Source organism: Lathyrus oleraceus, chromosome 4 (assembly GCF_024323335.1).
Source record: "Lathyrus oleraceus cultivar Zhongwan6 chromosome 4, CAAS_Psat_ZW6_1.0, whole genome shotgun sequence".
Taxonomy (NCBI): Eukaryota; Viridiplantae; Streptophyta; class Magnoliopsida; order Fabales; family Fabaceae; genus Lathyrus; species Lathyrus oleraceus.
In genome coordinates, this window is record NC_066582.1 from 42,207,425 (window position 1) to 42,279,513 (window position 72,089).

At 35.6% G+C, this 72,089-nt stretch overlaps 4 protein-coding genes across 4 annotated transcripts; 2 read left to right on the plus strand and 2 right to left on the minus strand.

The window, feature by feature from the left end:
• Positions 1–1,385: 1,385 nt before the first annotated feature.
• Positions 1,386–2,263, minus strand: LOC127138743 (RING-H2 finger protein ATL14). Its single transcript, XM_051065249.1, has one exon. The coding sequence runs from the start codon at positions 2,243–2,245 to the stop codon at positions 1,616–1,618; it is 630 nt and encodes a 209-aa protein (XP_050921206.1). The 5' UTR covers positions 2,246–2,263; the 3' UTR covers positions 1,386–1,615.
• A 2,510-nt stretch (positions 2,264–4,773) lies between these two features.
• On the minus strand, positions 4,774–11,869 carry LOC127138744 (vacuolar protein sorting-associated protein 27). The gene is made up of 10 exons (XM_051065250.1): positions 11,637–11,869; positions 10,949–11,005; positions 10,811–10,875; positions 6,673–6,883; positions 6,489–6,589; positions 5,706–5,781; positions 5,535–5,594; positions 5,407–5,457; positions 5,228–5,306; positions 4,774–5,090 (listed from the first exon to the last, which is right to left on the minus strand). The coding sequence occupies exons 1-10, from the start codon at positions 11,715–11,717 to the stop codon at positions 4,999–5,001; spliced, it is 873 nt and encodes a 290-aa protein (XP_050921207.1). The 5' UTR covers positions 11,718–11,869; the 3' UTR covers positions 4,774–4,998.
• Positions 11,870–23,254: 11,385 nt separating this feature from the next.
• Positions 23,255–24,546, plus strand: LOC127135899 (uncharacterized). Its single transcript, XM_051062525.1, has 2 exons — positions 23,255–23,689; positions 23,785–24,546. Exons 1-2 carry the CDS (start codon positions 23,255–23,257, stop codon positions 24,544–24,546), a joined length of 1,197 nt encoding a protein of 398 aa, XP_050918482.1.
• A 14,598-nt stretch (positions 24,547–39,144) lies between these two features.
• On the plus strand, positions 39,145–40,966 carry LOC127138745 (protein TIFY 3). The gene is made up of 5 exons (XM_051065251.1): positions 39,145–39,359; positions 39,906–39,999; positions 40,097–40,286; positions 40,479–40,536; positions 40,634–40,966. Exons 1-5 carry the CDS (start codon positions 39,277–39,279, stop codon positions 40,725–40,727), a joined length of 519 nt encoding a protein of 172 aa, XP_050921208.1. The 5' UTR covers positions 39,145–39,276; the 3' UTR covers positions 40,728–40,966.
• Positions 40,967–72,089: the final 31,123 nt, after the last annotated feature.

Below are 72,089 nucleotides of genomic sequence, written 5' to 3' on the forward strand. Positions count from 1 at the left end.
TTTATAAATTGTTCACCATTTCCTATTTCCCAATACATATACATTTCCTATTTCCCAATACATATACATGGCAATCATTGCATATGTTGATCTAGATTGAGGAAGATGTATCTCAAAAATCTACCTATGAATTTGTATTTTTCTAGACAATGCACTTGTTGCATGAAAACCTAAGAAGTAAAAATTAGTTGTTTGATCCTCTGCAGAAGTAGAATATAGAGCATTAGATATTAGCACTTGTGTCGATTTCATCATTGTCATCGAATTTCTTTATGTTTTCTTTGAAAATGATGACTTTACGCTAACTCACATTCCTTTTATGCAAAATTGAAATTTCGCAAATAACAAATGTTCCAAGTTTTAGTACTTTGACAAAATTTCAAATGTTGTGTTGGTTGATGACTTGACACACTCAAAGGTTACATGTCTTATGCCTTATGTAAACTGATGTGCTCTTCCTTGTGTGTCTCACATGTCACGAGTCCAGTCTCACATGTCACGAGTCCAATCAAGACGTACCCAAATGTTACATGTCTTATGTAAAATGATTTGTATCTTTCAAATAATTTCAGAATTAGCCATTTCACCATTATGCCTCTTCAAGTACTCTATAAAAAAAATACTTCGCAAAATCCTAACTTTTTTTCAAAACTATTCAATCTTCTTTGCAATAATCAATTGATGTTTAGTCATAAAGCTTTCAAGATTTGTTCATTAAACATGAATTCGTATGCTCCTCAAATGTCTTCCTATACCAATTTATTTATGAGCATAGATAATGACTATATCCCCTCCAACACTAGAAATTCTCATTTTGTCTTTCTAGGGCCTCATTTTGGCCCTGAATAATGACCTTGAGCTTCATTTCTCTTGCAGGGGAAAATGAAGTCATACTTACCTCTTGTACAATAGTTTCTATCGCTAATAATGTCTACCACTTCAATTCTTCTTGAATACCTCAAATAATTCGACAAAATCAAAAAAATCTAAAACACCGATGAGATTTTGTAAACATCACTGTACTAACAAGAAATTGCTAACTCCGTTGTTCATTTATGCTGACAATCTTGTCCAACACTATGTTTATGATCATACATTGAAGACAAGTTTTATTACCTTTCATGAATAAAGAGTGATTTTGTATTGTACCTAATAAAAGTGTTTCCTTATTGTACCTAAAAAAAATGTTTCTAACTGTCTTTTATTTACAAAAATTGGTTCTTTAACTTTGGTTGCTATCTGAGTTTTTTTATACCTATGTAATTGTAATGTAATCTTACTCAAGACTCAAGAAATGAATCATTTGCTTTATTCCGAAATACAAATGTCAATTTCATTACTTTTTCTTTGTACACACTACAAAATAACCATGAATTGAAATGGAATAATCAGAAGTAGTGATATTTTATATAGATCAAATGTGAATAAAATATACACATAGTAGATAGATACAAACATAAACATAAACCTATACATACAAATTTTGTGTCTTAACATGTACTAAACTTTGTTGCATCTAACCCCAACAAAGCAACAACAAAAGAGGATTTTGACTTAAGCTAAGAAAATTTCAACAAATAATGAATTTCCCTAATCTATGATCATCTTATAATAATCAACAAGACAAAAGATCATCACCAAAGAGATAAAGAAGTCTCTCGACAGCCCAACTAGGTTGATTAGGAGAAACACAATCGCTCAAAACTCCGGAAGAAACCGCATCAGTACTAATCAAAGGAGCCCTACAAAGTGGACAAGTTTGATTATGATTCTCATTCTCATGACCATGTTCCAACCATTTATCGATACATTCTCTATGAAACACGTGACAACAGTTCATCAATTCTCTAACCTCGTCTTCCATTTTCATCTTGTTCAAACAAACGGCACATGTGGTAGAAGAGTCCTGTGTTTCCGGATGTCTTTCTATGATTTCTCCGAAGCTGGTTAATGGTAACATTTGACAACAATGTTGTTGGTGTTGGTGTTGGGATGTGTTTCGGTTTTTGATCGTTTTGAAAAGGAAACAGAGGATCCATCTTAGAAGTGCGAGGATTAGAGCTGCTTCGTATATGGATTGGGTTAGGGTGAAATTGGAGATGGATTGTTGGGTCATTTTGAAAATGTTGGAATTAGGGTTTGAGGGAGTGGGGGAAGTTGGAATGAATTGTGTGGGTTGGTTATAAAGGAAATTTTGTGTATGGTGGAGGCAACTACTTTGCTTTTTCTTTCTTTTTTCTTTCATTTGCCTTTGCTTTTTTACTTTCACTATATCTTATACTATCTTCTATGTTCTTTCCTGTTTTTCCTTTTCAAAAAATATTTCTTTCTTTTTTTTAAACTTTTTTCTTTATTTTTTTTTATTGTCGGTACTCAAAATTTCATTTAATTGATTCATTTGTTATTTGAAGAGTTATGTTATTTTGACTCATAAATTTTGAAAACAAAAAGGTACATCTAGAGTGAACTTTTATTTAGATTCAATGCTAGCTACAACACTTTATAAGAACATGGAGAGTGTTATAACTACTTTGAGCTAGGAGTATGTGATTACTTATGTTGCAAGTAATTTGGTGTATTGTGTTGTGTTCTTCTAGCATTGTTTATATTAATAATATCTTTTTTTTATTTTGGAGCATGATAAATACTATTCACGTCAAGTTTACACAAAAGAATTAAGTTTTTGGAGAAATTAGATCTTATGTGAGAAAATTTGAGAATTATTCTAAGTTTGCAAGATTCTAAGGATTTCTTTTTAACCTATCTTCTGACCAATTGAGAATCTATTTCTATGTGTTTTGTTCTATCATGAAAAGTTAAATTTGATGTTATGTGGAGTGAATTTTAGTTATGGTCGTATAAAACAAATATTCTAACACAAGTGATATTGAGATCTTTAAACAAATATAGTAGTTATTGTAACTCACAAGTGGATGTGAAGAAAGTTTTATACTCAACTCTACAAAGGGGATTTGACACATTTTTTGCGCGTCAAGAAACAAAAGACGATCATGTGAAAATGCAAAAGTCTAAGATGGACCTCCTAGGATCAATACACTTTGTCCAATCTACATGAATATCGCTTAGAATTTATAATTTTTAACTTTTAGAAAATAAAAATGTGCGGCATGGATTATATTTAAGGTATTAAATCACTCTATAACTAGCTTTGAAATGTGTAAATGTTGGTGAATGTAAGAATTCCCTCAATTCTTGTGTGGTTAAAATGATGTCATGCTTGGTAATATTGAAGTAAAGTAATTTGTCAATCAAACTTCTATAAGAAGATACATCATCAATGGGTTTAATGTTCTCTCAATAAAATGACTAGAAGATTCTAACAGATATAGATTACATTTTTGTGAGATTGAAATTTCTTATTTTTGAATGTACAACTTCTAAACTAATGAAACATTTGAGCAATCCCAAATCCTTGATCATGAATATTTATCAAGAATGGCCTTGATTATGGCAAACTCTCTATAAGGGAAGCTCCGATTGAAATAATGGTGTAAAGGCTTGCTTGAGATGAAGAAAAGAGAATGTGATACAGATTATTGTAGGGTGAAAAAACAGACCCGTCTCGTAGTAGATATCCATTTTATCCGTATTTTTCTTAAAGTTGACCAAAATTGTAAGTCTTCATTTTTTCCGGGTGCAGACATTAACAAATTTCTTTTATAGGATGCAAAGCCCACATTGTCCGGTCTAACCGCCCTCATTTATCATTTAATTAGTTGTGTTTCTTAAATGATTAATGAGTTGATGTTGAAGTGTATTCAAATATCAATTCATTTAATTAAATGTTTATCCACCGTCCTTTTATAATTAAGAATAAAAAGTAAACGATTAGTCCTCAAGACTCTTCCGCGTGTGAACAGTTGCAAAATGTGAGAGGGCAGTGTAAAGAAAAAGTTTGACGTATGAAACTATGAATCGAATATTTTTGTCAAATAGCTCATTCCAGCTAGTACAGTTGTATCACAAGATTTGGTAATGGATCTTTTTATTCTATTATTCATATCTTCTTTATTTCCACTTGTATAAAAAAGTAGTAATGTTAATGTATATTTATATTCTCAATGAATTACAAAAGCACATACGTAATACATAATTATATTTTAATACATCAAATCCACGCAAGGTCACTCACAAACCACTTGAAACATTATTGTAATGGAGGTCTGTGATTGACCGTTTTAGCTTTAATAAAACATGTTTTAATAAAGTATTATCGTGTTAATAAACTATTGGGAATTATAGTTAAGAGATTGATCATGTATGATACAGTTGTTGGAATGATGCAATTTTTGTTAGGTGGAAGATAAAGGTTTCATTCCCTTGCTTACCAAATCAAACAACTTTTTTATACAAGATCATGAAACGTCATAAGGACCCATCTGCATGTGTTGATTCCTAACATCCTAGTCAGATCCAACATGTATACACTAACATTTACCATAATTTGGGTGAGAAGTACAATGAACATGACAAGGAGGAATGGGTAGTGTATAAATGGTGGGGTGCATGTGATGGAAAATGATCACACAGTCAACTATGACTCATTACTTGCAATTGAAGGTAAAAGAAATGAAAAAAGTTTTCAAACACACTTTTTATTATCAAAAAATGCAAAAGTTTGGTTTTCCTTAAATGGGATCTAGAATTTACTTGTTGTAAACAGAGAAAATATGAATTCTAAAAGTTTGTTTCCCTAAATAAGTACATCTGACTCTGACTCAGATTCTCAGTTATTTCCAAATACTGAGGGTATACACACACAAAAAAACACTTTTAATTCAAACATTGTAAAAAAATGTTCAATATGTCATACACCAAACAGATTTAATCTGGATAAATTCTAAGATGTGTCTTAAATAGGTTGACATGTGAATGGGAGAAAGAGATGAATTGAACTTCAGTTCTGGCACATTATATAGTGTAGCAGAGTTACATTGGGGCACCACATAAGCAGGCTACAAATAAAAGTAAGAGTATTCAATTACTTTGGTCCATTGATCTGCTTTCTTCAATTTTCTGTCGCATTTTGTATTGAAGTGTAACAGGAGCACAATCTAAAGGCGTTTCTCCTGAATAAGCAGAGCAGCGAGTTAGGGTTTGCATTCGTTCATGAAAAATTGTTGGCTATTATTACTTTCAAATCATTGCAGAGGATCAGGCTGAAATTGTAATTGGCTGAAATTTAAGAAGGGAAAGTATTAATTACCTTGTGCATTTTTATACTCCAGGCTTGCCCCCGAATCCATGAGAATGAAAACTATATCAGTTTGATTGAAAACAGCAGCCTACAGAGAATACAACAATTAGTTTCCACTATATGATCAAGAAAAACAGAATTACTTACACAGGCATGAACATAAACACACAGAAGAGTGGGAGAGATACCAAATGCAATACAGACAGTCCTTGCTTATCTCTGTAATTTGCATCCACACCCTGCACATATGGAATTCATGAATAGTACTTCCCTCAAAAAAGAAAACTATAAAGGTGCATCATTTGAAAGAAAATACCTCTTTAAGAAGTTTTTTTACAGCAGCAATATCACCATTTTTTATTGCTTCTCGTAAACCCTGAGAACATCACATCAAATTCACATATGACATGGAAGTTGCAGCAACCAAGTTCTATTTGCACGATGCCATATAAGAAATTAAAAAATCTACACAATAAAAAACATTTACCTCTCCATTAACTTCATAATTCATTTGGGGTTTGTTTGAGGTACCACTAGATGCATTACCGGGGTTAAACGTAGAACTGCAAATTTTGCATCATAAACTATCATAAAGAAATCAAGTGCATAATTAAGTAATGAGTTGGCAATTGTAACCTTTATGAGATAATTGCTTTATAAATATTCAACATCCTAAAGAAAAATCTGCATACTAAAAATATCAAGTTTTTATAACAAATATGTCACTTTATTTCTCTAGTTCACAAAAAGGAATAGAACTATAACACAGTCGACCAACTACCAAGGCTGTTTTGGCTGGAGCAAAACTCCAGAATATTCAGACAGAAATCCCCTCCTTATTTCCATGGGAAATGTTTTTTTTTCAAAGTATAGGCTTCAGCGGATGAGACATGGAAATGCTAGACCTTCCTCATTACCATCTCAACCAAGAAACTTATAAAAATGCAACATAAATTTCTTGTCAGTTGGAAAGTCTTCACTTCTAGGGAAGTGCTTTTTTTCTAGTAGGACTAATGAGCTTGTAAAACTTGTTATAGTGTCGGAACTAAACTTGTTAAGGAAATGAGAATGTGATTTCAAGCTTTCAAAAGAAGAAATTCCTTTCTTTTACTCTACCTTACCAGTTATTTTATCCACACAGGCTGGAGAATTATCATTACCCCAAGATGCAAACTATATATTGGAATCCTCTACTGTGTGCCAAAATTGATTCAAAACATGTATATTACTGATCTTACCACAAAAATAATATCTGCCAATCAGTCCCTACCTAAACTTGTTCGTGGAAGTGGAACTTCTATTTTTGGAAACATTATCTGTCTTCTTGGGTTTAGGATTTGATGGAGCTGTAACAACTGGGGTGGATTTCTTCTGTAACAAAGAATGAAAAATAGAAAAATAATGAGTTTGTGGATTGCATTAAAAAAGTATCTAAAGGCAAAAAGAATTATCACCTCCTGGGGGAGTGCATCAGAGGAAGTGGCAGAAGCTTCACAAATACAAAGTGGCATTCCACACTTACACTCTTTAACACCCGGCACAAGCTTATTATCTGCAGTAGGTGGTCTTTTTGAATCATCATTTGCATCAATATCTAATTCAGAAACTGCATCTGTTATTCTGTTTACTCCATCTGAAGAAGCTTGTGGTACACCCTTCCCAGATCTGTGCCAAATAAATTATGTAATGTATAAGTGCTTCCTAAATATCATTGATCTCATTTAGACATAATGATATCATTACATTAAGAAAAAAAATAGTATATTGTTATAGTATTAAAAAAAATTCTAATGTCAAGAAATGAGATGGGCTTCATGTTGGATGAATAATGGGTTTTGATATGTTTGCAGTCCAAAATTGCAAGAGGAATAACAATTTGTAGTTTCTCAAGAAACGCATATACCTGCTGAATTATTAATAAATATCGCATCAATCATGTAACTTTTGTAAGATTAGATTTGCGGCTTCTACTTAGTATAAAGTAAGCGGTTTTTCAAAGGAAATTTCAATTTTCCCAAATATATATGTTGAGGGATTGGGAAGCTTTGCTTCTTTGATGTGTTCTTTTGTTCACTCTTCAACTTTAGTCTCTTAAACATTAGTTTATTATCCTCTAAATCCATCCGTGTCTTTATGAAATTCTTCTTATATCAAATTAAATCATTACAACTCTTGCATTTAGTTTTAAATGAAAATACTTTCTTCATCAGAAAAAACAAACAAAATATTACCACTGAATATGATAAGTATCTAAGTACTTGGGAACCCACCCTTAAAAGCTATTCCCTCCGGTCACAATTATAAGCAAAAATAACTACTTTCACACGAATTAAGAAAGTTAGTTAAATGTAATTAATTTTCTTGATTTCATGTGCAATCAATGTAAAATTTACTATAATATCCTTAATTATATTTGATAAATCAACTATCAACATTAAATGTTGTTGAATTAAATTAAGAGTATACTAGTAATACAAGCATTAATTAGTTTGAAAATTAATGACTTTTACTTATTATAGTGACCAAGATAAAAGGTCTTTTTTTTTTCTTATAATAGTGACCAGAGGGAGTAGCTATTAAGGAGGAAGAACCAAGCCACGGATATGCTCCACAGAGCATCCCATCACATACTGTTCGATGTGGGACTTGGGCACCCCATGTTATCTAAGTACTTATCATATCACATTAGCACTGCACCTGGGAGCCAACATTCTGGCGGTTGGCATTCTACAGCCCTTTACTCAGCCATTTTTGGTCATCCCCTCCATAGGTAGGGCTTTCCAGGCCACCAACAGCCAGCTCTGATACCAATTGATTGGCATCTAGGCACTTGAGGAACCCACTCTTAAAAGCTACCTATCAAGGGGGAAGAACCAAACCACTTAAATACTCCACCGAGTATCCCATACTACTCGATGTTGGATTTGGGTACCCCATAATGCCCAAGTCGCTATCAAAATGCTTGAGAGCATTTTCAAGACAAAAAAACTAGAATACTAAGGTCAACTAGCTATTGAGCTGAAAGCTCGCATTGCATTGAACCCAAACTATAGACCAAGATGTGCTTAATTCCACGGATTTGATCATTCTTTATGTATGCATGGCCTCCCATGTAAGCAAATAGGAAGAAAACTTTGCTATTAGGTTATTCTTAAAACTATAGACTTTGGCCTGATCTCAGTAGACTACCACTCATTACTCAATCATAACATAGTGCACTGGTCCCTATACAATGTATACTAGAAAGAATCCAATAACAAGTTCAGACATTTATGGTTGAAAGTATCACAAACTCCACCAAACAAGGTGCACAAATCAAATTTAACTATCAGTTGCTCATGAAGTTGAACAGCTATACAGAATTCTAAAAACATATTGGCTTAACAAATGTAATTTTTCCTATTAGAGATAAGAATAAACCTAGCCAGTTTAACTAATCAAAACCCTTGTAACTAACTGTGCTGAGTCAGCACAGTTAGGCTCAGCTCTAAATACCTAGTTACATCTCGTTGTAACTAACTTTACAAAACTGAAATGAAAATTCAGTTAGATCAAACTAACTTCTCTCTCTCTCTCTTCTCTCTCCTCTCTTTCTTTCTTCTTCATGCATTTCTCGGTTTCTATTATTGCTTTTTAGCATGCAAAGAAAAATACCCAGTTTTGTATTCAAATGATAAATTGAAAGGCTAAATCATGCCCTTACAGGTTTAGGGTTTGTCTCCAGCAGGTGTGACCCCTCCCTATTTACTTTAGCCTCTTCTACATACACTATATTCATGTAGTCTATGTAGATGACATTATTGTCACTGGAAACTCTCCTAAACATATCCAACTTTTGATAAGCATACTGAATGCACTATTTGCTCTCAAACAGCTTGGTAAGTTGGAGTACTTCCTAGGATTGAAGTAAGACATCTTCAAGATGGCTCTCTCTTCCTAACTCAGACCAAGTACATCAAGGATTTGCTTGAAAAGGCCAAAATGCTTGAAGCCAAGGGAGTGCCAACTCCAATGATCTCTAGTCTCAAACTTTCCAAGCATGGAACTGAACTTCTAAGCAATCCTACATTCTCCAGATCCATTGTTGGTTTGAGTGGTTAAAGTCCCACATCGCGTATGAATGGATGGAATGTTGGATTTATAAGAGAGATGACCCATTTACCTAACATCTTAAGGTTTTGGATTGAGATGTAGTGTCTCTCTCGTGGTCCTTGAGCATTAGTCTCATTGGTGCTCCCGACTCTCCCGGACTTTCCAACAGTGGTACCAGAGTCGTGGTTCGGCTTGGTGGGAGAGCGGGAGCTGGATCCAGTGTTGGATCCTGTTATAGGATGTGGGGACTCACTTTTGTGAGGGGGAATGTTAGGTGCAAGTGTGAGTGGTTAAAGTCACACATCGCCTATGAATAGGTGGAATGTTGGATTTATAAGAGAGATGACCTATTACATAACACCTTAAAGTTTTGAGTTGAGATGTGGTGTCTCCCTCTCTTGTGGTCCGGAGCATTAGTCTCATTGGTGCTCCCGACTCTCCCGGACTCCCCAACTGTTGAAACTATCATCACATATCGCAAGTTGTTTTTATTTTTAAGGAAAAAGTATTATCCTCTTAACTCATCCACGTTTTCATGAAATTCTTCTAGTATACTACAAAATTAAATCCACATAGCTCTTCATATAGCTTAAAATGAAATTACCTTCTTCACTAGAAAAAAGACACAATATTACCGCTGAAATGCTTGAGAGCATTATCAAGATAAAAATAATCTAGAATATTAAGATGAACTAGCCATTGAGCTGATAGCTCACATGGCACTGAACCCAGTCTTACAGACCAAGGTGTGTTTAATTCCTCGGGTTTGATTCTTTTCTAGGTGTTCATGGCCACCCATGTGAACAAATAGGAAGAAATATTATGACGGATGACCTCACCTCTATTTTAAAAGGACACTTAACAAGTCTCTAGAACTATTTACATGAGAAGAAATGCATTGAATCCAATCTTACACAACCACTGTACAACTATACTTAACAAGTCTGCGCTATTTTTTCCTTCTCTAAGTGGTAGTAAGTTCCTAATTTCTTTTAAACGGAAGTTTATTAGACACTGAGAATTACAGCTACCTTAAACTCAACTACAAACTAAATTTCCAGCCTTTTTATATTTCTAACATATCATCATAACTTAACATGATCATCAATTCTTCATTATTAGGTTGTTCACAAAGTATCTTTGCAAAGACTTTGGCCTGAACTTAGTGAGATGAAACTAGTTCAAAAAATCAATTTCCCATTGAGTTCTGTTCCTTACTCAATCACAAAATAAGTGTACAGTGGTCACTATACACTGTACACTAGAAAAAATTACTAATATTAAGTTCACACATTTATAGTCAAAAATATTGTAAGTTCCACCAAAAAAGTAGAAGAAAAGTGGACAAATGACATTGAACTTTCAGTTGCTCGTAAAGTTGAACATCTATACAGAATCCTAAAAACATGTATGCAGACAAAACACCTAGTTTTGTATCCAAATGACGAAGATAATTGAAAAACAATAACAAGATACAAAGTTTATGAGGAAGTAATTTACCGCGAATTGTTGAAACAATCAGCACATACACGGACATTGGAGTAAATGCCGAATTGAGGTAAAGCCTGCGTAGAAAAACATTGGTCAATGAAGTTCATCAAGGATTATACTCTGAACTGAAAAAACAAAACTACGCACCATTTGATCTGATGAATGTTCATTGCACAATGTTCTCCCACAAGACCGGCAGTGATGCTGCATACGCACCGCACAAAAAAAGTATACAGTATAGTGTCAGTTCCTAGTAGAATTTATACACATTGCCTTGAAGAGTATAGTTTGATTTACAAATGGTTCATTCGTGATTTATACACATATGCATAGATTGTTAGAGCAAATAGTTCATTCTTTATGTAAAATTGAACAAGTAGCAGGCCATGAAGCTTGGCCACCAAAAACACATACCTTAACACATTGACACAGATAATAATTTTAAAAAATGAATAAATCAAACTATCCCAAATGTCAGTGTCGGTTTCGGACATGCACAACTGGCACAACTGATACAGACCCACCTTTTTTTTCCTGAGATATCTGTGCTACTAAAATTGTAATTTTGGAAAGTTACAGAACTAATAGTAGTTGTACATCTTAAATAAGCATTCAATCAAAACTGTTTGCATTATTACATTCTTAACTGAAAATTGGGATTTTGGCCTAAAGAACAAAAATTACCGATCCGATTAAATTTCACTACAAAGTAAACCCCAAATTGATAAACATAGAGCAAAGTGTGTGAATTTGATATTATGCAAGAAAATGAAAACTCTGAAATTGGAATTGAAAACATGCAAAGCGTGTAAGAGAAATGGAGGGTATTCTTCACCCGTCTCCTGAAGGTGTTGAAACTGCAACTGCAGACAACACATCGTGCTGCTTCTTGAAAAGGAGGAGCTTCTGTTGACATTTTCTATATTCGCCAAAATTAGGGTTTCTTCTTTTGCTCTTACGAATTTTCAGTATTTTTTGTTCATCAATTCGTTACCGAGAAGGATCGATTCATTGCTTCAATGGAGAAGTCGCTGACGGAGATTGTGATCTTCTAATAAATTTGTCAAAATAAATAAATAAATATATATAAATAATATTTCATTTGTTCTTTTCTTCTCTCAAAATAGGTTTATAATTCTTAATTATTTATAAAAAAAATAATTTAATTTAATTTAGAGATTAATTAGTATTATGTCAGAGTAAAAAGTTTTACACCGTCGATTTATCACCATCATCCGTTTGTATTACTTTATAGATTTTTAAAATAAAAGTCGAACATCTTTTAATATCTGACGTCTATAATTAACTAATGGTGTAAAATCCTTTAACACAGTTGATGTATTTCAATTAAACTCTTTAATTTAATATTCCGCTTTAATTAATTAACTAAATAAAAATATTATAAACGAGCCTTTTAACTTAATTTCTATTAACCTATTTGATCCCTTCTAAATTTATGAATTTATAGTAAAAAAAAAATATTAAATTTTAGTGATGTGGCTTTATAGCAGTAACATTGATATAAATCTGAATTAGTATATGTAATTAAAAATGTATAGGGTTAAAACTGCATGGGTTTTGTTTTCAACCTCCGAAAACAAAATCACACAGTTTTAATGGGATATCAGTTTTTAAGTATATATCTTGATTCAAATTTGTATTAATATTCTTGCTGTCACGCCACGTCACCAGAACTTAGAAATTGACATAAATGATCAAATAGGATAATGAAAGTGAAGTTAAATGACTAACTTGTAACCTTTTTAGTTAAAATCATAAAGTATAATATTAAATTAAACTAAGGGACTAAACATGTATTTGACATTTATAATTTTATTATATTTAACTATTTTACTAACAATAATTAATAAATATGTTTTAGTAAATAACACTTGTAATTGTAATGGTAGACAATTCTAAAATACGTTGCATATCATTTATTAAAGAAAATTAATTTCAACATACATAATGGAAGGCTCGAGCGCAAGAACACGCCACCTCGAAGACATGTTGATGGAGAACACATTTCAACCCCTCAACATTGTCGATTAGAGGAAAGGTACAATGCGGAAGGGTTTAAGAGACGCAACATCTTGCAACCCAAGTACTACGAAGGGCAAAACGAGTCTGATCTATTAGGCATATCCGTTTTTCTACGTTTTTTTTTGGCATAACGGGTTTATATTTTAGACTTGCACCCTCTAATATGTTCACCTTGTCCCGTCCTCATTTTTTTGCAGGGTGACCCAAATTTTAGGCTCGCACCATCAAATATGCTCATCTCGTCCGTCCTCTTTTTTCTACGGCTTTTGCAGGAGCGAGCATGCTCGTTTGCCATCCCTATCGGGCACCATTGTCAAAATTAGGAGAATTTTATCGATGTAATGAAAGAAAAAATTAGGCGACTCAAGAATTAAGGTAAAACTTATCGATAACAAAAGAAGGCCCCGAGGAAGCACTTCCATTTCAAAGTTAGCGACCTAAACATCTTCCATAGGCACTTTGAGATGGAAAAAAATATGAATGAGGACATCATCCAACTTCTCTTCATAGATGATATCAATGAGGATTTCTTACCAAGACGGATCTAGATTCCAACAATAGAAGAGTGTAATGATAAAATAAACTCATAAGAGAAATTGACTTCCTTCAACGTCATAATGTAACTCCAAAAGGGCTTGATACCTTAAAATGCATCATCTCTACATGTAATTTAAAGAGATGCACATTTTTATGACTCTATAACCTCCAAAGAAGTTTCATCCATTTGTGGAAGCAACTAGCTAATAAATTTGTTTCAATATTCTCCACAAGTTAGATAACACAGTGAAGTTCAATGTACTCTGATGGTTTTCGGGAGAAGTAGGATAAGCCCATTAACTCCTCCATGGATCATTTCAGCAAAGATATATATTATATCAAGAACCTCAAGCAAATTGTGGCCCTACACGTGCTAGTAACATGTCTCAAGCCAAGTTTGTTTTTTGACTCACTAGCATGTCGCTTATCTAATATACTATATGAGCTAAGTAAAAGGGCACAAGATTACATAACCTTGAAAGAAATATTTACAACAAAGTGAGGAGATTACAAGAGTTCCCCTCATAAAAGTCATTATCGGGGTAAAGGGAGAAATGATTAAGGGAACGATACTTCTCCAACTTTGCCCATTAATAGAGAAACGTCGGATAATTTTTTGAGATGCGTACGAATTTATCCTCATCAATATACCTCGATAATAGGAGAGTAAACCTAATGCATACAAGAGGATATATTATAAGTACCATTGCATTCATGAAAACTTCATTATGACTGCCAAGGGCTAAAAACCCAGATTGAAAGGTTCATCGGTGATGGTTACTTACAGAAGTTATGGACGAGAAAGATCGGACTAAGGAAACAAATAGGTTCATACTTCTAAGGGGGTCCTCAAAATCATCGTGACCTCATAAATATTCAAATAAACCAAATAGGGTGTACATTAGATACTATATAAAATGTATGAGTTTAATACCTCATCCTATGGAAATCAACCTCGTCTTGGAAGGATTTGTCATACGAATGACACTCTAACAGTAGAAGAAATAGGCGCCTTGATATCTAAAATTAAACTACATATTTACATAACTAAGGTTTGTGAAAAGGTTATAAGGGCGCAGACAAGCAACAAGACGATCACATGGTTATGTAGAATACATGGTGAATTGCAACAACATATACAGTCTTATCAATCAAGGAAACCTAGCTAATATCATATTTAGTGATGCATAGAAGTAACTAAGACTACACAATACAATCCTAAATCCATACATAAAACATTGGTAGGATTCTTTGGTAACAACGTTGAACTTTTGAGATTCATAGAAGTCTTCTTGGCCTTCGCAATAGACGTCAATTCCAAGTCAATACATAAAAATTACAGTCGCGTTAATTGTGCCAACAAAAAACAGAGAATTTTAAGAAAATTATCATATCCACGAAGATTATATTAAACTTGTATAAGGACAAGGCGATTGCACTTGTAAATTCATCGTAGTGAGTGAGTAACAAAAATGAGGGTGCATAGAGCATGATTGATTTGTGTGTATGATAGCCAACTAAAGGTATGCAAAGATAATGATAAAAATGATTAACTTTCCCTTTTGAATCATTTACTTATATATGTAAGAACTCTTAACTAATCATATAATTATTCCATCTTAATTATGACATTTTACAAAACATGGAATTATGACTTCGCAATCCCCTAACTACTAGGAGTCTTCAATTGCAAGCCAACCTGATTCGTCAAGCAGCCCCTTGTCTACTAGGAGTATTCAATTGCAATGACAGAGGTTTTATGTCACATAAAATAAGATGAAAATTTTACAAAACACAAAAATTACGACCTCGTAACCCCCTAATTATTGGGAGTTTTCAATCTTAAAGTACCACCCAGCTACTCTACTATGAGTCTTCAATCGCAACGAAGAAGGTTTTATAGTGCGTAAAACTAGACTAACGGACGAGATTATTCATTTCGCAATAGGAAATATAATTACAATCACATGGTTTTTCTAATCGGATAAACAATTTAGTGTTAAGCCTTCTTGCCATCTAAATTAATTTTCAAATTTTGTAGACAGTAGAATGCATTATACACAAATAAAACTATATAACTATAAGGAAATATTCATTACAAAAAAAACAACATAAAATTACAAGAATCACATGTTTAGGCTAGAGTCATCAATATGGAACATAATCTAAGGGAACTAGTCATTCGTCCTGAGGGGATTAATGGTTTTTAGAATTAAGAAGCAAAGATAAAGACTTATAATTATGAAGAACAAGATCCTAATGATAAACTTCATTTTTGTTCCATTTAGGAATCAGAAATGGATGAAGTTGAATAACTAATGATCTTGAACAATGACTCTAATCTCCATTTACAACGGCGTAAGGTGGACATGCATGGTTAGCACTTAAACTCCCACGTAAGTTCAAGATTCAAGATAAGATAGTGAAAGTGGATTTCAAAGAATGTATCTTGCTCTTAGCATGTGAACTGATATTATACTATGGGTCAAATGGAGTGGATTTGAGATGGATTAGGCCTTAGTCATTTGGGCCTTTGGCCGGTCCAGAACAGTTGCCCCCAAGGCTTTGTCGGGCACTAAAAGAGTCGGGGGAAGCCTTAAGTGGTGTTGGGCGACCTTCAGGATGTGGTCCGGTGTGATATGGAACTGAAACGCTTAGAATCAGTTGAAAAAATAGTGGGGAACAAGTGCATTAAATGTGGTCTCATCATTGAAACACTTCATAACCCTCTTCTGACACGTGAAGTGGTGTGACTAGCTAGTGTATATCGAGGTTTATAGTGCACTCGAGTTAGCGCGTATCCACAAGAGAAAATATAGTTGTTGATCTTGAGACTTCTTTCTTTAGTTGGTCTGAACCCTTCATGAATATTTGTAAGTTTTAGCAACCTTCAGTTTTCAAACTTATTGTTACTTTCCCATAAGGTTTTTCATTTCCTCTTCTTTGAAAGTACCTACTAGAAGCGATTTTTAGCGTTTTTTTAAAGCTTTTGCTTCTCTTCCTTTCTTCCTGCTTCGCCAATTTCACATAACCAGATACCATCATAACTCAAGCTTTTAATCTTCAATATTTTTCGTTTTCTAGTCAGGATAAACAATAGTACTTTTAACCTAATGAGTGATTATGAGAGAAAAACTTTGTTTGCCTCGAGAATGGGGGTGTCATCTGATTCTCATCTCTCTCCTCTTAGTAGTAATTACCCAGAACCAGAAATTATATCTTTATCTGGTGATTTTGATTCAGAAAGGGTATTTGGGAATTCCTTGCAGGAAGAACCCTTTTCATCTGGTTCATTAGACGTCACTTTATCAAACATTGGCGGAGGAATTAACCATGTTGAGGTCCCTAAACCACCTCGCGTCTTAACAAAATAGAAAATACTAGCCAAATTACAAAGGAGAGAATGCTTTAAATATTACATTCAACATTTCCTAAAGACTGATGGTTGTGAGCCCAACGATGTTGCTGTGAAAGTCCACTTGGATCTTAGAGATCAATCGGATGTGGTGGAGTACGACTGGGTGGACATATAAATAGTGGGCACTTTATCTTTTCTGAGCATTGAGACTTCTATAGATGCATTTATCATTACGGTTGGCAATCCCTTATAATGGTTAATTTTTCCAATAAAGTAGGAAAATAGGATATGTAGTTCTTTTGTCGACTGGGTGATCCTGTTCTATGAATGCATGTCCACAAGAATAGGATTGCGACTCTCTTTTCATGACTTTGAGGTGGTCATTCTAAAATACTTTAAATTTTCTCCTTCCAAACTACATTTGGGGTCCTGGGCGTACATGAGGTTATTTCAATTGTGTGCTTAACACAAATCTTGGAAACCTTCACTTAGATTATTCTTTTATCTATTCCATATGAGGTGCACCTCTTAGGATAATTTACAAAATCAAGGGTTCATTAGCTTTCATCAGGTCAATCCTTAGTTCAACCCCTTTATTCTGAACTAAGGTGATTTCCTGGGGAACTTCTTACTGGTAAAGCCTCTCACACCCGCGACTCATCTCATTTTCTTCTACCTCTCTGTCGATTCTCCTTATTTTTGACGAATTTTATATTCAAAGTATTGGTCTAAAATCCTCTTTAATCGGGATGCTCACTCCTATTGTGCCAAGTCGAATTTTCTTTCTCCATGCGAGGTAATAACAAATAAGGAAATGCGGTATTGGTTTCAGGGTCTCGATTATGAGGAAGGGTTTGGCCCTGGTGAGGTGCCCCCTGCCGAGTGAGAAAAGAGGTGAATTGATAATCATGCTATTTTGAGTGCAAATAGCAAGGAAAGAGTGAGCAAATTGAAGTTATTTTACATATTTGCAAATGCTTAAGGTATTCAGGTTGTGGTAGTTTTTTCCCCTGCTTCGGCCCTTTCTCTTATCCCAGCTACAAAGACTTATGCTTCAACACCTCAGGTAGATTAACTTATGGATATTACGACCACTTTAACTGTGAATGAGTAAACCCTGCCTCCTGTTTCAACAAAGAGGATTCATGATGACAATCAACAACCCCTGAGGACAAGGTATGTCCAAAATGAACTCATGTTGTCAAGGGTGGTGTTTATATAGAGGTAACTCCCTTCATGCGGATGCCAAATGTCTTATATTCACGTCTTGCTCGCACTCTCGAGGAGGCTGCTACTACTATTCTGATGTCAGATTTATCCTTCATTCAGAATATCCCTAAGAGGGAGAATATGGAACTCATATCCTAGCTTACTTATAGTATGTTTAAGACTCCCTCTATATTCTCCCATGTCTCTTCTAGTCGGGTGTGACGTCTTGGCTCCAGGTAATACCACTAAATAAAGGGATACTTGGAAAGTGAAATGCGAAACTATGGAGATGATGTGCACTACTCACTAGGATGAGCTTGTCACGCTACAAGAGAAGGTTTAAACTACCAGCTCTTTACAATAGGAGGTAAAAATCCATAACCCTCCTTCCACTTTGGTTATCCGGGTAACTAAATTGGAGGATTCCCTTAAAGAGGCGGAAAAACGATATCAAAGGGCTTCTAATGTTGTTGAGGAAAATACTCTCTAGGTGAAGGAGCATAATAAAACCCTTCTTCAATAATCTAAGGCTCATGCTTAGACCTTGAAAGCTCTCCAAGACGAGATGCCTGATATATATGAGGCAGTCACTTCATGATTCCCTTCAATGTACTATGTAGATTATGACCGAGGTATGTGACAAAGTTGTGGAATAGGCGAGGAAATTTTATCCCAATGCCATCATTTTGACTGAGGCATTGGCTCCATTTGAGTATGCTCTCGGGATGACTCAGGAGGGCGATCACAATACGTCGACTTGTTTACCATTATTTTTGGTAAAGTAAACCACAAATTTTCACTCACTTACATTATTAAACTAAAAAAAAATCATATGACATATTTGTTGGAACAAGATTGATCCATGCCCTTAAAAGGTTTTGATAATAATAAAATATTTAAAGAACAATAGGGTTTACTAATGGTTATTCTAGTGTGTAGGATCAAAAGATATTAACCTTGGTATAAATCAAGTTAATCACTAACAAGAATCATTAAAGATAAACAAGGTTGTTCTGAATCTAAAGAATAAGAACCAAAGACTTCAAACTCTGAAGAGTCAACTCAAGTCTTACAGATGACCAACCTTATTCAAAGATCAACAAGGTTCTGAAGACATGAGCGATTTGTAGCAAGTAAATTTGTCATAAGGAATGACTCTACAACTTCTAAACGAGCGCCATCAATAGTTATGAAGATTCTGCTTTAAAAGATTATTGTCTATATCAAGTCGACAACTCTGAAAATGTTCATCCATATTAGTTCTGATCAATACTCTGATATAAGGCATGTTTAGAACCTGTGAACCCAAGACTCTGAAGTCTCATTGCAACCAGGTTCTGAAGACATTTTAACTTCTGATCATGCTTTAACTAATTCTATAAAAAACCTCTGAATCAGGAAGTTAAGTATAGAGATAACAATTATAAAACCCTTGTTTTAAATTATTAGTCAAAAACCTTTAGTCTTCATCATTTAGTTAATCATCGAACATGTTATTCTCATTGATTTATTTTGTGACTATAATATACTGAATTTCTAATTGTTCATGATTAATTCTAAATTTATGAGATGGATGAATTATTAATTATTATTTTGTCAATTTATTTATTTTATGTGAAGTGATATAAAATATGTGATAATTAAAGTAAGGTTTATGATAATTAAATAAAATTATTTAAATAGATAATTTAGAACAAATATAAATAGTAACATGAATTAAAAATGTCACGTGTGTGTACCGTAGATTGGAATGGTGGAATTAGTCATGTGAATCTATAACAATATATAAAGAAAATACTTCCTTTTGGTGTAGCCTATTATTCTACCATTTTTACCCTTATTTTATTATGTAATTTACCTAATAACTTCCGATAAAACAACTATTATTAACTTCAAAGTAACTCCTACTAATAACTTCCACATGCTGTATTTTTTATTTTTTAATCTATAACAATATATAAAAGGGAATACTTCCTTTTGGTGTAACCTATTTTTCTACCATTTTTACCCTTATTTTATCATATAATTTACCTAATAACTTCCAATAAAATCACTACTATTAACTTCAAAGTAACTTCCTACTAATAACTTTCACATGCTGTATTTTTTATTTTTTAAAAATATAAAGGAAATATTTTCTTTTGGTGTAGCGTATTTTTCTATCATTTTTACCCTTATTTTATTGTATAATTTACCTAATAACTTTCAATAAAATCTTATTATTAACTTTCAGGTAACTTCCTATTAATAACTTCCACATGCTCTGTTTTTTTAAAAATTAAATTATATTTAAATAAAAAATATCACTTATATTTTCAATGATGTACATTAAAAAAGCGGACAGACGGGCACGCGAGTGTCCGTCTAAATGCTAGTAGGTTATAATGATAATAATAATATTAATAAAATAAAACTAAATCAATTAAGTCCCAATTGATTCCATATTATTCTCCCATCATCTCCACTTCCTCTGAACTCCTGCCTCAAAAACTCCCATAAGTTTCACGTAGAAACTATTCACATAACCCAACATTTCACAGAAAAATATTTCCTGATCACCGGTGAGTTGCAACGTCGATAAATTCTCATACTTCGTTCTAGTATTAATCCTGAGAGTGTCCCTTGGAGTCGTTGTTCGTGTAGTCAGATCATAGAGTTGTTTCGATTCAGAGAAAAATACACTAAGGCATGGGTGTTTCCCCATGTAACTCTAAATTAAACTTGAATTAGGAGTCATTCTTAACATGGTATCAGAGTCTCGTTTAAGATCCGGTGGACCACCTACTATGGTTTCCGCTATCGGGTCACCCACCATTTATTTCCACGCTCCAGATGTCCAGTCCTGGGCGTGAGGGGGTGTGTTAAGAGTCCCACATCGAACAATATATGGCCTAAATATGTGTTTATAAGTGGGGGCAATCCTCACTCTACCAACCGATTTTGTAGGGTTGAGTTAGGTTCAATCACACATTTTTAACAAGTTGGATAAATGTAAATTACCTATTTTATTTTCTAGAGATTGAAATAATTGAAAAAATTTGAATAGAAAAAAACTAACTTCTTAAATATATTTATTCATATATCTAATTGCATCGTTTTTTATTTAAATTTTTAGGTGATGAACTTGTGTCTGAATGATGTATTTTCCATTTATTGTTAGTTCCATATTGTGGTTGTTGTTGATTTAATAATTTAGTTTAATGAGAAATTGTGTTGACTCCATTACCTATCTGTATTAGTCCAGGAAATCTATATTCACGTGTGCTTAATTTTATTTGATTAACTCTATTATATTATGTATGTGTAGAATTTAGTAAGTTAGTTAATTAAACAAGTGGCTATTGAAAAGAGAAAATTAATAATGTTATAGATTGGAGAAGAAATAAGTTTCCCTTTAAAATCATTAGATGTGTGATATATTAGTAGGTAGTTAGCTTTGTAGTGAGTATTATGTGGGTATATTTTTAAAGGATAATTTGGTGCTAAAATAAAATACTTATACGTCATTCTCGCCATGCAAGGATTTGAATTTGTAATTGGCCCTACTCTGTGTAAGTGAGATAGTGGTTATTTAATTGCTTATGTATTCCATGAGTTTTTTTAATGTCAAGTGAGAATGTAGAGGGGTGGAAAAAGTGATATGTGTTATATATCTAGTGAATATTTATGTTGTTAGTTCGTGGTGTATTTAATATCTTTCCAAATTTTAGAGTCAAGCCAATACTAGTTAATAGAGAAATATATGTACACACCATATCTCTCATAACAAAAGGAAATGTAGTGTGTTGTTACAATGAGTTTTTTTTTATAAAATTATTATTGTTTATTGGAAATATTTGTGGAGAATATTAAATTCAAATGAAAGAAGTAAATGTTATTTTTACTTTGTGGTGTCTGAGTGGCGGGATTTGATTTTTATGTCATGTGTATTTTGGTGATTGTCTTAGTGACGGGTGATTCCATGTTATTTTCAACGTGCATGTCATGTCATGTGCATTTCTGTGTGGAGCCTTAGTGACGAGTTATTTTTTCCATTGACATGGAATGAATCCTGTGTGGTGTCTTAGTGACGAAGTGATTATATTCGGATCATGTAGTTTAAGAGCATGCATATTTTTGTATATAACACTTGGTGGTCGTTGTTATTAATCTTGAGTTGATTACTTTATGGATATAACGATACAATTATAGTTTGATATAAATAACTTTGATGAACTTTACTTTTATTCAACTCTCTTGGAGATGATCTGTGTATTTATATTTGGCTAATTTTTAGCTCTTGTTTAGTCTAGTTTGACATGGTTTGTGGTTAATGGAAATTGACCCATTACAATAATATTTCAGGTACAAATGTGGAGTTTCAAAGTGATTGATGTCTGCTTGATGCATGATCGTGGAAAAGAAGGGGTTTTCAGTAAATAAAAAAATATATACTTCAATAGTTTATAAATTGATTGCATTATATTTTAAGTACTTATATATTTTTTTGTGAATGGATTATAAATGAGGTGATTTTCTACTTGTGAAATTGAATTGTCACTGGATTTGATTGTTTCAAAACCCGCATATTTTATTTGAATAAGTATTTCTAATAATTTCTAAGTCATCTCTTGGATGAAAATCCATGGAGTTAAAATATGGTATCAGAGCAATAATCATTGGACAAATGTTTTTGGGGTGGGATAATATATGTTGATGTGTGATTGTAAGGCATGTGAATTGAAACTGTGTTGTTCGACCTGTTGTTAGTTACTGCTTTCTTGTATTAGAAATATTTGTAAAATGACTTCTTATTAATGTTTAGATGCCCTATGATAGTAAATTCAGTATATTATGCAAATTAAATTCTCTTGAGAATGTAACCCAAGAGTTTTGATTGAATTTTAAATGATCCTAACTTGAGAAGTTGTAGGAATTGAGGAATGGCACCAGGAAGCCCCAATGCTACTAATAATGAGAATGGAGAAAATATGATGGAGATCATGCATACAATGTGTGATATGGAGACTTCCATTACCCAACAACCTAGTGTGATGGCTTTACAAGCTAAGACTCAGGCACAGAGAGATGAGCAAAGGCAACAAAAAGAAGAAGCATTAACAGCAACTAGAGGACTGGCAAAGTTCTGACGACATAATCCTCCGAGGTTTGAGGGTGATCATGATCCTAACAAGGATGATCTTTGGCTACAAGAGATCGAGAAGATCTTTGTAGTTCTACACTGCACTGGTGAAACCAAGCTAGAGTATGCCACCTTGTTGCTGATTGGGGAAGCAGAGAGCCAGCGGAGAGGAGCTAAAAGCATAATGCATAACAAAGGAGAAGAACTGACATGGGGAGCTTTCAGACAGAAGTTCTTAGACAAATACTTTCTAGGAAGTTGTAGAGCAGAGAAAGAAGTTCAATTCCTCAGGTTGCATCATAGTAACATGAGTGTCATTGAGTATGTTGCGAAGTTTGAATCCTTAGCAAAGTACTCCCGTTTCTTCAACAATGTGGTTGATGAAGACTATAAGTGTGAACCGTTTGAGAGCCTTCTTTGCTATGACATCAAAGAGGTTGTTGCCTCATATGAGACCCGACAATATAAAGCTTTGGTGGAGAAGTGTAAGAAGGTGGAGAACCTTAAGCATAGTCGTCCAAGCAGGGATTTTGTAGGGGGACCTCGAGGCACCAGGGAAATAACTACTCACCGAACAAGGGCAGACAACAAGGGCCTTATCCACGACCACAAGGAAATGGTAGAGATCAACCTCAAGGAAATAACAGAGGAGTTCAAAGTGTGCAAAGCAAGAATCATAATTAGAACCAGTCTATTCGGTGTTTTCGCTGTCAGGAGGAGGGACACAAATCATTTGATTGCCCAACCAAGAAAATATATTGCTACATATGTCAGAAGCCAGACCATCTTACTAATAATTTCCCAGATAGAAACAAGAATAATCCCAAGAACAACAATAACAACAACCAAGTTGGACGTCCGACGGCTCAAGGACGTGTGTACCACATTGGCGGAGAAGGGGAGAAAGACCATTCAGAGCTGATAAATGGTGAGCGTGAAATTTATGGCAAAGTTTTTCCAATATTATTTGATTCTAGAGATACTCATTCTTTTATCTCTTGGGAGAGTGTGAATTCCTTACAACTTCCTGTGACACATTTACCTTTTAATTTGGTGGTCATGATATCATCCTCCGAACATGTGACTCTTAGTGAGGCTTGCCTACAATGTCCATTGACTATCTTGAACATGAAGTTCAAGGTCGATCTGATTTGTATTACTCTTAAGCATCTTGGAGTTATTCTTGGAATGGACTGGTTGACCAATAATTATATTCTTTTAGATTGTGCTCGCAGGTCAGTAATATTGCCAGACTTAGGTGTCACTCGGTTCCTCGAAGCTAATCGATTGAAGTTTTCCTTGCATGAAGATGTTCAGAAGTATGTGTTTTTAAATTCTATCAGCATGAGCCCAGAAGTCGATGTTATTGTCATTCCAGTGGTGAGAGACTTCTCAGAGGTGTTTCCAGCAGATGTACCAGGTTTACCACAAATTTGTGACGTTGAATTCTCTATTGATATCACTCATGGAACATGACCCATATTTATATCTCCCTACATAATGTCTTTGCAAGAGTTAGATGAGCTAAAGAAGCAGTTAGAGTACCTCCAATCCAAAGGACTTATACGACCAAGTGTCTCACCTCGGGGAGCCCCAATCCAGCTTGTGAAGAAGAAGGACGAAAAATATAGACTTTTCATCGATTATCGACAACTCAACAAGGTCATAATAAAGAATAGATATCCATTATTGTGTATTGACGACCTCATGGACCAACTAGGAATTGCAGTGGTGTTTTTGGAGATTAATTTGAAGTCGTGGTACCATCAAATACGAGTGAAGGAAAAAGATATTCCCAAGATAGCATTTAGAACCCGCTATAGGCATTATGAGTATCTAGTTATGCCTTTTGGAGTGACTAATGCACCATCCACCTTCATGGACTATATGAATCGTATCTTCCACCATTTCTTGGAAAAATTTGTGGCCGTATTTATTAATAACATCCTTATATATTCCAAGAATAATATGGAACATGGGAGCACTTACATCAGGTATTACAAGTATTGAAAGAGAGAAAATTATATGCTAATTTAAGGAAGTGTGAATTTTGGCTAGACGAAGTGAAATTCCTAGGGCATATGATTTTGAAGAATGGAATTATTGTTGACCCGTCCAAAGTAGAAGTCGTGTTAGCTTGGGGACAACCTAAGACCACCACTGAGATAAGGAGCTTTATGGGATTAGCTGGATACTATAGAAGATTCATTGAAGGGTTCTCAAAGACCGTGTTCCTATTGACTCAACTTACCAAGAAGAACCAAATATTTGCATGGATCAAAGAATGTGAAGAGAGCTTCCAATCGATGAAGGAAAAGTTGACTACCTCTCCAGTGCTTATTTTGCCACAACCAGGGGAGCCATACGAGGTTTATTGTGATGCGTCTTATCAAGGGTTGGGTTGGGTTCTTATGCAACATAAGCAATTAGTGGCATATGCTTTAAGGCAACTGAAGGTACACGAGAAGAACTATCTCACACATGATTTGGAGCTTGCTTCTATTGTCTTTGCACTAAATATATGGAGACATTATTTATATGGTTGTACTTTTGAGGTGTTCAGTGATCATAAGAGTATAAAGTATTTATTTGATCAAAAAGAGTTAAATTCACGATAGAGAAGATGGATGGAATTTGTTAAGGACTATGACTTCACCTTACGATATCACCCAGGGAAGGCGAACGTAGTAGCATATGCTTTAAGTAGGAAACGAATTCATCTATCGGTTGTGGCAGTAAAAGGGTTAGAACTATTAGATCAATTTCGTGACTTGAACTTGAAGGAGGATTCCTCAACCGGTGGGTTACATTATGGTGCAATAACAGTGAAAAATTATTTGATGAGCATGATCAAGCCCTCCAACAAACTGATAAAGTGGAGCAAGAGAAAAATAAACTAGTTGAAGTAGGGAAGGGACTTGAATTCAAGTTAGACTCGGTCGATATTTTACGATGTCAAGGGAGAGTTTGTGTTCCCGATGGTATAGAGTTGTGAAAGTCTATCCTAGAATAAGCTTACAAAAGCAAGTTAAGTATTCACCCTAGTATGAAAAAAGATGTATCAGGACTTGAAATAGAGATTTTTATGGCCAAGGATGAAGAAACAATTGGTTAAGTATGTGGCTTCATGCTTGAATTTTCAAAAAGCGAAGGTAGAGCCTCATAAGCCAACTGGGTTAATTTAATCTCTGGATATTCCATAGTGGAAATGGGATAGAATTTCCATGGACTTTGTTGTGGAATTTGAAGGTGTGAAAAACACAGGAAATAGGGGTTTGAATTGGGTTTTACAAGCAAAAGCTTTTCCCAAAACAAGAATACCACAAACAAGTTAATAACAAAGAGATAAAAACACAAGTATTTTGATCCTGGTTCACTTGAAACTCAAAGCTACTCTAGTCCACCCACTAAGGTGATTTTTCCTTATACACAAGAACTTAATCCACTATAATCAACAGATTATAAATCACAAAGAATAACCTTTTTGTCTTCTCAAGGATCCAACTATACTCTAGTCTCCTTAAGGACACACAAAGAACAATATTCTATGTTTTCTCAAGGATAACCTCCTCGAGGAATCAAACAAACATTTTGAATAATATTTTGTATGTTACAAGTTGCTTCTATATAAGCAGATTTTACACAAATGGTAAACAAACACTTAAAGAAAATTTGTGTACAAACAAATGAGAGCTTTTCACAAAGAAATAGACCTGTCAAAATATTGTGTCACCGACGACTTTTCTTCAAGTCTCCAAGTCTCACTTATATAGCATAAGAAGAAGACCGTTTGAGGGTAAAAAGGGAAAACTTCATAGAGCGGTTGTCTACTATTGGATGGGAGAGGAGTGATATTATGTATTGTCCTTTACCCACCAAATTAGTGACAAATGTGATGTATAATATTGTCCTTGCCTATGAAATCAGGTAGTGGAAAGGATGTTCGATTTGTACTATGTACTAATTGATCACATTCCTATTTGATCTTATTTTCAAGTTTATTGGCTTCTGATGAAAGTTGATAAAGCATGAAATGAAGAAACATAAAGTTGGATTCATAAACTTCAGAATCTTTGGTCAGAATCTTGACATCGTCAGTAGCCTGGCTTAAGATCTTTAGTATCTTTAGAATCTTCAGAGTCTTCAAAATCTTCAGTCAGAACCTTGATAACTTCAATCATCTGACTTTAGATATTTAGAATCTTCAGCTACATAACACAACTTCAGAAGCTTGACATTCTTCAGAAGTTTGGTGATCAGAGTCACGTCCAGAAGCATGAACTAAGAGAATATTGCAGCAACAACATAGTGTTTCCTTTGAAGCTTCTCAGGAGTGAATCAACACAGAAGCAGAAAGATTATTGCAACAACAATATTGAACATCTTTCAGAACTTCTAATAGTTGGCGCATAAGCGGATTTGGAACACATTGTTCAGAAACTGATGACGTTGCACGTAATATATTCATAATCAGAACTGATTATTAAAGCTACACAATAACAAACCATTAGGGTTCCAAAAAAATTCTCACACAAATACAACATTGTTATCATCAAAACTCAAGGTATAGATGCAAAACCAAATCTTATTCTAACAATCTCCCCCTTTTGATGATGATAAAACATGTATTTTGATGAACAAATTTGTATAGAGTAATCACAGAAGAATACATCTTACAGAAGCACAAAGCTCCCCCTGAGATGTACAATCCTAAAAAGATAAAATCAGAATGAAAGAACACTTTCCTAATTAACCTTTTTGAAGTACCAGAGTAAATTTTTAGTCAGAATCTGGTTTATCTTCCGAAGTTGATTGATGTTGTCCAAAGCACTGGTTTGTTAACATCAACATTCTGATAAGCTTCACTTCAGAAGCTTTGTTGAGTTCTTTTGAAGACTCTTTAGATATAATTATCTTCTTAAAGAAACTTGACTTTCAAGTCTGATTGCTATAAAGGAAACTCTTCCTTATAGCTAGATGCAAATGCCACAGTTTTCAAAAAGAACTTTCAGAAGAACTTTGATGTTGAGTACTCAATGTTCTAGGTTATGAACATGAATATTAATTCCTTGAAGATTTATGCACTTGAATCTGATTCTCAATAATCAGTATGAAGGTTGTACAAACTCAGATAAAAGACCATTTCATCATAAACTGGTAACTTATATTCTGATCTTTGAAACTTCAAGAACTTCTGATGTTTGATTATAACCATTTTGATTCTTGAAATATAACCCTGCAAATCATTTAACAAACTATTCTTTGAAGTAGTTGCTAGCAAAAAACATTATTCAATGTTTGGGTTCTTACTTAAGGAATTTAGGTATATCAAAATAACTAGGAATCTTCCCCTTAGATATGTTTTCCCCCCTTTGTCATCAATCAAAAAGATATAGACAAAATAATAAAAGAAAAATAATAAGAAAGAAACAAAATTATTTTCATTGATTATTCCAAAAAGGCAGAAAAGATACAACTAGAATGAAAAATACGGAAATACAAAGAACCACAAAGAAATGCAGCAAGTATTTTAACAAACATAAAGGGCACACACACACTTAGATAGAAATAAAAAGCACACACACGTGTGAATATACTATTGAAAACAACTAAGGGTTTTGGGAAGGAGGAGGAGACGGCGGAACATCTGGGTAGTCATCTGGAAGATTTAAGGGATCTACCAAAGGATCAATATCATCTTCAAGACAAATCTCCATGTAGTATGCTAAAACTTCTGGTGGATCGATCTTTGTGAAAATAGGATAGTTTTACGACGAAATATTACTATCGTTGATTCTTATTTGGATGGAGGAGTGCTTTCAATAGAGACATATCTGGGAGGAGATCCAGGTTTAACTACTTGTTGTTGTTGAAACGGTTGTTGAATATGTTGTTGAGGAGCCATTGATGAAGATGAAGGAGGTGAAGAACAATTGCAAAGAGGGGTGTTTTAGGTTTGAAATATGAAAGTGTGGGAATATTGTGCGTGTAGTGTGAAAATGTGAGTGAAGGGTTTATATAATTTTTTTGCAATGATGACAAGATGGAAATACGTAGTCATAGAGGGAAGCGTAAGAATTTAACCTAATTCCAAGAATTACAAAACCCAAGGTGTCACGCTTTTATCACGCATGCTCAGAAAGTGGGACAACTGTCACCACTTAGAACCATATGAAATCAAACAATATGACAATCATTTAATGCAACGACTGTTCAGAATCAGGAAGACAAATCAATAAGATTTCTTCTTATCGGAACCTTTCTTATTCATGAAACATTTCCTTACTTCAGAAAGCTCATGTTTCAGAGTCAACAAAAATATTTTCAGAATCTAATCTAGAGTTCTGAAGACTTAAACATTTTGAAATACATCTTTTCATTATGGATATAAATCCATAAATAAGTTTTTCAGAATGAACACAAATCTATCTTCAACAAGGAGTTTTGTAAATATATCAGACCATTGATGGTATGTATCAACAAAGTTTAGATGAAAAATATACTTATGAACATAGTCACATAAAAAGTGATGTTTAATTTCAACATGCTTAGCCCTGGAATGCAAGATATGGTTCTTAGATAAACAAATAGAAAAAGCATTATCACAGAGAATATGAATGCTACTCACAAAAATATGATAATCTTCCAGCTGACTCTTCATCCAGAGTATCTGAGTGATGCATCTAGAAACTGCAATATATTCAGCTTCGACTGTTGAAAGCGTAATTGTCGGCTGTCTCTTGCTTGACCATGAGATCAGGTTATCTCCTAAAACTTGGCAACTTCCAGAAGTATTTTTCCTTTCTATTCTATCTCCAGCATAGTCAGCGTCACAATAACCTACTAATTTGTATTCACTTGATTTTCTATAAAATAAAACAAAGTTAGTAGTACCTTTTAGATACCTAAAGATTCTCGAAACATTAGTTAAGTGAGTTTCCCCAAGATCTGATTAAAGCGAGCACATAAGCAGACACTGAATAAAATATCAGGTCTAGAAGCAGTTAGATAAAGAAGAGAACATATCATACCTCTGAATAGCTTATGATTTACCTTACTGATTACCTCTTCTTTCTTCATAATACATGTAGGATGCATTGGAGTCTTTGCTTACTTACATTCTGATAAGTTAAACTTCTTCTGAAGTTCCTTTGTATATTTGCTCTGATGAATATAAGTTCATTCTGAACATTTATCAATCTGGATTCCCATAAAGAACTTGAGTTCTCCGATCAGACTATTTCAAATTCTGCTTGCATTGGCTTAGCAAAATCCTTGCACAATGAAGCATTAGCAGAACCAAAAATAATATCATCAACATAAATTTTCACATCTAGAATATCATTCTTAAAGGTTTTGTAAAAGAGAGTTGTGTCCACTTTCCCTCTGGTAAAATTATTTTCCAAAAGGAAGTTACTTAGTCTATCATACCAAGCTCTGGGAGCTTGCTTCAGACCATATAACGAATTTTTCAATTTAAAAACAAAGTCAGGATTTTGAGAGCTTTCAAAACCAGGAGGTTGATGCACATATACTTCTTCAGAAATATATCCATTTAAGAATGCACTCTTAACATCCATTTGATAAAGGATGATGTTGTGATTGATTGCAAAAGAAATTAAAAGACGAATATACTCTAACCTGGAAACTGGAGCAAAGGTTTATGTATAGTCTATACCTTCTTGTTGACTATAACCTTGTGCTACCAGTCAAGCCTTGTTTCTGACAACCTCGCCTTTCTCATTGAGTTTATTTCTGAAAACCTATCCGGTTCCAATGACATGGAAACCCTTTGGTTTATGAACAAGATCCCAAACATCATTTCTGGTGAATTTATTTAGTTCTTCTTGCATATCCATAATCCATTCATTATCCATAAGAGCTTCATCAATAGATGTGGGTTCTATCAGAGATACCAAACCTAGAAGAGTCTCTTCAGAAGGTTTAAATGAAGATCTTGTCTGATTGTAGCATTTTTATCTCCCAAAATCAGTTCTTCAGAATGAGGGGTTCTTGATCTACTCTTCTTCTAATGAGTTTGATCAATGACATCTTATGGTTGAGTCGCATCTTCAGATTCTTTAGCTTTTTCTTCTGAGTCTTTTTCTCCAGAATCGGTATCCTTGGATTCTGAAAGATTGATCTTCAGATCTGCAAATTTCTCAACTAGCTTTGACTTTTCCGGGTCAAGCTTATCATTGAATCTAACGTGAATTGATTCCTCAACAATTCGTGTTTATGTGTTTAAGATTTTGTAGCCTTTAGAGCATTCAGAATATCCTAACAATAAACACTTTTATGCTTTAGAATCAAACTTGCCAAGATTCTCTTTAGTGTTCAACATAAAACATTCACATCCAAAAGGGTGAAAGTAAGAAATGTTGGGCTTTCTGTTCTTCCATAATTCATAAGGAGTCTTACCCATAATAGGTCTGATAGAATCCTATTCTGAATATAACAAGTCGTGTTAACTGCTTCTGTCTAGAAATGCTTAGCCATATCAGTTTCTTGATCATAGTGCGAGCCATTTTTTGCAAAGTTCTATTCTTCCTTTCTACAACTCCATTTTGTTGTGGAGTCCTAGAACAGGAGAAATCATGGGAAATTCCATTTGAATCAAAAAGATTTTCAAAATGTTTATTTTCAAATTCGCCACCATGATCACTTCTGACTTTGACTATTTTGTAGTTCATTTCTATTTGCACTAGTGAGTAAAAGGTAGAAAACACAAAGTGTGACTCATCCTTGTGTTTCAAGAACTTTACCCATGTCCAACGACTGTAGTCATCAATGTTGACCAATCCATACTTGTTTCCATTGATAGAGGCAACTTTCACTGGCCCAAACAAATAAATGTGTAGAAGTTCTAACGGTATAGAGGTAGAAACAATAGTTTTCGCTTTGAAGGATGTTTTAGAAAAACTTGCCTTTCTGATATGCTTCACAAAAATCATCTGAAGAGAACTTCAAGTTGGATAGACCTCTGACTAATCCAAGCTTATTTAGATGAGAAATACTTCTCATGATAACATGGCCCAAGCGTGTATGCCATACCCATTGCTCCTCATTAACAGACATTAGACATTTTACATTTTGATCTTCAAAATCAGAAAGTCTAATTTTATAAATGTTGTTCTTCCTCTTTCCGTTAAAAAAGATTGTACCATCTTTCTTACTGACAGTCTTACAAGACGTTTGATTAAAAATGATATTATAACCATTGTCACTAAGTTGACTAATGGACAAAAGGTTATGCATCAGACCATCGACTAAAAGAACATTAGTAATACAAGGAAGTTAACCATTACCAATAGTTCCAGAGACAATGATCTTTCCTTTCTGGGTTCCTCCGAAACCAACGAATCCTCTAGGCTTAAGTTCTAAATCTTGGAACATAGACTTTTGCCCATCATGTGTGTGTCGCGAGCATCCACTGTCCAGGTACCATGAATGGTGTTTCAGCTGAGCTGTTAAGGATGTCTGCAACAAAAATTATTTTATCCTTAAGTACCCACTTTTTGGGTCCTCTCTTGTTAGTTTTCCTAGAGTTTCTTACAAATTTGGGTCTTTTAGAAGAAGGATAATCATAGGAAATTTGTGCATGATACTTAGGTTTCAAAACTGAGTTCTTATCCTTTGTATGTTTCTGTGTCTATGTCGAAATATCAAGCTCAATGCCAGTAGGCACGAAATGCACATAGAGAGATTTTGGTTTTACCTTCTGACTTTTGTCAAGTTTTATAGTTTCTATACAACCTAAACCTTTATTTCTATTTATGATAACTCCATAGATGAAGGAAGCCATTTTGCTTCTATCTATGCTTTTAGCTAGAAAGTACTGGAATACCCTGTCATATCTAATGATGCAATCAATACCAGAAGCTTCTGAGACTATTTCCTCCTCTGGTTTTGAAATTTTTATTTTCAAAGCAGAGTTGTTACTTTATAAAGAAAATAATTTTTCATTTAGAGAGGATATATCCTTCTCAAGCTCACTGCGAGTTTGAGAGACAACTACTTGGAATTGTTTAAGGTCCTTGTATTTACTCTGAAGACTCTGGTACTTTTCCAGCATTTTAGAGAGACTTGATTCAATATCAGGATGAGATAAGTTAGAAAATACCTCTTCAGAATCGGAGTCGGATTTTGATTCACTGTGATCTTTTGATTCTCCTTCACTCAGGCTTAAGAGTGAAATTTCATCAAGTAATATTCAACCTCCTGAAGATAAAATTACCTTTCCTTGAGAGAAAGTGGTTCTTCATTCCTTCTGAACAAGTTATGGGTGAACTCGTCTCTCTGTAAGGAACAATTGTAAATCTGGATGAGGTATCATTTAACCTCGTGATGAAGAGTTGCCGATAAAGATTATGATGTCTCGAAAGGACAACCCAACTCCCTCTTCCTTAATTCATGCTTTAGTAGTCTTCATAACCTGCCTTATTTTTTCTTTTTTCTTTCTTTCCTTCGAATCAAAGTCTTTCCAAAATCTTGTAATAATTCTATCTCTTGAGATCCAATTCTTTGTGCAAGATATTGTATCGAAAGCGTACTCTTATTTCAATCTTGTAAAAATACCTTTAGAGGGTCTGACCTTCTGATCAGAAGTTGCATCAGAGACTATAGGAGCCTCTGAAACAATAAAAGCATTAGATTATTCAGAAGTTGTGTTCATATTGAAACAAATGTATGTTGGGTGAATGATGATTTGTGTTTTTGGCTTGAACATATGCTCTTATAGTAAAAGTTCAAAAGATCAAACACTATGTGTGTTTAAGATTCTGATCTTTGAAATTCTCAAATCTAATCACTAATTAAGTATGCCATATTGGATCATAATTACTCCTTGGGAACTAAAACGATGGTGATTTACCACAAGAAGTAAAGGAATTCTTTTAGATTCTTGAAAAAAAATTAAAATTGTTTTAAATTGACTTCTGTTTTTGAGAAATTTTTAATTTCATAATTTTCAATTGGTGTCAAATTTTTGGGTTGATATCAAAACTTTTAAATCGTCTAAATTTTTTTTCAAAATTTTGTGCATTTAAACTATTTTAAATTTCATTTGATTTTTCTCAGTTTTATTGTTCTTCTCTTTGTTTCTTAAATCTTTTTTATAATGACAAAGGGGGAGAAAATACATAGAGTATTTAAGAAGAGACCAGAGCATCAGAACTTGAACAAAGCAATTAACAAATTCAGATTTATAAGCTCTATGTTATTTATATTTTTGAGTAATTTATCTTATTGAGCTTAAATGACTAATTTTATATAAATAAAGACAAGGGTTTAAGGAAAAGCTTACAAAACTTACCTTAATGAACTATCAATCTAAAGGAATAGCTTACAAACCTCAACCTAAGACCTGTCAAACTCAGGGAGCTTACAAACCTCAGACCCTGATGTTAGAATTTGTTGGTTAAAATGATAGGATATAATTAGCATAGATAAGGAGTTAAGAATAGCTTAGAAACCTCGTCTTAATGGACTGTCAGACTTAGGGGGAGCTTACAAACCTCACCTTAATGGATTGTATAACTTAGAGGGAAGTTATAAACCCGACCTCTTATGTTAGACTGTGTTAATTAAATCATCAAGCGTTATTCTTAAATACATTTGTTTGTCATCATCAAAAAGGGGGAGATTGTTGGAAAAATATTTGTTCATGCCCTTAAAAGGTTTTGATGATAACAAAGTATTTAAAGAACAATAGGGTTTACTAATGGTTATTTTAGTGTGCATGATCAAAAGATATTAACCTTGATATAAATCAAGTTAATCACAAAGAAGAATCATTAAAGAGAAGCAAGGTTGTTCAGAATCTGAAGAATTAGAACAAAAGCCTTCAGAATCTAAAGAGTCAACTCAAGTCTTTCAGATGACCAACCTTATTCAAACATCAACAAGGTTCTGAAGATTAGAGTGATTTGAAGTCGGCATGCTCTCTTATAAGGAATGCCTCTGTAACATCTGAACAAGCGCCATCAGCAGTTCTGAAGGTTCTGCTTCAAAGGATTATTGTTTATATCAAGTCAACAACTCTGAAAGTGGTCGTCCATATTAGTTCTAATCAAGACTCTGATATAAGGCAATTTCAGAACCTGGGAACCCAAGACTCTGAAGTCTCATTCCAACCAGGTTTTGAAGACATACTTTAACTTCTAATCATGCTTTAACTAATTCTATAAAAATTCTCTGAATAAGGAATTTAAGTATAAAGATAACAATGAATCAGATTAAGCTTCAATAAACGTCTATAAGAAGTCTCTGGCCATAAGTTATCTAAATAAGATCACGTGACAATGGTACACTACTTTATGTCAAATTAAGATAAAGTAATATTGTCAAGATCTGATCTCTTCAATTATTATAAACTCTATTCTGCTTCTCTTAACGTCTTTATGCTAGCTAAGTTTAAAGTACACTTCATGTACTCTAGCTAAAGACATTCAACGGCTACTTGTACCATTGATAGTTTCAATCTTCAACAGTATATTCTCAGTATCTATTTAAGAAGAATATTGAAAACATTCAAATGGGTTGGCTGGTTCTGACCAATAATGAATGAGGTTGAAGAATATGTGACTGTGTTCACCAAGATGTGATACTAGTTCACAGTATAGGTTGAGAGAGAGAGAGAGAGAAAGAGAGAGGAGAGGAGAGAGAGAGAGAGACTAAGTTTATATAGAAAACAAAGATAAAAGAAACACACACTAAATTGAAAATATAACCACACAAGTTAAGTCTTCCACACTTAAGAGTAATCAACTTATATTTTTCTCAATAGTGTGTAACCTTTGTGTATCTGTTTAACTAAGAAGCACACACATAAACACAAGGTTAATACCAGACTCTTTTTTTAAGAGAATCTGAAGACTCTAGCCGATGTGCTCAGAGTAAGTCTCTTTATGCTAAACTGAGCAAATAAGTCTCTTGTTTGGTGCTTGAGCAAATACTTTTTTGGGATAGGTTGAGCAAGGAAGTCTCATACTTGCGAGCAGAGTATGATGTCTCTTTCTGGATAAATTGAGCAGGAAGTCATGAGCGGGTAGTTCAGGAAAGAAAGTCTCTTGCTTGAGGGCTTGAGAATAAGTCTCTTTCCGTGGGATTGAGCATGAAGTCCTGAACAGGTAGTTCAGGCAAGAAAGTCTCTTGCTTGAGGGCTTGAGCAGAAGTCTCTAGGTTGATTAAGAAAATTGTAATATGAGTGATTATAGAAAAATATATTTTGCTGCAAGGGGACTTGACTACTCTCAGTTTGAGAGGAACCAAGATATATTTGTGTCTATTTATTTACTTATGCATTTATATTTTGTTGTACAACAAACTCTGAAGTCAAACTCTAATTTAATTCAGACTTTACTTGGATCAAAATATGAGCTTAACATATCAAGTTCTGAATTGTTTTAAGAAAAATAAGTAAATTTCCCCATACACAATTCAATCCCCCTTCTTGTGTATAGGCTTCTCACCTTCAATATTGGGTAAAAGATTTGAGAAAATATGTATGTGCTTTGAATATTGATGTTTGAATGTAGAAAATATGGACATAAACTCTAATTGGAATAAATGTTGAATTTCCTTGAAAATAAGGAATAAACAAATAACCTAATTGAAAATCATTCAAGTAACTGCTTTGAATTAAAAATATTGAAAGAAAGGACACAAATTCATACATCTTCTCACAAACTCTTTTCTCTTCATGACTTAAGTTCTATAGAGAATACTTAATGAATTTTTCAATCCTTGTATACATGACTTAACTCGTATTATAAACTATTACAATGTTATTCGTCGATAATGGTTATCTTCACATGTAGTCCCTTGCGTGATCTTCAGCCTTCCAGTATGTTTCCACATGTCTTCGACACTTGAACTGCTCTTTTAAATCTCCTAACTGCTTCTGTCAAAAGTGTCTTATGTCGAACCTTGGACCATAACGTCGAAATGATTTAGCTACTTGTACTTAGCCTGTGAATTTATCTCATTTCTATTTCTATCAATTATGTCAGATCAGAATAACCCTTTTCGAGATCCTGAACATGTTTTGAAGAGAGAGTGATCCTAATCTTGTGGATTTGTTTCTAAGACTCTTCCAAAGCAGGCTAGGTAGGTTTCAATTCACATGCTTTATGATACATAACCTATTTATCATCATTATTGGCCCGCACTGTCGCAACTAGGATATATGCATACAAGTTCTCTAGGAATCTAAATCTAGCATGACATTATCAGGTGTTTTTTATCTCCTTTAGTGCATCCTCTTGGTCAGCTTCGAAATAGTTCACCACAATCTCCAGTGCATCAGTTTTTGTCATCCTAAAGTTGTATAATAGTCTTCCCCTGATTGAAAGATGTAGCAATGCATGACATATCATTAAGTGTGATGGACATCTCACCGTGCGGAAGATGAAAAATTGACTTCTGAGAGTGAACAAATGTTGAAAGCATGCCATGGTTAATAATAGTATAACCAGTCATGCATAAATCTCATATCCTAGATAGTTGCATGTCATCATGAAACCACTACTCCTCAGGCTCCTGCAACCTCACAATCTTCCTACCATGGTTAATGTATTTTTAAAGAATCACAGTACTGCAAAAAATACATCATCGTCGAAAAGTTCAAGTATTATAACAAATGTATTTCAAATAATATATAAAGATAAATTTTACCTCCTCATTCCACACGTGTCTGGAAGCATGGTCCACATATAGAGGCACCAATGATATGTCATACGATCCTCCTCCAATTTTTTTAAGGAACGGCTGCAACGGCAACATGTGCATCAACCTGGATTGGTAGGGCTTCCGGGACAGCAGCAGGTGACACCTGCCACTAGGAAGATGAAGCCGAAGACACCTCAATCCCATAAGTTCACGTAAATGAATCAAATGAACTAGCATAGACCAGTGGTCACGAGGGTCAGACTCTTTTCATGTGAACATATGCATGTTAAGACACTCTATCGTGCCTTAGTTGCTCTTGGTTGTCAACCATGCTACCTATGATTAAACTAGACAAACCAGACAAAGTAAAAAAAAAATCAAACCCTCATAAAAGAGATTCAAAATCAAACCAAACAATGCAGACAGACAAAATACTTAAGTGCACTTTCGTATTCTTGGAAAATTAAATTATGAACAAATAAGTAAGTGCACTTCCGTAATTACCTGCAACCCAAAAAACACGACAATGACAGAAACGCAGAGAAACCACAAAGGGACAAAAGGCATTGTTCAGTTAAATTACCTAACAATGAATATAGCTACCTATATATTGATGTATATTACACAACATAATCTTCCTATTTTTTATTGCATGCATGTATAGAAAATCAAATGTGAAAAAAACTTGGATTGAAAAACTTATCAAATGTGTAGTTAATTTTGAGCACTTCGATTAATTGGATTTTGAGAGTAGAAATTGACAAACTACTTGGATTTGATGAAGTAGAAAAAAAACTTAGATTGATAAATTTTTTTGGAAGTGAGAAGAGTTTTAGTTTGTTTTGTTGAAAATGAGAAATGAGGAAAGTCTGATGTGTATTTGATTAAAATCTCATTCGAAGATGTACTTTCGTAAATTATATGTAGATGCATTTCCATATTAATTTTTGACAAAATATAAATATGACTCACTTACGAATAGATTAAATATAGACTCGAATGCGTCTCGAAGCGTATTTCCAAATTGCTTGGACAATTTTGATTTTTCACAAATTATACCCTACTTTTAAACCACATTAAAAATAAGAGTAACTAAAAAAAACACCATATCCAAAAATCCAAAAAAAAGATACATATATTTCCTGAAATTGAGATTAGATTTTGTTAAGTATAAGACAAATTTAAACCACATATACTCTATAAAACAGAATGAAAATAGTTATAATCCTCAAGGTTAAAGAAGAGATTTCATAGCATGTGCCATCAGAGAAGAAGAAACAAAAACTCAACAATCAACTACACTTTTTAAATAAAGAAAAGTACATATAAAAAAGGTAAAGAATAGAAGCACAAAAAACTCATGTTTATTAAGAAACAATAGATAAATGATGTTTCAATTGCAAAGAAGAAGGGTCCACCACAACCATAACACAACCAATTGGAGCCTCTTACTCTTCAATGAGTTGCAAGTACATTTTCACCTTTCAAATACCTCTCCTTAATTGTTGAATTATCTTCTTGAGTTCATTCTCAGCCATGGCTAATACTGATAGTCTCAGTAATCTTGATATAAACAGTATCTGTGATGATGGCTCTGTCAGGAATTTTTCTGCTAACTGGTAACTCTTCTATAAACTCATATCATATGTTATGTGTATTTCTGGTTTTAATCATTCGGTTTTGAGGAAAAGGGTCATAGTAATCTAGTGTTAGAATGATAGGTGAGAAATGATTATTTTGGTTAGAACTTGGAAGCATATTTTGGTTAGATCTGAGAGAGTTGTTGCTAGCATATATGAATCATGTACATCTTCCAAGTGTTTTACTAGAAATATAACAAACAATTTGTATTCAATTCTTGTTATAATACTGTTGGGTTTGATTCAAGTTTTTGTTATTTAATTTAGATCTTGATATTTATTTTGATTTCTTAAGAAACATCTGTATATGTATAGTCCGATCAAGATCAAATAATCCATATTTCAATGTAGATTCGTTTGTCTGGTCTAGATAAAATGGTCTAGACGTGGTTGAATGTGTATAGTCATCAGAGTTGTCTCAAATTTTTGGAGACTCTGTGTAGGTTAATTGCAGCTTAATCGACAAAACAAATAGAGGTTTTATTTAAACACGATTTATGTGTTTTTCCCCTTGTTGCTCTTCAGGCCAATGTCAACATCTGGACAGAATGCAAAAGGTCAATTTGCCATTCTCTATAATGGAAGCATGTGTGTATATGATGGAATTCCTAGAGAAAAGGTAAAACACCTATTGGAAGATTTCACTCCAGCACCTTCATTAGTTCACTTTGTGTCATGGTTTTAACACAATCATTTGTTTATTCTTTGCTTATCAGGTTGAAGAAATATTGATGATGGCTGCTGCCACTGCCAAGTCTTCTGAAATGAAAAGTGGAATTCCATTCACTTCACTGTTTACCAGTTTTGCCACACCTTCTTCTCCACAAGGAACTTCTAACAATGTGCCTTCTCCTCCATCAGTCTGTTTTCCTGCTGCTGACAAGAGTTCCATTTGCAGGATGCAAGGTAATAACTTCATCATTACGAGAACTATACACTACTATGTAGCACCTGACACCTCTGGAAAAAAGCGTGTCTCTATCGGTGTCTATAATTTTTTAAAGTTATTACTGTGTCCACGTGTCAGTGTCGATATCATGTTTCTGATGTGTGTGCTTCGTCGATATAATATCATTACATTGAAATGTTTTGTTTCAGAATTTCCATTAGCACGCAGACAGTCACTTCAAAGTTTTCTTGAGAAGAGAAGGATGAGGTATGTATATGTCATGTTAATTTGGATTCAGTTTAAAGAATTTCCGAAGTTGTAAATTTTTTTATTGAGTTCATTTTTGTATAATTCTTGAATAAAGGGTACGTGGCAAAGTACCTTATACCTCTTCATCATCAAAAGGAACTAACAACATTGACAACAACTTCAACACAGCATTGGTTCCTTCCACTTGAAGACAGATATGTTATGTTATGTTTTCTACACAATATTATAAGCCTAATTAATTTATTATTATTATTATTATTATTATTATTGTTTTTGAACCTTAATGTGTATGTTATACTATGCTTAAAGTGTTGTTAATGTGTCTGAACAATTGATTATCAATTATGTGTTATTTCCTTTGTACTCTATTGGATGTTAACCACTGATTCCAACTTACTGAAGAAAATCTGACACACTTGTTACTCTACTTATTCAGCACCAAAATATTTCCTCCATTAATACTATATGAAGATGTGTGAGACATTTAAATACTATGTCTGAATTTGACTACAACACCAAAGTTAAGATTGTTATTACAATTGAGAAGTACTATTCAAAGTTGTATGTTTGTAGTCCACTAAAGTTTCTCCTACTAATTTAAAAATTGAATATTGAAGATAATTGTTCCACTTCGCATTCAACTAAGGTGTTCGCTGTGCGTTTTGGAAATAATCACTTGATTTAAAAATAAATTTATTTATAGTTCGGTTTGATTTTGAATAACTAGTTTAAAAATCGATCTGATCCAATTTAATATCATTTGATTTAGATTAATTTTTTTTATCTAAATTATAAAGTATATTTTTTTATTAATATAATAAAAATACTAATAAATAATAAATTTATATAATATATAACATATACTATATTAAAAAAATAATAAATAAATAAAATAATAAAATTAAATAGATTAAATTGAACTAATAGCATTATTTAATAATAAATTAATACAACATATCATTAATAAAAAAAAGTATTGATATGTTACCTATTAATGATTTTTTTATTAATTTGGATTTAAATACCCCAACTAGGTGACAGTTGGTAGGGTGTAGGTTGAGATTATGACTGCTTATAAGTCATTAGATTTCAAGACAGAAAAAATAATGTATGGTCTGGTTTAGTTTTGGATGACTAATCAAATAGTTACTTGAATATCTTTTGTTAGTTGAAATTTTTTATCAAAATAACTCTAATTTTTAAAAAAAAAATTCCAAAATAATTCTGATTTTAAAAAAATTCTCAATCTATCCCACTTTTACTCCATCTTTTAGAGGAGGCGTCAGATCAATTGGCGTCGGCTCCTAAAGTTAGAGAGGAGATGCCAATTGAATTTGCTACAGCATATGGTGCCTCAGTGTAAAGTGCAATTTTTTGTGTTATAAATAGAGGTGTTGTGTGAATCATTTTTCCACATCTCATTTCATCATTTTGCATACATGTTTGGTGTTTGTCGGCGCTATGGAAATGTGGTTTATTCGAGAGACAAACCTCCGATGTTGATGCTCTTCGGGAACATCACTAGTTTCGATCAACTAAAGAGGGAGTTGCTTCGTTGGTTAGATGGAAAAATACCATAAGGGGAAAAATTAGAAGTATTGAGAGACTCGATAGTATATTTGGTTAGGTGCGAGTCAAAACTGATAAGGATGCTAGGGAAATGATGTTTTGACGATTGTAATCAGTTAAGAATGTTATGTTTTAAGTTTGCTTATGTTGCAGTGGTGTTTGTTGTTGATCTTGTTGTAACAAAAAGATAATGATATATAAAAATCCAAGGTTACAAAATTTAAAAGGAGATACTATCTTATGATGCAGATGTTGCTCCTAGATTGGGACAGTTGTTCTTATTGTGTCCTGGTTGACGACATATACTACATAGTCTTATCATTTTATCAGTCATATCCGTTTCTATTCTAATATGCGTGCTGTTTGACCGTCCTTTTTTCTTTCTTCGCATCTCATCGTTGTGCTAAACTATGTCACCTTCATATGGAGGTCAATATTCCTCCATTGGTAGCACTGAGAAGTTTTTGTTATACACATTCATGACGGTAATGACCTTGTAAATATCAGATAGATGGCTCTAAGTGTCCTTGCGAGTATGTGCGCATGCCGGAATGACATGGGAGCAAGGAATACGGAAGGCCTTTAACTTTTCACAGTCGCACCAACTTCTGTTTAGTTTGACAACATAGGATAAATTTGGCCTCCCCTCATTGTGGTCCATTGTTTCCTGTACGCTGAATTTTTTTCTATGGCGGTCAAAGACTGTTACCGTGTGTGTGCTAGCTTTAATACTCTCCTCTTTCATCACTTTCATACAACATTCACTGAATATTTGACCCGACATTAACACTGCACTCCATCTTTCACCTCTGGTTGCTAAGGTAGAAGTCAACCTATAATAGGTTGTTCTGACCAAAGCGGTTATTGATAGATTTCTAATACCTTTGAATACATCTTTCACATTCCCGTATGCACAAAATTAAGTACTTAAAAATGGACTATATTTACTTACTTTATAGATTATTATCTCTAAATAATATTTTTACCTTTATGGTGCAGATGGTTGGCACGTGGTATGAGTTATAACAGATGTCTTAGACACTGTATTATCCAGTATCGCAATCTCTTTGATCACCTTCGACCGACAGATATATGGTCATTAACCTAACTATTTCGTAATAATTTGTTAATTTCTTCTACCAAATTTATAATCTAACATATGTTCACATTTCGGTTCATTTGACGTCCATACCTAAATTTGGATCATGACCATGAAATCAACGAACAAGATGCATCTGTTTGGACTGCATGCATACCGATCATATGATTCACCACTGTGGAGATGCACAATAGTGATTGTGTTAAATTGCAGTTTGGTATGCTTTAACACATCCCAGATCCCCCGGCAACCCTAGGAGAATGTCATCTACGCAAAGTTAACGACCAATGGAACTTTAACCCATGACAAAGCTTCGCTAGATCTGAGTGTTACAAATGGGAGCACCGCCATGACCATGTCTTAACTGGCGTTGTGATGCCAACTGAAGAAAAACCAGGTTGTAATTATATGGCTTGGTACAGATCAGTTGGTTTTGAACAGAAAAGTTGCTCCCCTTCATATTACCTTTCCAAAGAGTCCAAGATTATGGCATTTGGATCATTTTTTAGTGACTTGCGCATGGGTGCAATGCATGGCCCTATTTGGAAAGATTTGAATTCAATTTTCATTTCAACATTGCATGGTTCCATGTCATGGTTTCAACATCATTTGGAATTGAGTTTGGACCTTTTGACATCATTTGATGGGCTTTGCACATGCTCATGCAAGCATGCATGAGAGCATTGCTATTTTTGGATTTGGAATGGAAGTGTGAGAAAAGTAATCATCATGCTATAAATGCATGGTCCTTGAGCTCAGAAGGAGGATCCTCTTGCCCAAGCTTTGCATTGCTTCTTCCTTAACCTCCATTAAAGGATAAACTTGAAGATTTCAATTGAAATCGAGTTTTAATTCCATTCCTGTTTTAAGATTGAAACTCCAAGAATTCAAGCCCTTTGATCATTCATTTCATCTCCTGCAAGTGTATAGGAGCAAGCCAAGCCAAATTAGAAGCAAGATCAAGCTCAATTGAAGCAAACCGAAGGTGAATTTTCAGATTTTTCACCTCTTAGATTCTCCCTCAATTCTCCACCATTTTGCTTGTTCTTTGGTTGTCTGAAGACCTATCAATGTAGGCAACAAGATTGAGTTACTTTGAGGTTAAATCTAAGCAACTCAGTTCATACTCCTCAATTTTCAATTCCATGTATCTTTCAATATAGTGAAAATTGGAGAATTTTGAGGGCAAATTTAGATTCTTGGCAATTTTCTCTTCAAATTAGTGTATGCACTTTTAATTTGGTGAAGATTGATGGTGGACCAGTCCGGTGAGGTCCACCGGAGAAGATGATCGGAGCCCTAGCTCTGATGGTGTGGTGGCAAGGTCATATCCATCATATCATCTCTCCACATTCTAATCACATCCATTGCTTTTGATTACTCATGTTCCAATGTATTGACTAAGGTCTTTGGTAGGCTGCACGCGTGTGGTCATCAGATCTGCCACCTCAATTAATGAGGGGGATCTGATGACCCTTGTTTTTTCTTATTTTTATTTTATTTTTGATTTTATATTTAATCCCTTTATTTTGTTTAATTCATATTAAATTCATTTTAATCCAAAAAAATATGGGACTTTCAAAAAAAATCTTTAAATATTTTCCTCTTCCATATTTTGAATTAAAATCATTTTTTTGGATTAATTTTGATATTTTTTGTAAATTAAATGATTTTGGACTTGTTTTTAAATATTTTAAAATACTTCTGACTTTCCAAAAAAAATAATTTTTTGTGTCTAAGGTCTTTTGTCCTTGTTTGACCTAGGATAAATCCTTTCCCATTTATTTGGTGATTTGAAGGGATTTGAGGTTTTGTCCATTTAAAAATTCATTTTAATTCATTTTAAAATTGATTTTTATTTGTTTATATGTTAAAAAATATTGTTGAGCCATTTGATTGACTTTGTGACGTTTGACTTTCTGTTTGGCCTTGGTCATGGTTGATTTGAACTTTTATTTGATCAATACTTTTGGATTTAGGGGGTTGGTGAAATGCACATTTCATCCCTCAAGATGAATTGATAGTATTGATCAGATGAAATTCCTCTTGTTTTCAATTTGGTTTTCTATTTCCCCTTCCCTCTTCATCTTTATCCCTCTTCTTCTTCATTCCATCATTGACCTTGTGTCAGATGAATCAACATGAGTCTGACTGAGATAGGTTCATCTCCTTTTATTTTTGTGTGTGGTATGTTTTAGGAGATTAGTCCTTTGTACCATGTCTCTAACATGTCTCAGATAGTTGTGATTGTTTAACATAGAGTTAAATATGTCCCAAAAAGGCATAACATTCTTGTAAGTGCGATTGTAAGTCTCCCATTCTTCATGGCATTATGTGAAGACTTTTTTCCATTTGTGAGAGCTAGTGGTATACTTGTTAATTTATCAAAGTTGGAGCCCTGCTCATAGATGATGTCTTAGTTTAGATCTTCATACTTGTGAATGGATGGTTGAGTGTTCTCCAAGGAATGACTTAAACAAATTGAACTCTTCACTAACAATTGACTAACCTCTTATTAACATTACTTTACTTTCAAGTCATTTACTTAATACAATTTAAATTCAAGTACTTTTATCATTCATTGTCATTTATATTTCATACAAGATGTTTACGTTTCAGCCATTTTTATTTTTGCTCACTTAAGTCATATCATTTGTGCTTGTATATACTGTGTGCTTGTGATTTTGTTTTGTTATGGTCTCAGGACCTTCAAATACTTAATAACAACAAAAACCCTAAAAAATATGTTGGTGGACTGTTGGACCTCTGTTGAACTTGGTCTGAGCTTTAAGACTTAGAATAGGCAATATTCCCTATGCTCTGAAGGACTTGGTCAATGCCATTATTTTGAGACCGATCCATCCTTGGCAGTGCCTTTCATCTGATGCAAGCCTTTCCACTTGGGATTTATCTGTTACTTTGTCTTTGTGCTTAATTGTTATGTTGTTATTCTGATTTGATGTTTGATGATTGTTTCCGTGAGTTTGCCAAGAAAATATTTCATATGATACATTTGAATGTATTGAAGATTTCTTGCTATTGGAGTGTTGGCTTAGATATTATGGCTATATTTATTTGATGCCTTGGTCTTCATTATTGTTTGCTTGGATTTTGCTTATGCTTCTTGCTTGCTCAAAAGTCCAAAGGAAATGGGTTTCTATATGACATTCTTGTCTTGTGGATTGCTTCCCATTGGTCAAATCTTTTCAACTCTTAACTTTTAAATTCTTGTCTAGGGTAGTCCCTTCATCTCCTCCCACTTCTTAAATTTAAAAATCTCTCCCTCTTTTCAAAACCTTCTTTGTTTTTGTTTTCAACTCATACATGTTTTAATGAGTAGAAACTTTGGCCTTATGCCAATGAATTTTCAAACATTTTCTTAATCAACTTTGCGAATAAACTTAATTATATTGACTTAACTTTCAAAAAATACAAAAATAATTAACAACTTCATTTAAATCTTTTGGCCATTTTGTGTCATTTTCTCTTTAAACCTTTGTTAAAATCAATCCACCAACTTCTTTGAAACTTTTACTACGAACTACGGGGTTTTGATCCCTCATTTTTATGTTAGTACGTAGGAATAAGACCGAAGGTCTTGTCAAACACAAAAATGTAATAAATGAATTCTTTTCTCATCCTCCCATCCCATTTTTATCAAACATTTTTTTCAAAAAAAAATACTTGCACACAAAAAAGGGTTTCCTAGGACACTTTGGGTGCTAATACCTCCCCTCTGTGTAACCAACCCCCTTACCTATAACCTTTGGCATTTTATTAATTTTGATTTGAAAACTTATTATCTTTGGGCTTTGTTCATACTTTTCCCTTTTCCTTTGGAAATAAATAAGGTGTGGTGGCGACTCTGATTTTTCAATTGACATCGGGTTTATCCATAGCTCGATGGTCACGAATGCACCGCTACACCTACTTCTGCAAAGATTTGGGAGTCCGGACAAAATTTGTGTCCATTTTAAACCCTCAAGCCAACGATCAAGCTAAGTTAGCCAATAAAGTCATTCTTAAGGGACTTAAGATGGAGAATGACAATGCCAAGGGATTATGAGCAGAACTACACCCGAAATATTATGGATATGTCTCACCACTCCGCATTACACCGCCATGGAAACTGTGTTTTGCATGGTCTACATAGCAGACACCATGTTACTTGTGGATATCGAAACACCCTCATGGAAAAGATCCAAATTCAATGAAGAGGAGAATGAGACAGGATTGAAGTGTGTGGTAGACTTGATCAACGAGTTAAGGGAAGCCCCCCATATCCAAGAGTTTGATGTTAAACACAAAGCCGCCATAAGATACAACTTCAGAGTCAAACAAAGAGAAATGCAAGAGGGAGACTTGGTATTAAAAGAGGTGGTTTAACCCTCCCAGAAGGGAAAACTACAACCTAAGTGGGAGGGGCCATACCACATATTTCAGAAACTTTCTCGTGGAGCATACAAGTTATAGGAACCAGAAGGACCAATGTTACTCATAACCTGGAATTCTCTTCACCTTAGATATTATTAAAGTTAAATTACTTGTAATTCTCTAATAAATGCCATGCTTATGTATCTATAAACAATTCTAGTGAGTGATGTATTTCCCATAGGAATGTTTTCTTCTGGATGTTTTATATGCTAGACTTCATGGTGAAGATCATTATCGCCCCTCAAGACAACATTTTATAAGTTAGACTTCATGGTGAAGATCCTTTATGCCCCTCGAGACAAGTACTTAAGAATCACGCCAAAGAGGTGCGACAAATATCTAGCTTGAGAGACAGTTGGAGCAAAAAAATTCATATCCCTTGGGTTTTAATGATAACATGGTACTTAAAGAAAAATTGGGCATACTAATATGTGTTCAAGTGTGCAGGATCATAAGCTTAAAATCCAATTCATAACTGGGCCTGTTGAAAGCATATGTAGAAAAGCTAAAAGTCTCAAATTCTGAAGGATCAGAATCTGATAACTCTGAATGTGGTGTTTAAACTTCTGAAGGATCAAAGTTTGAACGTGGTATCACTGTTTCTGGTGACAACTCAGACTCTGGAGACCTTGGCTAAAGGTGTTCAGCCTCTGATTCGTACACTGTCTCCATAGTATACCAATCTTGTAAACACCAAACTTATGGAAAAGGTCAATAATAGTTTCTTATGCAAGGCTCGAGAAAATTTGATGTGATCTTTTAAGTCTGCCCCAATGTTAGATGCCCAAGTTTGCTTATTTGAGCTATCAAATGTGGGCATCTTTCACTCCTTTTTGTCGAAAAAGTGTTCGAAACCGCCCTTGCTTTTGTTGATTTGCAATACTATGTGAAATGATCTTAGTACCTTTAATTTGTGTTTTATTGTGCAGGAATTAGGCATGAAAGAGTAGAAAACTAAGGCACAAGAAAGATGGCACAGGAACCAAGAAAGAAAGCAAACATAAGCAAGCTCGCTAGGCGAGTGAGGTAGCGAAGTATTCGCTAGGCGAGCACGCAGCGAGATGCCAGCGAACACTCCCAGACTTGGACATAACCAAATGATCAAAACTCGCTGTGGCGAGGGAAGTAGCGAAGTATTCGCTAGGCGAGCATCCAGCGAGCAAGTAGCTAACACTTCCAGTAGCAAAAACATCAAGACTCGCTAGAGCGAATGAGAGAAGCGAGGGCTTCGCCTAGCGAAGGATTGTTCGCCTAGCGAACAGATGCAAACTTGTCTGGGATGATTCCTCTGGACGCAGGCTCTTTTGGTGACTTATTTTGGGGCTCGCTAGGCGAACCATTCTGCTCGCCTAGCGAGCATGACAGCTCAGCAACCATTTCTATAAATAGTATGGGCTACTTTTTGGAACATATATTTTTTTTATCATCTTTTTACTTGTTTTTTGCTGAGAGGTGATTTTTGTGCCCTAGAAACCCCATTTCTCATTCTTCTTCTTCTCTTGACAATATTTTACAAAAAGAAGGTGGATTCCCATCCAATCTCGATTCTTCGACTCGGATGTTGATCAACCTTCTTTCGAAACTTGTTGTTCAAGCTACCATGAAAATGAGTAGCTAAGTCTTTCATTTTGTCAAGGTTAGATGTAGATGATCATAAGCTTTGTATGTATATGGTTTGATCTTCATTTGTAAACTCTTTGATGATGAATGTATGGCGAAAACCTTGTTTTATTGATAACTCTTTGTGTTGGTTTATCATTGAAAGGTGTTTTTCAACTCTTGACCTAGATTTTCATCCATCCTTGTTCTTTAGCTAGAGATAGTTTTGAATGAGTTTGTTCACTAAAAAGTTAAACCTAAAAGTTGTCATTTTGATAGATTGTGTGAGAAATCAACAATGGATCAAAATGGGAAAAACCCACAATGTGTGTTAGAAATAAACACATTGGGAGGATTTTGTGAATGTGTTTATCATCTAATGGAGTTTATGAGTTTTGTTTGATCGAACATATGCATGCAAAGTGATCGTCGAACCCTAACTTTGACAATCTTTCTCAAATCGTAAAACCAAAACTTTTACCGCAATTTCTTACTTTTTATGCAAGCTACCGTAACCGAAAACTAAAACCCCCTTGTTACTATAAGTTAAGAACTTAACAACTGTCGAACGGCGGCAATATCACATAATCCCTGTGGAGACGATAAAAAATCCCGATACTCCAACCTTGTTCTAACACCCAACATTTGATATATATACCTAGTATGAAAAATAAGTAGTGGACAATGTTATTACGCAATGGTTAAAGATCTTAACATGATTCATCTTCCAACGTCTCTCTCTTAGAATTGTTGCTTTTCAAAGATCACTTGTGCAAGCAACTTTCCAACGACTCTTTTTCCGCCTCTATAAAAAGGAGATGAAGATTTGAAGGAAGGTTACCAAAATGTCGAACAATCTAACATAACACATTGAGCACAAACTTTGAGCTAAAGTATCATTTGTTTATTGCACAAGCTCTTAAGATTTCTTACCTTTGTATATTTTAGAAATACTAACTGTTTAAGTATCATTGTGATTGTTGTATTAACTTTATACTTCTGAGTATAGTTGTTATATATTATACTAAACTGTTTGTTTAAAGTAGAGGAAGTCTCTTGCTAGTTTGCTTGAGCAGTGGAAGCCTATTTCCTATGTGCTTGAACAGAAGTCTCTTGTTGGATTGCTTGAGCAGAAGTTTCTTTCTATTTTGCTTGAGCAGTGGAATTCTCTTGCTAGTTTGCTTGAGTAGTGGAAGTCTCTTGATAGTTTGCTTGAGTAGTTGAATACTCTTGCATATGTGCTTGAGCAGATGTCTCTTGCTGGATTGCTTAAGCAAAAGTATCTTTCTAGTGTGATTAACCAATTGAAGTATCTTATTAGTTTGCTTGAGCAAAGTGTAATCAGTTTAATTATAGTAAAAATATCTTGTTAGACAAAGGGACTGGACTACTATCGGTTTATGAGAGGAGCCAAGATAGCTTTGTGTGTTGTTTTATCTCTATATTCTGATTTATATTCATTTTGTTTCTATTAACTTTGAGATCATATTTTGAACTTGTTTTAATTTTGTAGTCACTTTTCAAAAGTAAAAAGAATTTACATACACAATTCAACCACATCCCCATCTTGTGTATTTTTCTCACCTTCAGTTGGCATCAAAGCATGATCTGTGTTAAACACTTTACAGTGGTACGATAAAATATACTGAGAAAAATACTGGTTCCTTCATCTTGGGTGCATCTGGAATGATCGATATTAGTGGTATACCCTATGACTATAATACTACTTCGAAAAATCATTACTCAGCTAAATCACCTACATTTAGTGGTGACTCCACTCAGTTTGAGTGGTGGAAAAGTAAAATGTATACTTATATCATTGGTTTTGATTATGAGTTATAGGATATCCTTAAATACCACATTAACATTGAAGTTAATGGTGTTGGAATGGTAAAGGATAGGAAAACCCTCACACCAACTCAAAAGAAAATTTATAGAAAGAATCATAGAGTTTGAGGCATTCTGATAAAAGCTCTACCTTATTTTGAGTACATCAAGATCATTGATAAGTCTACTACTAAGACTATCTTTGATTCTGTATGTTCTACTTATGAAGGGAACCAACAAGTCAAATAGGTTGAGGCTAACCTTCTAGTATAACATTATGAGTTGTTCAGAATGAAGGATGATGAAGATATTGAAACCATGTTTTCTATGTTTCAAGTTCTTGTATCATACCTTCAGGTTCTGAGCAAAAGTTACACTACATTTGACCATGTATTAAAGTTTTTGATAAGTCTCCCTATTAGATATAGACCTAAGGTCACAACTATACAAGAGGCTAGAGATCTGAATACGCTAAAGTATGATAAACAACCTTCATAGCCATGAAATAGAACTAAATGGAGATGAGCTTGTGATAAAATATAACATATTGGCTTTGAAGTCAGTAGCTAAAAAATCTGGTTATAAAGTCTTCAGATTCTCAAAAGTATGGAAATCAGAATAAGCTTTTGATGAAGAAGTTTCTTATGGTGACTCTAATGATGAGGAAATAGCCTTTATCATCAGGAGGTTTCAGCAATTGACAAAAAGGAACAAGAGATTCTCTGGTAGAAGTAGTGGCTTCAAAGGATCTAGTTCCAGATACAAAGCGGATGATCACAATAATTGCTTTAACTACGAGAAGCCTAGTCATTTCAAAGTTGATTGCCTTGATCTGGAGAAAGATAGACCAAATAAAGGAAGCTTCCATAAGGACGGATTCAGAAGTAAATTCAAGAAGAGTATCATAGTAACATGGGATGAACTTGAAAATGAACACAGTTAAGATAAAGATGAAGAAAAAACAAATCTCGCATTGATGGATCTCACATCCTCTGACGTAGAATATGAATCAACTTCTTATTCATAATATGAATAATAAGACATGGTATTTTATAATCTTTCTTGTTCTGATCTAATCTCTTTTATTCAAGATCTCATGGGTCGTTGCCAAGACAAGGCAAGACAGATGAAAAAAAATTAAAAAGCAAAATGATCTTATTAAGGAAGAATTAAAATCTTCTCAAACTAAAATTGAATCTTTAGAAAAATATCATTTTGCTCAAATGAATAAAGTGTCTGATAAATCTTTGAGTAAGCATGAAATGACTCTTCAAAATTTTATCATAACTGGTATTGAGAGAACAAAACTTGCTTCCATAATACATGGAGTAAGTAAAAGAGAAAAGGATAAGGTCTGGGTTATAGTGAAAGATGTTCTAATCAAAAAGCTCAACTCTTGAAAAAAACCCTCAGACCCTTCTTCTTCAAACAGAGCTGAAAACATATTTTGTGCCTAATTCTAATAAAAGAAAAATTTTGATCCAATCAGAACCCGAGATAACAAAATCAAAGGTCCTGAACAAATAAGTACCAAAGGCTTTAAATTCAAAGGTCCTGAAGAAATCAGAACCTAACATTCAGAAGTCAAAGGGTATAAAGATACCAGAACCCAAGACTGATGGATCAAAGGTTCTAAAGAGTTAAAAAGTCAAAATTCATCCAAGATAAAAATATTATAAGAAAAAATTATGGAATGAGTCTAGACCTTTTTATCAGGAAAAGGCTCGGAATAAGAGGAAACATGTCATAACTAACAATATAGGACTCATAACATTATGGGTACCTAAGTCTGAAATTATGTTTGCTGCAGATATGCCTATAGGGAGAAATAAGGCAACAATCATGGTACCTAGACAGTGGCTGCTCACGTCATATAACGAGAGAATAACATATGTTCCAAACCCTGACTCTAAAATAGGAAGGAACTGTGGGGTTTGGAGGAGGACATATAGGGAATATCATTGGTATTGGTACTATTAGTAACTCCTTAATCTTTGTTAATAATATTTGGTTAGTAAGTGGACTCAAACGTAACCTACTGAGCATTAGTCAATTTTTATGACAGTGGTTATGAAGTCTTGTTTAATAAGAACTTTTGTTCACTTATCAATGATTTTGACAAATCCATTTTATTCAAAGGTAAGAGGAAGATAAATTTTTATAAAATTAATCTTTACGAATTGACTGATCAAAAGGTAGTATGCCTTATATTAGTGAGTGATGAGAAATGGGTATGCAAAAAAGGTTCGGTCATGTTAATTGGATATTGATCTCTTGTTAAAGGGATTCCAGATCTTGATTATCACTCAGATGCTCTTTATGGAGCATGTCAAGTAGGAAATATAATCAAATGGGACTGCTGTAACACCTCAAAATTTGCCCTCCTCTTCTTGGGACTAGTTTAGCATATTGCATTTCATTTTGTAGGACATTAGGCATTTGCATATTGCATATCATGTGATAATAAGAAGATCATCCTCCTAAGTCTTTCTCAGAAGATAGAGAGATTAAGAGATTCAAGCCTGAGGGTCTCATAAATTGATCATTAGCCATCTGAGGGTTGCTCTTCAATTAGGGTTTCTTGGTTCCTCAAGGAGGTTGAGTATTATCTTGGTTGAAATGGTACATCATCATCATCAATGCTCATTGTTTATGCTCATGTTCTTTGGGATTAGGGTTTTGACCTTTGGTCAACCTTAATCAATTGCATTCTACCAGTCAGGGTTTTGCAAAGAGATGAGGTCTTTATTGAGAAGGAGATCCTCATATGATTTTATGTGGAGATTACTAGAGCTAGGAGTTCATTTTGGAGTTATTTCATCAAGTGGTTGAGGCTCAAAATCATCTGTGCATGTTCAAGTCATTTGTCAACCATAAAAGTCAACAGAAAGTCAACTGAGGGCTAGGAGGTGGAGAAATGAGTTTCAACATCTCATTCATGTTCAAAGGGGGCTTATTCATCATGACAAATGCATATCTTGAAGAATTTGAGGTCAGATCAAAAGTTTCCCAAAATGGAAAGTGACATATAATTGAAAGTTTCCCAAAATGGAAAGTTTTTGGTTCAAATTCAACTTGATCTTACGTCATCAAAGAAGCTTCAAATGAATTTTTGTCCAACATGAAAGTTGAATATCTCTCTCTCCCATTTCCAAAAAGTCCAAGATCATGAATTTATGATGAATGGTTGAGGAGATATGGCCAAATGATCACCAAGGGTGCATGGAACTTCAAAGTGCCATAACTTTTGACTCAAAATTCCAAATGAAGCCACTCTTTTTGCAAAATTCTTGTCTTGACCTATGCTTTTCAAATCCCATCTTGCATTGCATGAAATTTAATCATATGCTCATGTGCTAATTCAAGTGAATTTTGGAGGGAAATTGAGGAATTCAAAATTGGCGCATCATATGAACAAAATACCATTTCCATTGTGTTCATTAGGTGATTTTGAGTGAAATTGGATGCTTGCATGTTACTATTCACGTCCAAATTAGGCCATGCACCACACTTTTCCAAATTTGCAAAACACCTCTCATTTTCATTAATCCTAATTAACTCATGCCTAATTCTAATTTGGATGTGATTAGTAGAGCATATATAAACCAAATCATAACAGAATTTCAAGAGGTTAATCATAATTCACCATTTCTAAATCTAGTTTTCATTTCCCTCCAAAATTTCTCTTCATCCAAATTCAAATTTTCATCACATAACATACCAATTTTCTTCCATATTCTTGTTCCTTGGTGTGGATTTAGCATAGATCAAGCATTAGATCTTCAAGATTGGACTAGAATTGTGCATGTGGAGCTCAAGAGCATAACAATGGCAAATGCAAATTAAGCAAGATCTACACGTTTCTAAGCTTCAATTTCTTCATCAAACATCACTACAAGTGTTCTAGAGTTGATTTGGATCATTGCAAGGCCTTGGATTGTGCGTTTTCAAGAATTGTTCTTCAAGAGGTCACATTTTCGAACCTCTTAATTCTCTGTTTTATGTACATAAACTTGTAGAGCTTTCATCACTGAGAATTCTGATATAAATTTCATGAAATTTGGATGAAAAATGAAGAAGTTATGTTGAATTAAAGTTTAGATCTAGAAACTTCTTTGCTTCGATCCAGAAAATATATTAGGAATTAGGCTTAGATTTTATGATATTTGGAATGTACATGAAAAGACCTTTCCAACGGTATATAGTTTGTAAAATTCTGGAAAAAAAAAGTTGATGTTCATCACTGTAGATCCGCCGTCTTCGCGAAGAAGACGGTGGAAACCACCGCGTGCCATACGCTCCATACGCGTATCATACGCTCCATACGCGTATCATACGCTCCATACGCGTACCACTGCCAGGGTTCGCTCTGGTTCCCTGGTTCGATCCTCAGCAATGGCATTTCCAGATTCCCTTTTCTTTTCATAACATTTTCATGTTTTCCATTTATTTCATTTCTTGCATGCTTATTCAAAAATTCATAACTCATTGAATATTAATCCAATTAATTCCCAATTTTTTGAAAAATGTTCATGTGTTTGTCTATTATTTTTTGGTGTTGATTTTAGGATTTTATCATTTCTGGAAATTAAATTGTGTTGGATTCTTTGAACGTGTATGCTTTGTGACCTTGCTTCATTCTTTCTATCATAAAATGCTCAATATTGATCCAAATGCTCTGAAATTTTGCATGATGTTTCTTGACATGTTTGTGGATTTATGTGATTTTATTTGGCATTTTTTGCCATTGTCTTCCCTGTTTTGGACACATGTACTTTAGGTGTGGCAATTTGTGTCACACAATTGGATGGTTTGCTTATGCATTTTCATTTCCATATCAATTGAACTTTGATGATGCTGATTTTTGGTATGATGATTGTAGATGCTGATTTCCAGAATTATTTGAATTATTTCTGTTTTGATGGGGAATTTTCATTCATAATGATCAAATGTATGCCTTGAATTTGTCTTTGGCTTCTCTTGCTTGATACATGGCCTTGCTTGATGATTTTGATGTGAGCCTTTTTAGGACATGTTAATATGTGTTTGAAGTTGCAATGTGTTGAATTTCAGCTCCTGTTTTGAATTTTTTCTTCACTTTTGACCCTAGGCTTTGACCTAGTGGTGTGTTGCTTACATGTGAGCTTTGAATTTCAGGTTTAAGCATCCAAGTTCCATGGTTGATGATGCTTCATCATTTGAATGTTGATATTTGTTTTTTGATTGCTAACACTTGCTATTTTGTAGGTTGATGATAACTCATTTGAGTTTGCCTAATGGCTTATGTGTTGTACATTGGGATTGTCTGTTGGTTATTAACTGTTGTCTGTTTGTCTGAGTATTGTACTGATTGGTTTAGTTGTTTCCACAGGTACCTAAGTTGCTTTAAGTTCATTTGAACTTTGCTTTGCTTGCTTGTGGTTGGCATACCACTTAGGTATAATCCCTTAATCTTCATGTAGTCTGGAAGACCTGTCATGTTACTTTGGCAGGCACTTGTCTAAAGCCCTCCTTAAGAGGCAATGTTTGTGCTTGTTTAATTTTGTGCCAAGCAGGTAAAGTCATCTTAAGAGGCAATTGGCAGATACAAGGGATGTGCAATCCATCCCCTGCTATTCAGTTGTGTCATTCATCTTGCTCACACCCTCTGTTGATGCACTTTGAATAAAAACCCAAAATCTTGTTGTGTCAGTCATGTGGAGAAGAGTTCCTTCATTTTGAACTCCCACACTTTCTATTTGATTCAAGCTCTCCCAGGCCAGGGATAAGAGCTATGAGGCACACCCCTCATTCCCATTTCCTCTGCTTCACCCTAACTCTCAATGTTAGGGTTAAGAGCTCAAAACACCCCATTCCAGTTGGCTTGTTTCTACAGCCTAGCCTTGTATGAGCCATTTGTTTGCGTATAGTGTGTGTGCTTGCTCTTTTGTGAATGCTTGTTTGCTGTTTATATGCTGTTTCAACTTGCTGCCTGTGCGAGTTAGGATCTGTTAGATACCTCAACCTAGGACCATTGTGGATTGCATGATAACTATTAGGCTCGAGTCAGTCTCCCTTTTAGTTTGTTATTTCCCAGTCTCTGGTTAGGATAAAATTTTCTCCCCTGTTAAGGGGAACTACGTTGCCCTGATCCTCATACCAGATGAGGTACGTAGGCAGGAGATCGTGCAAGATCTCTCCGGGCACCCTTTTCTTTTTGTGTGTGTTTGCTTGACAGTTATTAGGCCCGAATTCCAGACTCCCTTTTAGCTTTTCTGTTTGTTAACCTCTTGTGTGTGAGTGAGGAGTCTGACGTAAGTCCAGCGATTGCGGTCGGTTTCCTGTGTCTTGTTTGCTTGTTGGAGTCTGACGTAAGTCCAGCAATTGGCAGTCGGTTTCCTGTGTGTGTGGTTGTTGGTTCGGAGTCTGATGTAAGTCCAGCAATTGGCAGTCGGTTTCCATGTTTGCCTGTTTGTGTGGAGTCTGACGTAAGTCCAGCGATTGGCAGTCGGTTTCCTGTTTGTGTTTTGTTTGGCGTGCGTTAGCCGAACTACGGTAGCTCTGATTCTCATTCCAGATGAGATACGTAGGCATAGGATGCGATATCCTAGCGAGCCCGTTTCCCATTTCTCCGAACTACGTCGACTCTGATGTTTGTGTCTGACAAACTACGTAGGCCCAGGATGCGACATCCTTCCGAGTCCTCTTCCTCCGTCCTCCTCCGCCTGTTTATTCCAGTGTGTGTGCATGTTTTGAGCAGTTTCTTTCAGCAACCTTATTCTATTTCTTTTGAGCGTGGATCCTGTCGAGTACGACGGACGTGAGGGGGTGCTAATACCTTCCCCTTGCGTAACCGACTCCCGATCCTTGCATCTCTGGTCGTAAGACCATTTCCTTTCCAGGTTTACTTCGAGCGTTTCATTTCCCTCTTTTGGGATAAATAACGCACGGTGGCGGCTCTGTTTGTTTTGCTTTTTCCCGCCGGTTGTTTTTCGTGGATGCGACAACTGCTTCAATCAATGGGAAGAAATATGGATTAGTCATTGTTAATGACTACAACAGATGGACTTAGGTTAAATTCTTGAGATCCAAAGATGAATCATATGAGGTATTTATCATCTTTTGCACACAAGTTCAATCTGAAAAGGAATCAAATATTTTTAAAGGTCAAAAGTGATCATGGTGGTGAGTTCGAAAATGAGCCATTTGTGAACTTTTGGGAAAACTGTGGAATTATCCATGAATTCTTTTCTCCTAGAACTCCTCAGCAAAATGGAGTTGTAAAAAGAAAGAACAAGTACTTGCAAGAAATGGCTAGAACAATGGTCCATGAAAATCACCTCCCAAAATACTTGTGGGTAGAAGTTGTTAATACATCTTGCTATGTTCAGAACAAACGTCATATGAATTATTTAAAGTGAGAAAGCCAAGCATATCTTGTTTTATTTAGTTTGGTTGTACATGTTACATTTTGAACAATAAAGTCTACCTAAAGAAAATTGATGCTAAACTGAAAAGAGTATTTTTTTTTATACTCAAAATGCTCTAAAGCATTTAGGGTGTATAACTCTGAAACCAAAATGGTTGAAGAGTTTATACATGGCAAATTTAATGACAACGAGCTTGAGTATCATATGTCAGAGCATGTTAAAAGTTTCGCAGATATTCAGGTTTCTGAAGATCATCTAGAGGTTGGACCTTCATAAATTATGAGCTCATAAGATGGAGGCTTAGATGCTGGTATACCAGTAGCTGACCCAATTTCTGAAGATCACCCATAATCTGAAAATTCTGAAGAAGCCTAAGATGGTTCAGAAGTTGTAACTCAACCTAAGATGTCTTTCAAGTATAAAATATCTCATCCATAAGAGCTAATCATTGGGAATAAAGAAGATCCTTTAAAACTAGATCAACTTTCAGAGATGATAACTCTATGCTAGGATTTATTTCCTTTATCAGATGATGGATGGATTTATAGCCATGCAAGAAGAGTTGAACCAGTTCTAGAGGAATGATGTTTGGGACATGGTCCCTAGACCAAGTCAGAAGAATATTATTAGAACAAAATGGGTGTTCAGAAACAAACTAAATGAGAAATAAGAAGTGGTAAGAAATAAGGCTAGACTTGTAGCTCAAGGTTATTGATCGGAAAAATAGCAAGTGTACTATTTTTACCGATGTAGTAATAAGGAGTTTTATTTCCAAGTATCGATCTCAAGGATTGCGTAGGAAATACTTATTTTAATTTGATTCTATCAGAACAAAAGATAATGGTTTGGTTGTTTTGGAATTTATAATAGTAAACACGAAAATAGTAAAAATAATTGATTAAGATAAAATATGCTATGGTGAGTGGTTGAGTTAACCTGTTATGAATTCAGTCCCGATTTCCTTAATACATATGATACATTCAATCACCTAACCTCATAATGTTCTTACTTAAGTCCTTAAGGAAGAAACTATTAAACTACCAATTCTTACTCAAATGTCCATTCAATTAATCATTGGTTTTAATCATACAAAATATCAAGGTTTACGGTGATTTATGAAAGTGTCTAGTCCTAGATGATGCATTCATAAACCCAATTGTGTGAAAACCCTACCAATCACAATCCTATTATTGGAAGTCATAGATTAATTCGTATTTGTCTAATACAAAAACATAAGAACATCACACAATTGAATTGAAATACGTAACATAGTAATCAAGGTATCATTGGTTCAAATTCATAGCATACGATAACATCCGGACCACCCCCCTAGCATCAGGGGGTTTAGTCTCTCATAGTACTTAAAGAATTCATAAAGTAAAGATTAGACATTACAAAGAATTAGGAGAGTTTGATCTTCAATGGTGGCTACCCTTGAATCTCGCCGTCTTCGAATCCGTCGTATTCGCTATCTTCTTCACTGTAATGCTTTCGTTCGTCTGTCAAAAGGTGCCTTCTTCTTTCTCTTCCAAGCCTTCTTATAGCTTCATATGAATCTCCTCCAAGCAAAAGGTCCAAACTACCCTTAATGAGCAGAATCGGTTCACAAAGCAAAAATTAGGTTTTTCTAAGCTGCGTCCAATCAACACGGTCGTGTGGTGGCACACGGGTGGCCGTGTTGTTCTTCATAATTAATTATTTTCAGCACAAGCTACAGTGGCAACAACACGGGCCGTGTTCCTCCACACGGGTGCCCGTGTTAATGCACTGTTTTAATCAACACGGCCGTGTTGTGGCACACGGGTGCCCGTGTTGATCTCTGTTTTTCTGCTCCCATTCTGCTCTGCCTGATCAACAACACGGGCAGTGTTGTGGCACACGGGTGCCCATGTTGACCTGCTGTTTATTCATATTTTTGCCTTTCAGAGTGTCCATAACTTCACCATTCTTGCTTTTAAACCTGTGCAATGGCCTGTAACAATGACACTACCAAACGAAGCATAAACGAGATCTTTTTGACATAAACTTGTAATCGAATGCAATGCGATACCAAACCAACAAAACATGATAAATGACTCCAAAGCAACTGAAAACAAATATAAATCTTACCAAAGTGATGAAAATATGTCGGATTAACGGCGCGAATTCAATGGAAATGGTGACCGATCACAACCCCAAACTTGTCTCATTGCTTGTCCTCAAGTGATGTATTGAGTCCAAACAAAGGTCACCCCCGACTTCATTTTCCACAATGCAACCTAGTCTTTCACCATTTATGTTCTTCCTTTCCAATCGAGTTTCAGGTCTCTCCGATTCAGGCAGTTTACCACATTTCCACATCAGAAAGCTCTTCACCTGCAAGCTTTTCACACACTCACAATATCTCTCAGGGTTAGGCGTGTACACTCACAGCACAGTATGCAATACCAAACTCTTAACTTTGAATACATTCTAATGTCACTACCACAGCAAATTCCACACACTCTTTGAGGTCTTTTTAGGTTGTAACAGGGCTTGGGTACGGTGGGATAAGCAAAAAAATGGATAACAAAGGGTTTTGAACTCGGTAGTCATGTTGTGTGATTTTTCTTTCTCTTTTTTCTCGTGCATCACGTATACTCTGGGGGTTAATTTCACTCTTTTGACTCTTTTTCTACTCAAATTTTCCGAGCATTTTATATCTGCTAGAGTCTTAGGTCTCGGCAAGTGCATTTTTCTCTTTTTTTTTTTTTTTTTTTTTCTTTTAAAGAAAATACATACTATTTTTCTTTTTGTATGATCTCATATTATGCACTTGCCTTCTCTTTCAAGATTTCCACCCCAAACTTAGTTTTATTGCACATCTTGCAATTCACACAATCATACCGAGTTATGACACAAAAGGAAATGAATTATTAAAAGTTAACAGGGGGTTTATGATGAATAATGCTTAAACGTTAACATGGGGTTTACGATGAATAAAATGGCTAAGGCTCAACGGGGTTTACGAAGGGAAACATACATATAGGGATGGCTAGAAAGGCCCTGGCTAAACAAACAACTTGCCTCAGTGTGTGCTGTCATGCTGTGACGTGTCAACAGGACATACGCAAAATCAGAGTGATAAAGTCATACCTGGCTGAACTCTCATGTTGATATTTCGTGTTTGGCTTTTTGTGATCTCACCATGTTGGTTAGCTTGCAAGCTCTGAAGTCTCCTCGTGTTATGTGGTTCTTTTCTGACTTGGTCTTTCCATACCGCTCTCTTGGTCCGGTGTCCCCAAATTGTGTCCAACTTATTTTCTCAAGGTTGCATCAACTTCCGGGGTACCTTATCAGCCTAAGTTTGAGGGGTGTCTGTCATCCACTACCATTGATCCCGGGCTTGTCCAACCGTTTCTCATCACTCTGTACACACAGTAGGTCCAAAAGAACAGAAAACAACAAAACAAACAAACATACTAATATAACGATAACATAACAAAAACAAAACAAATTGAAAGAAAATAAAAACATGAAAGGAGAACCCCCCCCCCCCCCCACACTTGAACTAAACATTGACCTTAATGTTTAAATCCATATACAAAGGACTCACAGCGACTACTGTTGGTTTAATGCACTTGTGTGGTTTCCTTCCATTTGGAGGTGTTTGTGACTTTGCCCTTTTAATTCTCCTCCTCCCCTACACAAAATTTTAGCACACACAAAGAAAAAGAAAAACAAAATAAATTAGAAATCAAACGTGTGGGTTGCCTCCCACGAAGCGCTTCGTTTAACGCCGCATGGCTCGACGGTTCATTTCCCTTATCATGGGGGGTATTTCAGGTTCAAAACCTTGTTGCACCTCTTGTCTACAACTCGGACGTTGTCTCTTTTATCAGTGTGGACTCCTTTGTGCCACGATTCCTTTTTAACTATCCTTTCAGTGTTAGGAATCTTTCCGTTTAGGGTGGCTACTGGCAGTGGTGAGACTTTGATAGTATTCAATGTCCTGATTAAGCCTACTTGATACTGAGATTCTGTATCTTCCTCCACCTCCTGGTCTTCAATAGCATTCAATGTTATTTCCTTGTTGTGAACTTTCAAGGTTAACATGCACTCATCCATGTCAAGCTTGCATCGACTCGTCTTCATGAAAGGTCGACCCAGAATGATGGGTGCCTCATTATCTTCAGGTATGTCTAGGATTACAAAATCGACTGGGAAATTCAAGTCCGCTATTGTTACCGGCACATTTTCAGCTATACCATATGCATCTTTTCTTAAGTGATCCGCAAACTTCAGATTGGTCTTTATATCACTGATATTTTTAATACCCAGCCCGTGATAGATCGATAATGGCATTAGATTCACACTAGCTCCAGAATCTATTAGTACCTTTTTGAAGGTTCTTTCTTTGATTGTGCATGGTACTGTGACGGTTCCTGGATCCTTTTGTTTGTTAGGAATGTTCTGCTCCAGGGAGTTTGCATTATATTGTTCCTTATCAGATACCTGTTCTTCAGTGGTTGGTTTCTTTTCAGCCATTACCTCTTCCACGAATTTCTTGTACATGGGCATCCTTTCAAGTGCTTCAAACAAGGCCATATGACCCTCAATCCTTTTAAACTGTGTCATGAATTTCTCCAAGTCTGACTCACTAGGTTCCTTCTTTGTCATTCTCTGAGGGTAGGGCAACTTAATCACCGGTTTAGTTCCTTTTGTAGTTTCTTCTTTAGTCGGCTCGCTCGGTGATATAACTTTTTTCTTTTTAGCATCCTTTTTCTCTGTCGTCGTGACAGTATTAACATTCTCCTGCCCTCTCGGGTTTTGAACTGTTTCACTTGGTAGGGAACCTGATGTTCAAGAACTTGCCAGTTGTTGTGCTATTTGCTTTAGCTGAACTTCGGGATTCCTTAGGGAGGCGGTGGTATTTTTCTGATTGTTTCTAGTATCTTCTTTAAATTGCATATTTTGAGCTGCCATCTTTTCAATTGCAATCTCCCAATCTGCCTTCTTAGGTACCTGTTGTTGCTGCTGCTGATATTGATTTTGATATTGACCCTGTGCCTGCTGTTGCACGTTCCCTCTTTGATCTTTCCATGCAAAATTGGGATGATTTTTCCACCCCGGATTGTATGTGTTGGAGTAGGGATTGTTCTTCTTTAAAAATTTTATATCTTCGATCTGTTGCGGTGTTGCAAAACAATGAACAGTATTGTGTGGTCCATTGCAAATGTCACACACTTCACTCGGTGCCTGTTGCACTTGAGCCACTTTCTGAGCACCTATGTTTAGTGCTCTCAACCTTTTCTCTACCTCCGCAACAACAACTTCTTCAATTTTTACCTGTTTATTTGTTTCCAGCTTCAAGTCAATAACTGCAGATTTGCTTGATACCCTGTCATATAACTCTAAATGCTCGTTCGAGGCAATAACTTTAATTATCTTCTTCATACCGGTGGCTGTTGCAAAGTTGGCTGAGCCACCAGCTGCTGAATCAAGGATTTGTCTCGTTTGAATTCGAAGACCATTGACAAACATTTGCATTTGTTCAGTTTCATCCATGTTGTGAGTAGGACAAGCCACTAGGAGTCTCTTGAATCGTTTGTAGGCATCTCCTAGTGACTCACCCTCCTTCTGTTTGAAGTTTAGGATCTCATATCTTTTCCGCAATGTGTAACACCTCAAAATTTGCCCTCCTCTCTTGGGACTAGCTTAACATATTGCATATCATTTTGTAGGTCATTAGGCATTGCATCTTTGCATATCATATGGCAACATCAAGCAAGTCATCCTCCTAGGTCTTGGTCAGAAGATAAAGAGGTTAAGATTCAAGCTGAGGGTTTTCATGGGACTGATCACTAATCATCTGAGGATGTGTGCTTCAAATTAGGGTTTCTTGGTTCTCAAGGAGGTTGAGCTTCATCTTGGTTGAAATGGTACATCATCATCATCATGGTCTTGTTATCACCAAGAGATTCCTTATGCTTGATCAGATGCCTTGGGGTTAGGGTTTTGACCTCTGGTCAACCCTAATCAGCTGCATTGTGCCAATCAGGGCTTGTCAAGGAGATGGGGTTTTCAATGGATATGGGGATCATCATATGATTTTATTGAGCTTATGGAAGATAGGGTTTCATCATTGAGCCATTTCATCAGGAGTTTGAAGCTCAAGTTCATCAGTACATGGCCAATTCATCTATCAGTCAGAAAAAGTCAAATGTGGTCAACTGTGCCTGAATTCATGGATTTGGAGGTGGGAGAGGGTTAGAGACACTTCATTCATGTCCAAACAAGTTTCATTTGACATGTCAAAGATCAAGATTGAAGAATTTGAGGTCAGATGAAAAGTTTCCAAAAATAGCAGGTGACATGTAATTTCAAACTGCCAAAAATGGAAGGGTCTTCTCCTTGAAATTTACATCATCATACAAGCTTCAAATGGAATTTTGTCCAACATGAAAGTTGAAGATCTTGATCTCACCTTTCCAAAAAGTCCAGGAACACTCATTTCTCATTTATGGTTGGCAAGTTATGGTCAAATCATTGTTCAAAAAAGTTAAATTTCAAAGTTGCATAACTTTTGATTCACAAGGCCAAATGGAGTGAGACTTTTTTGAGCAAAATTCTTTTGATGTCCTCTATCCAAAACAAGCATTACATTTCATGAAAACTCATCACACAAAAAGTCCATTTTTCAAGTGAACCTATTTTGAAAAGTGGAGGGAAAAAGTGCATTTTGAGAAATAAACATGGTTTTCACATGATTCCACTTGCATTAGCTCACCAATATCATTTAAAACTTGCTCAAACCAGAAGTTGGCACTGTTACATTGCATTGCACAAGGGAGGTGAATTGACTAATTGGCCATTTAGCATGAAACTTGATTTTCACTAATCATGTGCATTTTCACTAATTAGGATTAGAAACATGTTTAACATCACATATATAAACTAAATCATAACTGTTTCATCCATAATCATAATAGAATCAAGATCTAGATCTGAAAATCACAAAATTCTTCAACTTCTTCTCTCAACTTTTCTTCATTTTTCTTCAAAAGCCTTGCCAAGATCTTCACGTATCCTTCATCCATGTGCATTATGGAAGCTATTTGAAGCAAAATTTTGGAGAAATCTTGAGGAATTTGGAACTGTCAAAGTAAGCTTCATCCATGGTCATTCGAATTTCTGAGCAAATCAAGCACTATTGAGCCAAGGCCTTGCATTCATGCATCTTCCTTATCATTATTGAGCTGCTGTTTTGCACCTACAAGGCCTGAAACGCGCGTTTTCAACATCTGCAATTCTTGAAGGTGAGTTTTCGAATTTAATGATTCTTGCAATTGATATATGATTTGGATAGATCTTGCTTAGTAGAGTGATCTGCAATTGGAATCATTAAATTTGGTTGAGAAATGAGAAAGTTACATTGATTTGAACTTTCATGCATGAAAATATTTGTCATCGAATCTTTTAATCTAGAACGAATTAAGCTTGATTGATCATGGATTCGTGATGTACATTAGAGGAGCTTTCCAATGATGTATGGTTTGTCCATTTTCGTGACAAAAAGTTCTTGAGTTAGGTTTTGATGAAGAACGCGTATGAAGCTTGAAATATTTTCCAGATTTCCATGTTTTTATCCAAAACAGCGCTACTGTGCATGTCTCTAGGTGTTAGCGCGCGCTAGTTTTCAAACGTGGACCTGCTTCGATCCTCCACTAGGACAATTCCACTTTGGCCTTTGCAATTTATTTTCATATACTCACATGATTTCACATGCTTCTATTTCATTTTTTTTATTTTTCTTCAACATTCAAAATTTCATAACTCCTAAACTATTGATCCAAATTGAATGAGATTTTTTTCACCATGATCCTTGTAACCTCTAGTATTTTTTGGTGATTTTTGTGGAAATTGTGCACGTGTGGTTTTTGGAATGGCCTAGGGTTTGTTCACATGTATTCTTTCATGCACCTTGCTTGGTATTTTGATCATGAAATGATGATGCTTAATTGGAAATTCTTGAAATTTTGCATGCTTATTCTAGAGACCTTAATGGACATTTTGGCTTTGAGTTTGCTATTTTATCATTCCTGGATTGTGAGATATGATCATTTGAACCTAGGTGTGACAATTTGTGTCACACCATTTCATGTCCAACTTCTTGATTTTATTTGCCATTCTTATTGAACTTGAATTGAGCTGATTTTTTGCATGATGATGCTTAGGGATGTTAGGTTCACTTGTGAATTTTTATGGAATTTTTGAGTGCATTTCCTATTTGTTTGAGATTTTATCCCCTGTTTGACCAATTGTTGACTTCTTGTGATACATGATTTTATATGATTTGTGAAATTCTGGTGGTTTATTGGATGGACTTGAAATTTGGCATGTGTATTATAGACATCTTGAAGTTTGCCATGGTTTTGGATTCACTCATTTATCATGTTCCTACTCTGTTTTATGATTACTTGAAGTTGATGCATGATTTAATGCCTTGTATGAGCTTGTTTGAGTATGCTTTGACCTGTGGAATTTAATTGACTTGCTTCCCTTGATCCAAATGGCCTGAAATTTGGTGTGTAGATTATGTTGTGAATGCTGTTTATCCATGAATATTTTGGGAATTTATTGAAATGTTTTTGAGTTGATTTGAATGGGATCTTTCTGTTTGGTCCTATGATGTTCTAAATTGCATACTTTGTACTCTTTGCCTCATGAAATGATAATGGTTGATGATATGAACATGAGACCAATTGGATTTGATTATTAATTGATTGATCTTGATTTTGGATAAGTTTCATGTTCTGTTTTGACTTATTGATCCTATTTTGACCCTAGTCTTGTACTAGTGGTTTGTGTTCTCACATTTGAGCTTTGTTTCAGGTCAAAGAGCACAATTGCTTATACTTGATGATGTGCACTCAATTGGGATTGGTTTATTGCTTGTTTATGACTAACTTTGAGTTTGTTTTGTAGGCATTGAGATTTATGCTTAGGCCTTATGGCTTGCACCTTTGTGCACTGATGCTTGTTATCTGTTTGTGTTGTGGACTTGTAATTTTCTGTTTGACTTTTGTTTGTCTGGTATACTGATTATGTTAGATTGATTTCAGGTACCTTAGTTGCTCTAGTTCATTTTGAACTTGCTTGTGCTGTTGCTTGGTTGCTTAACCAATTGAGGTAGAATTTCTTTTCTCCATGTAGTCTGGAAGACCTGGCCTGTTACTTGGCCAGGCACCTGTCTGAAGTCCTCCTTAAGAGGCAATGCTTGTGCTTGTTTATTTTTTCCCCAAGCAGGAAAAGACCTTGAATAAGGCAATTGGCAGATACAAGAGATATGCAATCCATCTCCTGCTATTCTTGTTGAGTCATCACTTTTCTCACACAACTGGTGTTGATGCATTGTGGATCCTAACCCAAGATCCTTGTACAGTTGTACAGTTGAGTCAGTGTCATAAGTGTAGAAGGGTTCCCCACTTTCTGAACCCACACTTCTTTGTCTGAAGCTCTCCCTGGCCAGGGATAAGAGCTGTGAGGCACACCCCTCACTTCCTATTTCATCTGCTTCACCCTAACTCTCAATGTTAGGGTTAAGAGCTAACATCACCTGATACAGTTGGTTTGCTTTTGCAGCCTAACCCTTGTGTGAGCCCATTTTGTCTGTATATAGTGTGTGCTAATTGTGAATGTTTGCTTTGTTTTGATTATGCTTGCATGCTTTGCTTTGCCTGTTTAGGATTAGCTTGCTGCCTGAGCAAGATAGATAGCAAACCTTAACTTAGGGATGATATGCATGATAACATCTAGGCTCGAGTCATAGTCTCCCTAGTTGTGTCTCCCTCTGTATCTGGTTAGGCTAGTCTTTCTCCCCTGTTCAGGGGAACTACGTTGCCCTGATCCTCATACCAGATGAGGTACGTAGGCAGGAGGTCGTGCGAGATCTCTCCGGACACCCTTTTCTTTTTTTGAGTGTGTTGTGCTTGCCAGCTATCAGGCTCGAGTTCCCGACTCCCTGTTAGTCTGTGTGTTCACCCTTTTCTTTTTTTGAGTGTGTTGTGCTTGCCAGCTATCAGGCTCGAGTTCCCGACTCCCTGTTAGTCTGTGTGTTCACCCTTTTCTTTTTTTTGAGTGTGTTGTGCTTGCCAGCTATCAGGCTCGAGTTCCCGACTCCCTGTTAGTCTGTGTGTTCACCCTTTTCTTTTTTTGAGTGTGTTGTGCTTGCCAGCTATCAGGCTCGAGTTCCCGACTCCCTGTTAGTCTGTGTGTTCACCCTTTTCTTTTTTTTTAGTGTGTTGTGCTTGCCAGCTATCAGGCTCGAGTTCCCGACTCCCTGTTAGTCTGTGTGTTCACCCTTTTTCTTTTGTGTGTGTTTGCTTGACAGTTGCTAGGCTCGAGTTCCCGACTCCTTAGTAACTTGTTGCTTGTTTCTTCTTATGTGTGCTAGAAGACGGATGTAAGCCCAGCCATTGGCATTCCGTATCCTCTTGTTGTATGCTTGGAGTCCGATATAAGTCCATCAAGTGGCATTTGGTTTCCAGTGTGGGTTTGTTTGGTTCGGAAGCCGATATAAGTCCAGCGATTGGCGTTCGGGTTCCATGTTTGCCTTCTTGTGTTGTGTTTTGTTTCGGCGTGCGTGAGCCGAACTACGGTAGCTCTGATTCTCGTTCCAGACGAGATACGTAGGCATAGGATGCGATGTCCTAGCGAGCCCTCTCCCCTCTTCCTCCACTTGTGTTGTTTTCAGTGTGCGTGTGTGTGGTGTTTGTTTTAGCAACCTTTTCTTATCTTTTGAGCGTGGATCCCGTCGAGTACGAAGGATGCGTAGGGGTGCTAATACCTTCCCTTCGCATAACCGACTCCCGATTCCATTCTCTTTGGTCGCGAGACCATGTCTTTTCCAGGTTTACTTCAAGCGTTTCCTTTCCCTCTTTCGGGATAAATAACGCACGGTGGCGGCTCTGTGTTGTTTTGTTTTAGCCCGCCGGTTGTTTTTCGCGGATGCGACAGCTGGCGACTCTGCTGGGGAGATAAAGAAGTTGACCTTTCTGCTGGTCCATCTTCCCTAAGCGAGTCTCTCCTAGCGTTCTAGGATAGTTTAGGTTGCTTGTTGTTCTATTTATTGCATTTATTATTCTGATTGTGTATATATTTGCATAAATATTTGCATGCATCATACTATCATGTTGTTGTCCTCTGTACAGGTGGTTCCTCTGTTTTGGGGTGGGTGTTCTGAGTGGGGCTAAAACCCAGGCCCGAGTATACACCTAGGATTAGTGTGGTCTCACGTTCCTCATTTGCTTTATCAGCATATTGTTGCAACGTGACATACCACAAGCCGGACGAGGTTCATTTGATAGTGCCCCTCCTTTGTGGAGTATCCACTTTGGTTGTGTCACTTCATCTGAACTATTGACTTCGGTGACCGTTCTTTCCCGGATCTTTGGTTTAGACGATCTCAGGAGAGCTACAATGGCACACCCGAAAGGGCAAACCCATTGAGTATCTCTGCCCGATCGTCGAGACTATTATCCGCCTTAGGATGACCTGATTAGAATTTACCTGTGAGGGGAGGGTGATTCTTACAGATGCATGTTCAGATGGTGACTTTGATGGTGACTATTGGTTCCGTTGATCAGAGTCCTATTTATAAGTCGGATTTATGGTCATTTATTGCTGAGACGCCGGAGTTCTGTCCGTGGTATTTATCAGTGGGGATCCGTTTATTTTAGGATTCCCCGGGCCGATTCAGAGATTGTTGTGGTTATCTGCTCAGAGATTGTCTGATGATGATGGTGATGTATCTTTCAGTTCCGTTTATTTCGGAACCCTTGAGTTGGATTTATGGTTAGTCAGTACCTCAGATGGTTGTGATTAGTTCAAAGATCGGGCTTCAGATCAACAGATGTTCAGATGACTTGGAGGATGGCAATGCATTGCATTCATTCATCAACATCATCACATTTTGCATTTACCTGCATCTAACACATGTTTATCCATATGCAGGGCCATTTTTTATCACGATCCTGGTTGAGAGACTTCTTTGCTCAGACATGAGGACCGGTTTGAAGGACGATGTTGTTTACAGTTTCTGCAACCCAGAGATTGATGAGTTGAGAGATATGATAGCATTGATCACACCCGACCATGTGGGGATGTTCCGAGAGGCATACAGTGGTATTCTGAAGATGGTTTTCAGGCTTACTGACAGTGACAGGAGCGCCATTCATACTCTTCTCCAGTTCTGTGACCCGGGTCTGAGATGTTTTGTGTTCCCGGATTATTTGTTGGGGCCTCTGATGGAGGACTATGCTAGTATATTGGGTATGCATATCCGAGATCAGATTCCTTTCTGTCCCATTAGGGGAGAGCCCGACATCCTTGGGATTTCCCGTGCTCTTTATTTGAGCCCGGAGATGATCAAGGAGGGTTTGAAGGAGAAAGGAAAGTTACCCGGTTTTCATTTGAGTTTCTTGGAAGCCAAGGCCAAGGAACATGCTGCTGCGGGTAATTGGAAGACAGTCTGTGCCTTGATTGCTGTAAGCATTTATGGTGTCATCATGTTTCCTAATCAGAAGAGTTTTGTGGACCATAATGCCATCAGATTGTTTATGCAGAGGAATCCCATTCCTACTCTGATTGGAGATGTCTACTACTCGGTTCATAACAGGAATGAGAAGAGGCATGGGGGTTTGATCAGGTGTTGTGCTCATCTATTGTACAAATGGTTTATGGGGTATTTGCCTTCCCGAGGTGCTTTTGCTTCTCTTGATCCTACGGTCAAGTGGTCGGTCAGGTTGATGGGTTTGCGAGCCACTGATATAGCTTGGACTCATAATGGTATGCCTGGACGGGATTTCATATATAGCTGTGGGAGTTTTTCCAATGTGCCTCTCATAGGAGTTCAGGGTTGCATTAATTGCAATCCAACGCTTCTTAGGAGACAATTGGGGTTTGCTATGGAAGTTCCTCCTCTCGAGTGCGAGATTCAGGAGTCCTTCTACTTCCCAGTTGAGGGCAATCAGGCCAAGTTGAGGCAAGTGGCTGGGTCATGGCATAACATTCAGAGGAAAGGAAAGGTTCCTTTTGGCAAAGTTAACAACCGGTCTTTTCCCCCATTTGATGATTGGCTTCGGAAGAGGATAGAGCTCACACATCTACCATTTCCGGGGGGTGATCCTTGGTGTCCTATGATTGAGGGTCCGCGTTCTTCTGTCAGTATGGAAGAATTCCTCGAGATGAAGAGAGCCAGAGATCAGTTGCTTGCAGAGAAAGCTGAACTGGAGATGAGTGTTGCTCGGATTCAGATGTCTAATCATGAGATCAGAGTACAGATGGAGGATCAGGATAAGCGACATGCCCTGGAAGCAAAGCGCTTCGAGATGGATACTGCCTATTATGGGAAGATCAGCCAAGCCTTAGCGTCATCCACAAAGGAGCACGACATCACTAAGGAGAAGCTAGCCAGAGCTGCAAAGGTCATTGAAGATGAGAAGAGGAGGCAAATCCTCGTGAGGGATCAGAGGGACGACAGAGTCAGAGTCCTAATCACTGAGTGGGAGGCAAAGCTGAAGATTAAGGAAGCAGAGAACGTGAAGATCATCGCCGAGAGAGATCACTACATCGCTGAGAGAGATCATTACTTC

Excerpts from the sequence above, each read along its gene's own strand:
- LOC127138745 (XM_051065251.1), top strand. The coding sequence starts at position 39,277 with ATGGCTAATACTGATAGTCTCAGTAATCTTGATATAAACAGTATCTGT. Across the intron at positions 40,000-40,096 it reads ATGGAATTCCTAGAGAAAAG|GTTGAAGAAATATTGATGAT; the intron begins GTAAAACACCTA and ends TTTGCTTATCAG. Across the intron at positions 40,287-40,478 it reads TTCCATTTGCAGGATGCAAG|AATTTCCATTAGCACGCAGA; the intron begins GTAATAACTTCA and ends GTTTTGTTTCAG.
- LOC127135899 (XM_051062525.1), top strand. The coding sequence starts at position 23,255 with ATGCATAACAAAGGAGAAGAACTGACATGGGGAGCTTTCAGACAGAAG. Across the intron at positions 23,690-23,784 it reads TCCACGACCACAAGGAAATG|GAGGAGGGACACAAATCATT; the intron begins GTAGAGATCAAC and ends TTTCGCTGTCAG.
- LOC127138744 (XM_051065250.1), bottom strand. The coding sequence starts at position 11,717 with ATGTCAACAGAAGCTCCTCCTTTTCAAGAAGCAGCACGATGTGTTGTC. Across the intron at positions 5,458-5,534 it reads TAAAAAAACTTCTTAAAGAG|GGTGTGGATGCAAATTACAG; the intron begins GTATTTTCTTTC and ends CCATATGTGCAG. Across the intron at positions 5,091-5,227 it reads GGAGTATAAAAATGCACAAG|GAGAAACGCCTTTAGATTGT; the intron begins GTAATTAATACT and ends CTGCTTATTCAG.
- LOC127138743 (XM_051065249.1), bottom strand. The coding sequence starts at position 2,245 with ATGAAAGAAAAAAGAAAGAAAAAGCAAAGTAGTTGCCTCCACCATACA.